Consider the following 69,854-nt stretch of genomic DNA (forward strand, 5'->3'; position numbering starts at 1 on the left):
CTTCCAATTTGAAGAGGCACACATTTTTTTTTTCTTTTAGGCATTCCTACAAACGCTTAAAATTTAAGTTGTTCCACATGAATATTCACCATAATTGTAGTATAAAGATTGGTTATTTTTACCTCGAATGTTCACCTTGGTTGTTAATTCTTACCTCGAATCCACCTTGGCCTTATCCATGTTTAGTTAGAGGAATCTACAGATAAGTCGGTATTTAAAGAGAAGGAAGAAAAAAAAAATTCATGTCAAAGAGTGATTAGGGAGAGAGATAGGTAGGACTGTAGGAAGACTTTTAACGGCCCTCTTTATTCTTTGAAAAAAAACAGTCTTCTTTATTATTTAATGGTATTAAAATTAAATTTCATTTTAGGAGGGCCAAAGGAGAGAGTTGAACCATTTCCTTAATACTCCTCTTTATTCTTTGAAAAAAAACTGTCATCTTTATTATTTAATGGTATTTAATTTCATTTCATAAGGTACATTGATATTAAGGTGAACAAAGTTATGTTGCATTGAGTGGGTGAACAAAATATTTTTTTTATAGGTAGGTAATAGATCTAGTGGCTTAGATTTAACAAAAAAGTCAACGAACTATCGGATTTGTCTATCGACTTGTCCTAGTCAGCAAAAAACTTTGCGTTTTATATAATATATATTATACACAGAGTTTAGTATTTAAATTTTTAGATGTGTTTAGCTTGAGAGCTGTATGGGGTGATCATAGGTAACTATGTTACTTGTATGTAGATGTGGGAATCGGTCTGGGTCGGGTCGGGTCGGTCGGATTCATGTCATTCATCGATTCGGGTTGGTCAGGTTCATGTCATTCATCAGCTCAGGTCGGTCGGGCTTTTGAACTCTCTGTCCATTCGAGCTTTTGGGTATAATCGGGCTGGTTATTTAAAAAATCTTAGTGTCCAAAACCCGTCCAAGTCCGTCAAACTTTTGGTTTCTCGGGTATCGAGCGGTCGAGTATCAGATTTTTACCAAAGTTCCAAAATATCTTGGTCGAAATAACCAAAGTATTCCTATTTCGGTTGTACCCAAAATTTCTATCAAAACTAAAATTTAATTTTCTCTTAACAATGTTGTGTCAAGAGCACTCCGCACTTGGACAACAATATATGTATATATATATATATATATATCTATATCTATATTATACACTCGAAATACTTTAAAAATTTATCTATGTGTATATATATATATATATATATATATATATACATATTTGTGTATATATATGTTATACATGGATACATAAATACATCAAGCAAGCATACATATAATGTGCATAGTTATTATTGTATAAATGGATGACAATATTAAGCGGGTTATGTCGGGTAAAGATTATCAGGCGGGATGCCGGGTCGCACTGATCAATACGCGTACGCGACCCGTTGATTTCATCGGGACGGTCGGGCTAAACCTGCATTCGGGTTTCAAGTACCCGCGGGCTCTAACGGACTCGGGTACCCGTGACGAGTTTCGGGTTTGCGGACTTTATCGCAACCCTACTTGTATGCAACTATAACTCTATGATATCACTAATCTCATTTGAGAACCAGTGGAATCTTGGCCACTGGTTCAAGCTCAGACGTGACATTTGAAGTGGTTTGTGGAGGCTTCGTCAGAATAAACATATCGCACCACTAGACTTGAGTTTAGGTTGAGAAACAAAAATAATAAGGAAGAAGGAACTGAAACAAAATAATGGATGGGATCCCAAAATTTTAGAAAATTTCAGAAAAGATTGCGCCATTTATCAAACTTTGAAAGAGATATGAATATTTTAGAGAGAGAAACAAAATAATGTATGAAAAATTAATATTTTTTCTGTCAGTGCGTCAGATTGTCAGAAAAGCTGAAAATGTCCCGTTCAAGGGCAAGAGGGGAAGAAAAAAAAAGAGGAAAAATTGTGTTTTCCTGACATTTGGACTTATTTCTAATTTTTTGGCACGAAAAGATTGGGAACTTATTTACCCCCATTTTTCTGGACTGTTGGCTCATCTTTTGTTTTCCAAATGAATTTTGAGTGAAAGAAAGATGGAGCGGACGAACTCGAGGTTTGCGGAAAGGGAGACGGGAGAATAACAGTGTACTGACCCACATGGGCGGATCCGTGAAGACCAACTTGATTCGTCTGTGTGTTGTTAGGGTTTGAGAGAATTAGTGAAAGGGGAATTTGGCCAAAACTCCCTAAGAAATTATGATTTTGGTTAAAAAGGATTCATCAAAGTTTTTTAGGCTTCACCTCCCTGATGGCAATTATGTAATTTTCAGTTTCAGTAAAAAGACCAACTTAACCCTAGTCTAAGAAAATACCTTGCAAACATCTTGCACTGTCTTGCAAACACCTTGCATTGCCTTGCAAACACCTTGCAGAGCCTTGCAAACACCTTGCATGATTTTTGCAAACACCTTGGATAGCGTTACAAACAAATTGCAAAGCCTTGCAAACACCTTGCAGAGCCTTGCAAAAACTTTGCAGAGCCTTGCGAACACCTTGCATGACTTTTGCAAATACTTTGCACAACCTTGCGAACACCTTGCAGAGCCTTGCAAAGCTTTGGAAATACCTTGCAGAGCCTTGCAAACACCTTGCACAGCCTTCCAAAGCCTTGCAAACACTTTGCAGAGCCTTGCAAACACCTTGCAATGCCATGCAAATGGTTTGCAAATTAGTTTTTGAATTGATTTAACATGAAATTTGTTACAAATTATTATATTTTGTCTAATAGAATGTTGTATCGAAAAACTAGCTAAAACCCGTACAAGTTCATAATAGTCATTTTATAAGCTCTAGCACCATGATTTTACTTTTCTTCGAAAAACTTCCAAAGCTTTCATGAAATTCTCAATTTGAACATAAATACCAATCATGATTGTCCAAGAAAAAAAAATTTCTCACAGGCATTTCATCTAACAACTTTATAGCTATTTCAACCAACCTACGTCTTGTATAACCAAATAACGTTGCATTCCAAGCAACAACATCTCTTTCAAGCATTTTATCAAACACATTGCTTGCATCAACTATACTTTCACAACTTCCATATAAATCCAACAAATAAGTTTGAACATAAACATCAAAACTAACAAATTGTTATCCATCATTCATAACTCAATGAAAATAAAGCAATGAAGAAGTTGGATTATACCTTGAAAACTATCAAATTCTCCTTCCATTGAAAGTATATAAAACTTTCTCTCTAGAATTTAGAAAGCCTCTTCAAACAACAAGCAAATATATTAAGTCACCAAAACCTAAAAACATCAACCTATCTTATAGCCAAAATCGATTCAAATCCCAGAAATTTTAATCGGCGGCGACAATCCAACTTGGTTCGTTCATGAGAAAAACTCAAGTTCTTGATTTATTAGTTAGATTATTACTAGGTATTTCTAATTGAATGAAGGGTATTTTTGACTCTTAAAAAGTTGGTGCCTTTAAAAATGTCCTTCAAGCCTATTTGTATAACTTACTTGGGGCCTAGCTAGTTAAAAAGATAGGTTGTCTTTTTAACAAAAAAATACAAGAAACGGCCCAATTTCCTGTTAGGGAAATCCCCACCTTTTGCTAAATAAACTCCTTTAGTGACACAAAAAATTGGGGCGCCTTCAAAATAATAAAGGGGTGTTTATAACATAAATACTTCTCCCTCCAAGGCTCCAAGTCCTCCAACTATCGAACAAAAGCCCAAATCGCACTCCATTCTGAAAACCCTAAATTTTATCTGAAATCAGGGAGGAAGAATCAAAACAGGGAAGAAGAATCAAATCGAACTAGGTTTGCATTCGAACTAAACGCCCCTGCATTCGAACTGTGCACCATCTCTCTCTTCTCCGTTGGTGTTGACATCTTCATCTGGTAACTCTCCCACTCTTTTTGCATAACTAGGTTATTTAGAGACACATTTGCCGCAAGTCGACTTATCAATTTCAGTTCAGATTCTCAACTACTCATTCTGCATCTTAAATCAAATTGAATGCCCAAATGGGTTTACTTGGAATAGATTAATGAAAACACATTTGAATAGAAATTATCCTCAATCTACTATTTTCTTATAAGAAAAGAACTTTGAACCTGATAATTACACTAACCCAATTTTAATTCAAGCTTGTTCTGTTAGATTGTTTGTAAAAGAAGGAAAACAAATTCATAATCATGTTTTGAAAACGGGTTTTCATTTAGATGTTCATGTTTTAAATACTTTGGTTACTATCTATGGTGTTTGTGGGGATATTAGAGATGCGCCGAAACTGTTCGATGAAAGTCCTGTAAAAGATTCAGTATCATGGAATTCGATTTTGGCTGCTTATGTTAAAATTGGAAATCTAGAATAAGCAATCCTAATTTCTAATGAATTATGGTTTTACAAATTAGAAATTAGGAATTTGGGGTGCTAGAATTAGGAATTTGGGGTCTCGAACAGAATTTTTGGTTCTAAAATTGGACTCTAAAATTGGGTTCTCTGAAACTTGTAAATTGGACTCTAAAGTTTTTTACTTTTAGTCAGTGACAACCAGATCCTCTATCTTTCTCATCTCTCTGAAATTTTATACTCTTGAAATTTCAGAGCCCAATTCATTTTATACTCTGTAAATGAGGGTGGTAACCGAACGACCCATTTTTGGTTTTATTCTGTCCATAGATTACCAGCCATGTATATTCTTCATCTATCTTAACTCTAATTTCACGTTTGAATTTAGTATTATGTGTATCTATGAATAGTAAATTTAGGGTTTTTTTTTGTTTATACTGTTTTATAAAGTAAATATTGCTACTGTTTTCTTAGTTTTTACATGATTCAAATGATCTATTTAGACCCATTCTTGTAATGGAACAATCTGTGCGGTAGTTTATCTTAATTTCTTCGCTAATGTTGTTATAAGAGCCACTCAAAAACTGTAAATTATGAGAAAATAGTCCCACATGAATGTTATCATAAACTTTGAATTATGATCGATAGAGAGGTAGAGACTACTTCAGCACAAAACTTAGCCAATGCTTAAGAATAAATTTTATCAGAAAAGAAAGATACATTACTTGTTGAGAGATCACAAAAGTATAAATAACATTGGCAAACCAGTCTCTAAGCAGTCCCTGACCTTAAAACACCACGTAAATCGTAGAATTCGTATAAATTTTTGACGAGCATTTGTGTTTAATTACGGAAGCAGTGGTTTCAAACTTCCCTCCGATGTTTATTGTCAAAATTGCGAAGTTAGAAATACTTTGAAGAATCTCACAGAAATAAATTTGCAAAGGAATTAAATATATACCTGCGGAAATCCCCTTCTTAATCTCCCTGAGACCTCCTAAACTAATGACTGAAACAATAACTACTTGACTGAAGTACCTTAAAAACAGTGATTTCAGTCCAAACTCGAACACTTTGACTAATCAATTTTGTATTGGAATCAGACGACCTTGTGTAATGGTTTGAAAAAATTGTTTGTGCCTGGTGGGCACGAGTTACAGCCTCCTAGAGATATAAAGCAAAGAGTATGTTAGGATATTGTATATATGTTAGTTCATATCACCTATTCAATCGCCTTTTTTTCTTCGACTTGTATATGTCTCCGTTAGAGTCACAAAGAGCATCAATGAACAACCACGACGATAGCAGAGCCAATGAAGAAGATGATAACGGAGAAGTCTTTCTGGATGAAGACGATATTCTCGAAGAAATCCATGTAGATGATGAAGGTAGGTTTAGTTCTTTCCTATCCGTCTCTTCTTTATAGCAAATTAATATTAATACAAACATTTCTCTTTTTGATCTCCCTATTTATATCTATACTGGATGCAGACCTTCCGGATGCAGACGATGAAGACGCTGGATCTGATGTTGATGTGGGTATGATCTTTCCCCCCAATTTTGTGTCATTTTAGATCTGTCAGACTATTAGGTTTTCCTTTTTTTTTGAAAGTATTACTGTTTTTATTAACTAAAGTTTCGATCTTTATAGTTGTATCTAGTTTCCACTTTCTAATTTTCCGAATAGAATCTCCTATGTTTGAGCTTAGGGTTCACTCTCAAGTGGTTAGTTTTGCGAAAAATCAATAGTTTGTTGATTACTCCTGTACATAATGCAGAGCAAATCTAGAAAATGAATCTTTAGTTGGGAAGTAATTGATTTAAGAAGATGGTTAGTTGATTAAATTGTTTATGGTTATTTGGATTTTTGGCTTGCTTAGATGGTTATAACTCTTATGATTGCAGATGAAGCAGATGATTCCATGCACATATTCACTGGCCATACTGGTATAGTCTCTACTTAGTTTTCTCCTCTGAATATATAGAAGTTAATTATACTTTTCTACTTTGCTACTTCGCTTCTTACTTTAGTATGATTGTTTCACAAGTTTGTGATTTGTGCATTTACATGAAGCTCTAGGCTCAACTTATAAGTTACTGAATTTGATTTATCTATTGTCATACTCAAACTACAAAATTAGTTTTAGAAGATACATAGAGAACATTACAGCAATTAGGAAGTATTTTTTGAAATTGTTAAAGCTAGCTTAGCAAGTATTTTTACCCTGCACCTGAAATACGAGTCGTCGGACATGTCTTAATTTTCATGAGCTTTAGCTTTTCTGCTATCTGTGCATAGGCGAACTCTACACAGTTGCATGCAGTCCTACCGATGCAACACTAGTGGCAACTGGAGGAGGAGATGATAAGGGATTTTTGTGGAGGATTGGTCAGGGAGATTGGGCTCAAGAACTCCCAGGTATATCTATGATTCAGCGGAGAAGTTCTGTCGATTAAGCTCCAAAATCATCCAATACTTGCATTTCTTTTTTATGCATACAGTTACCAAGGATGAGCAATTGCTAACTCTCTCTGTCTCTTTTTCCCCTTCTCTCTCTCTCTCTTTCTCCTGTGCAGGTCATAAAGATTCTGTTTCTCATTTATCGTTCAGTAAGGATGGCCAATTGCTTGCTTCAGGAGGCTTCGATGGAGTAATTCAAGTTTGGGACATATCTTCGGGTACCCTCAAGTGCACACTTGATGGTCCTGGAGAAGGCATTGAGGTAACTCAATAAGGCATTTCACGGTAATATTATTGTTAGGAATTGAATGTATTAACTTAAGTTTTATCGGAACTTCATTTATCAACTCAGTGGGTCAAATGGCATCCAAGAGGACATTTGGTTTTGGCTGGCTCGGAAGATGCAAGTATTTGGTTGTGGAATGCTGACAAAAGTGCCTACCTAAATACATTCTCTGGTCATGCTAGCAGTGTTACTTGTGGCGATTTTACCCCCGACGGTACTATTATTATTATCAAAAGCTTCTCAATTATTAGCTTTAAATCTTTATATTGGCAATTTTAAATATTATAAATTTGTATTTTGATGTGCTTGTCGTACAGGTAAAACAATCTGTACTGGTTCTGAAGATGCATCATTAAGGATTTGGAACCCAAAAACTGGAGAGAACGTGCATGTTGTTAAAGGTGATTAGACGCTCTCCAGTCTTTACGTAACTACATGAACTGTATAATTGGATAATTACAAGTGTGTCTGACTAGCTTCAGTTTCTTGCCTTAAGTTTCTCAGCTTTAATCTCTTCTAGTTGTCAGACAGTCCTCAACATGACAACTACTAAATCCTTATTATTTCATGTGCAGATAGTATTTGAAATAACCTTAATCCATGATGTCGGGGCTACCTTCTCTTTTTTTTTTTTATTGTTTTACAATTCTTTGTATTTTTTGTCATGTTTTAGGTTATCCATATCATACGGAGGGGTTGACATGCTTGGCGATAACATCGGACTCAGCTCTTGCTATAACTGGTTCAAAGGATGGTTCTGTACACATAGTGAACATAACAACTGGGAAGGTTTGATCCACTCTAATGATGCTTAATACACATTACTTTTGGTTATTCACTAGATTGGAGTTTTGATATATAATAAGTAGCTCTCTAATAGGAATTCTCTCTGTTCTTTCCAGGTGAAAACTTCTTTGGTTTCACACACTGATTCCATCGAATGTGTTGGACTTTCAGCAGGGTACGTATATAAAGTATTTGAGTATTTCGAGCAGATCAGAAATTATTGAAATAGTTTTACAGTTTTGGTCATTATGCTTCATGCTCACATTCATCTTCGAAGTCATATCATTAAAACAACATGGATAAAAACATTGGTTCAGATTCTAGGATCTAACTCTCTGTTCACTGAAGTGCTTGAAATTAGATACCCAAAGTCGGGAGTTGCCTAGTGTCGGGTTTTCTTGAGGACCCAGTAATCTATATATCAATCCCGACTTTTTAAGCAAACTTGTTTCAAGGATCCAAGAACGCCAAGAAAGTTTGAAGATCTTCAATATTAGTATTATCTTGAGATATGATCGGAAATAAATTTTTGTTTTTTTGAAAATAAACTATTGTGATATATCAAGTTGTCTCTATAATCGATTCATTATCACATACTTACTATTCCAAGTTTTCCTTGCAGCCACCCGTTTGCAGCAACAGGAAGCATGGATCAGAAACTAATCATTTGGGATCTACAGCATTCAACACCTCGCTGCACATGTGATCACGAGGTAAGACCGATCACCTAATTATTACTAAATTACCCTGGCATGGTTCACTCAAAAAAACATGTTCATTTACACAAAACAAAATTTCAAATCCGCTCCTATAACCACAAGAAATAGACTTCGAACCCCTATGATTTCCAACTGATTTGCTCCTTGTGCACACAGGAAGGAGTAACATGCTTATTGTGGCTTGGTGAGTCTCGGTATGTAGCTAGTGGAAGTGTCGACGGAAAAATAAGAATATGGGACAGTCTATCGGGTGAATGTATGAAGACATTCAACGGGCATTCTGATGCTGTTCAGTCCTTGTCTGCCTCTTTGAACTTAGATTACCTTGTTTCAGTTTCCCTCGATCAAACTGCCCGTGTGTTTGAAATTGCAGAGTTCCGTTAGGTAAGAAGCTCTCCAAGAATCATAACTTATTGATCGGCACCTTAACGGTTAAGTCTTATGTAATATGTACAATTTTGTCAGAATACTCATTAAGGCTTAGTTTGGTATTATTGTCAGATATTTTATTTCAAAGTAATAGTTATAAGTTCGAATATAAGTTTTATGATAGATTTGAAAAAAGAAAAAATCATATACCATACCTGAAGTCAGAGGCATTACTGAGTATCATAAATATAGATGTTTATCCACGTGAATTCTCCTCGTACTTTTCCAGATCCAGCCTTCTTTTACAAATATAAATGCTCTTCATGCCCAACCAACAGAACTCAAGAGAGACAGAGAGAGAAAGAGAGGTTTGAGGGTTTAATGTTCTTAAATATAAGAAAATATATGTTTTTGTCACTAATAATATTAGTAAAATTGGATAAAATTTACTCGGCCAAATTATCTTCTGCAAAATGATCTACCCGTTTTTTGTAGGCTTCAGCTCCTTACGTGAAACTTGTAATCCTAACAGGTACTGAGACGTCGTTTTGATGGAGATGAATATTTGTGCTTGATCTCCTAATTTCTTAATTAGCCATACTAATCTGAATTAAGAGGGTTCTTAATATTTGATTAACTAAAACCTAGGACAAGTTAAGTGCAAATATAAAACCGTTTTGTTTTTCTATTCTTTTCATTGCTGGGTATGTAAATGGGTTGGGGGGAGTTTAACCAGATAGTCATGTGAACTTCTACATTGAGATCAGTCCCATGAATCATGTGAACTTCTTCCTTCTTCATTTATTTCCACCCCTTCTCTCTCTCCCAAGAGGAAAGATATATGAATATCCTTTCATCCCCTGCCAAATTACTTCTACTCCCTCTCTACATTCTTTCACATTTGGCTGGTTTTATTCAAGATTTGGTTTTGCAAGAAGAGAAAAAAAGAAGCAAAGAACATGAAGAAGTCTATGTCTGTTAGATCCCAAATGGCTCTTGTAATTGCACTAATCTTATCGGTGACAACTTTCGGTAAAAGTCTTCGACTACCACACGGTAAAGTTACCATCCGAATTTATCAATTTGTTCTTCATAAACTACGTATTTTTCTTACCATCTATTTGTTGAACGTTTCAGTCAGCTTGAACGATGACGGTAGTTCTAACAGACAAGGAACAGTTATGCTATCTAAGGTTTGTAGTTAAAGATCTTTGTCTGTTGTTTCTTGATTAGATTAGTAACTCTATTCTAATGTACAAAAACAGAATCTAGGTCTTATAGGTTGTTGATTACAACAGACACTACGGTTTAAACTAACTATATTCGCCCTTTTCCTTGGATATTCATTGAGTACTAGTATTTTGTAGGAAGGAGTGATACTAAACGATGAACAAGAAACGGAAATTTATACAACGGGTTCAAGTTTGCCAGATTGTTCCCATGCATGTGGACCTTGTTTCCCATGCAAAAGAGTGAAAGTTAGTTTCAGATGCGAAGCCGTTGAGTCTTGCCCTGTAGTCTACCGTTGTACCTGCAAAGGAAGATATTATCACGTCCCTTCGAATTAATTGGCACATTTGTTTGTCACTTTAACCCGATAAAAGCACTGGCGTTATCGTTTTGGAACTAGGACTCTTTTATAGTTTGAGTTTGTCGGCAGCAACGAAAAAAACATCTATAATGTACTCTTGGTAAGGGTTGAGGGGCAAGACATTGAGGTTTGTGTATTGTGGGTAGGCTTTTGAATAGTTAGGAGTCAGGGTAGCTTTGAAGAGAGTTGGATTTTTGTTATTCCTTCCTTTTGGTTGTATTGGTATAAAATTGAGATGTACCTTTCAGTCTATTTGAACCTGTATGCTCCAAAGCACCAATTTCTCCTCTAACGTACGAAAATGAACTCACACATTTTTGCCGATTATCATTGTAGTTGAATAAGAACGGGGAACAAATTCACACGAAATTGATAGAGTAAACAATTTCATTAAAACAGATAAAAGGTTTCAAGCTCAAACTCAAAAATTTCAATCAATCAATGGAATCAATCATCCCTTTACAAGATAAGTGAAAAAGAAAAGTATGAAGATTAGCCTACATCATTAGGCTTAACAAAAACCAACTAAAAATCAAAAAGGGAAGAAAAATAGTGAACCCCAAAAAAAAAGGGATAGTGGTAGAGATTTACAAAAAAAATATTCAAACAGATAGAGAACACAAATCTTCGAATATCGTTCTGATGTTAGGCCTCTCATTTACAGAGAGAATACACTTAAGCGAAGTGGAAAGCAATTCATTCATGGCAGTTCTCGAAGATTCTTCAGCACCTGAAAGATCTCTATCTATGCAGTCCATTCCTCGTCCTTCGTGGGCACACAATCTAACCCAATCCGTGAGATCGACAGCTCCTGATTGGCCAGAGATTATATCACCCGCACTTCTTCTAGTTAACAATTCCATTAATATCACCCCAAATGCATAAACATCTGCCTTAAATGAAGGTAGAGGTTTTGCCGCGTGAGTTAGCTCCGGGGCAGCATACCCAAGTGCGCGCAAATTCAATATCTGTTCTGCAGTTCCATCAGGTGTCATTAAACGATGAAGAGCATAATCTGTAATTCGAGCAGTCAGATCCGTGCCAACAAGAAGTATATTTGTCGGCTTTAGGTTACCATGAGGAATGCCTTTATCGTGGAGGTAACATAAACTTCGAGCAACATCAACTGCAATTTTTAGTCTTTGTCTGAAAGACAACGAGGAATATCTTCGAGGGGTTCCTTCTGCAATTTTTAACATTATTAGTCAAACAGTTGCCGGTATGAGTGGTATCAGAAGATACCAAAACATGAATAATGTTTACGACTTCCACCATTATCATGAAGCAAGAGTTTTTTCTACAGTACTAGGAAGTTGCAATACAGGCAAAGATTTTACAATTTCGACAATTTAGAAGGACGGTTATCCAAATTCATAATGACACAAACAAGACAGTTTTTCTTTTATTACTTGGGTATTTTTCTGTCTGTCAGAGTGAGTTAACCTGCTTTTCTGTTGGCATGATTTCAAATAAGATTAGTTTACAAGACAAAAAGTGAGTTGGAAAAACACCTATTACATCTCAAATTATGAGTTTTAACAGTACGATATCCAAATCTTCTGTTAGGCGAAAAAAGGATAAATGATATTTTTTCATGTACCCACTAGATCAACAGAGCAAGAAAACACTAAATTTTAACTAATATTAAAAAAGAACAAGTTAGCAATTCTTACCATAGAGATGTAGTGACAAGCTATCTCCTTGAACATAATCTGCTAGAATAAGCCTTTCTTGCTCTTTAGGCCCCCAATAATATGCCCGCAGAGGAACAATGTTTTGGTGTGTAATAGATCCGACTTTTTTCACTTCCTTCGCAAAATCCTTCTTTTGCTTTACCAAGCCTACTCTCAACCACTTCACTGTCAACATATGGCCACTATCAAGGGTAGCCTTATACAGAGTCCCATGGCTGCTTCTACCCAGAACTTCTGCTGGGGCACGAGACAGTTCCTCAGCTGTAAATACAAGTGAACTGTCAAGAAAAAACAGCTCTCCAATCAATCGATCGGGTGAATAGACATTTAACATTACAGGTTGCTCATGTGAGTCGATCAAACGAGGTGAGGAAGATAAAGAAGACCCTGGGGAAGACCGCCATCCGGGGACTTGAGGGTTATCTGGCGCATTACTTTTTGTAGATTTTGAACGCACTACTTTTCCGACAGGCAAACATTGCTCTATAGTTTCAGTTGGCAATTCTTTCTGCCCCGACAATGATCTAGAATTTGATGCAAGTAAGTTATCAGTAGAGAAACTCAATGAAGATGATGGTGGTACATCTGATGATTTTGAGAATTTGAAAAAGGAAGGCCGAGTGAAGTTAACATTTAACCCTGTGTTTTCACTGTTAAATCCATTTCTTCCATGAAACTGATGGAACTGGGCCCGATAATAAGCCAGCAAAACAAATGCAATCATGATTGCAGCTCCCACGGAGGCAATAATAATTGCTACTCTGATAGTAGACCTTGACCTGTTACGTGAGGCTCTCTCACGTAAACCTCCAGAACCATGGTCAGATGAAACCATGCCTTTCGGAAGTTTTAATAAACGATTCCCAGGACGAAATGAAGAGATAGGGAAGTCCTTCAAATTTTCTGGAACATTACCAGATAGATCATTGTAGGACACGTTGAATACCTTCAGATTTGAAGAAAGATCGTCAGGGATCTTACCATCGAATTTGTTGACAGATAAGTCCAGGTACTCCAAACCAGTAAGTTTGCTCAATTCAATTGGTATCTGTCCAGAAAGGCCGTTACTTCCAAGATTCAACAACTTAAGCCTCCCAAACTTTCCTACTTCCGAAGGCAAAGAGCCAGTTAGTGAGTTCTTGGAGAGATCCAGAGACTCTAAGGGCGGAGAAGTGGGTAGAACTAATAATTCCGATGTCTGTGAGCCTGGAAAAGGGATTGGCCCAGTAAATTGATTTCCTGAAAGATTCAGATTTATTAAGGACATTGAAGTGAAGAAGCTTCTCGGTATAGACCCACTAAGTTGATTAGAACTGAGGTCTGCTGAAGACAACCTAGGAGATTCTCCTATTGCAAGAGGCAAGCTACCCACTACAGTATTGTTGCTTATGTTAATAGAAATCAACGTCCCAAATTGGGAAGTCAAGTTTGGAAAGCTTCCTGATAGTGCATTTGAACTCAAATCAAGCACCTCTAATGCGTTTCCCCAACTCTGCATAACCGACATGTCTCCAGAAATCTTGTTTTTGCTCAAATCAACCCTCACACAGCTACCCAAAGTTAATGGTAACGAGCCAGATAAGACATTTGATGAGAGATTCAGAAACTTTAATGTCGTGGAGTTTATACCAACAATTGAACCTGCATTCAGAAAATACAAACATTGAAGACTTCAGATGGAATCTCTACGAGGATTCCACAATAAATAGAATTAAGAAGCGGCTCATGACACTTATTAAGCATAATCTCGTATCCAATAACGAATACAACGTCAAGATCAAAGGAAAATGCATCTATATTTGATGTGTCCTCCAGTTTAAGAGCAGTTTGACCAAAACCATAAGTTTTATCTTCTTTATCGACCATGACGGAAAGTAAAAAAAGCTGAATATCAATTGTACAAGACAAAGTATGAACGGTTTTCTAGTGAATCGACAAAAATGTACCAAACTAAAAATTACAATAACAATTCTGTACCTGAAAATCCATTTCCACTGAGGTCAAGTTCTTCCAGAGGGATCATGGTCCCAAATAACTCTCCTGGTATAGGTCCCTGTAGCTGATTATTGCCTACCCTCAAAGTGTGAAGACTAGGTATTGAACCGAACGAAGGAAGCTGACCAAATATTTGATTGTTACCCAAATCCAGAACTTGCAAGTTCTTAAACAACTGAATTGACTCGTCCGAAAAGAACCCACCGTTTATTTTATTATGACTTAAATTCACGTAACGAACGGTGTTACCCAAGGTCGAAATCTTCGAAGAAAGCCCACCATAGAACAAATTGTAGCTCAAATCCACTTTTTCAACATTCCTTAGCTCGGAAAATAGATCACCAACATCCCCCCAAAGCTCATTCGAATGCAAATCGAACACCTTTAATTGTTGCAAATTGTTGATTCCATTTGGAAACCCACCAGTGAAATTATTGGAAGAAAGATCTAAGTAATTTAAACCCCAAAGGTCATTAATCTTAGCTGGTATAGGTCCATAAAATTGATTCCTTGATAGATCTAAACGTTGTAAAGAAGTCATTGATCCAATAGAAGGAACAAGTCTACCAGTTAATGAATTCCCAGAAAGACTCAAATTTTGTAACATTTTGAGTCCAATTAAAGTAGAAAACTTCAAATCCCCAAATAAACCTAATCCATCAAGAGCAATTCCAGTAATAAATGTACCTGTTTGGTCGCAAGAGATCCCAATCCAGCTTTTAGGGCAACCATTTGGTTCCATAGATGATCTAATCCATGACTTAGTTATAACACCAGAAGGATCACTTTGAATCCCTTTCTGAAATTCTAGAAGAGATCGAACTTCATCTTCAGATGAATCTACAAAAACTAACAAAATAGAACACAAAACAACCAAACATAGATTCAGATTGAGATGCATTTCTCTCATAACTTCCTCTTTTAGATTCAAACCCTAGTACTACTAACTAATAATAATCTTCAGTCATGGAGAAGGAGAACAATAATAATAGCTTTGATGGAACCGTTGAAACCCTAGAAGTAGAAGAAGTCGTCTGTCTTCTACTCTCTTCCCTAAAACAAGAACGAATAAAGAAAAAAATGGAAAGAATAGAAGTCAGAAAGTTAGGTTTTTTATATTTTGAGAGAGAGAGAAAGAGAGAGTGTGTGTGTGTGTTTTTATACAGTAGAGAGAGAAAGAGGATACAGAATTTCCGTTAAAATGGCGGTTTTTAGAGAAAGAGAGGCGGGAGGAGGGCGGTATTTTCTTTGTGAGAGAGAGAGAGAGAGAGAGTATGTATGTGTTGGGTTGGTGGGTGTGAGTAACTACAGTCTGTAAAAGACGTCCTTTTTCTCTATCAATGAAATCATGGCCCCACTCATATGGCTACTACTATACTACTTAACGGTTACTTTAATGCCGTTAACTCTGTTTGTGTGAGAAATGTTTCAGTACAACCCGATTCATTTCATTTTATAACCTTCATATGTGACCAAATCACCATTTTACCCCCCAAAAGATTGTCTAATCTGTCTTTCTGACCCCCAACTAACATTTTTGTTACAAGAAATGTTAAACTATGATTTTCTTTCTTTTAGGTTTACTCTTATAATGATTAATCTGAATTACATTTTCTCTTCCTTATCTCTCTTCTTCGTCCTTCCGAACCTCTACTAAATTCAATATTCTCTCCGAAGATACAAAGTGTCAACAACCTTCAAGCTTTTCTTCGTCACGATAGTACAAATATCTAAAGTCGGGCTCATTTGTCTTCATGTCGATTAGTATGGATCTCATGGAAGTGTTTCACTTCAAATTCTTCTCTTATTAACAACTAATTTACAAAACTGCATTCTAATAATTATATGTTTCTTTTAAAGATAACATTTATTAGCAACAAAGTTCGAATCATGGTGGGACCTAATCTTTTCTTTTTTACAAATATATATATATATATATATATATATATATATATATAATATGTAGAATATTAGTTTTTTCAATTATTCCTATATCGTGTCCGGCGGTGTTTAAGTATTGTCCAGTTGTAAACACGGAATATTAAGTCAAATTCAAATTAAGATTTTCCGAAAAAAAAAACAGGACAAATTGAGATGAAAAAAGTTCCTTGAAAAAAATAAGATGGAAAGTAGGTTCCATGAGTTTTCTCTACACATGGACAACATCTATCCGTCAGAAATGATCACTTATTGATTCAACTCGGCAAAATATCTAAAAATTTGAAACATATAATATTTATAATATATTTCTAATCGGAATAATCATTTAATATTGCACCCTATTTTACAAGATGAGAAGTTTGAAACATATTTTATACCCAATGAGAAACCTACAAAATTTTAGTTTTAAGAAGATCGATAAACTAAAAGAGCAACACAATAGTAACAGCAACAATGGCATTACCAAGGTGCAAAGGAAATGAAGACAAGGTCTATACTTGTTTGCATATACAACCTTTCTACTCCTCACAGCCGAAACCATCCATCACGTGTTCTTAATAGCTCATCTACTGTTAAATCTGCAGATAACAACCCCAATCATGAAAACCCGAAAACCAAATAGTAAAATTGATGTCTTTGTCTTCTAAATTAGTACAGACACACAATTTTCAGAGATTCGAGCTCGACTCATATTAGCTTACTTGATACTTATCTGCGAATAAAGGATGATAAGCATGTCAAGGTAAAAAGACCAGATATTCTAAGATGATTGAACTTGTTTGGTAGAAAAAACAATTAGTGAAACTTTTTGGGAAGCAATTGGGCTTCAGAGGATATAAACGGATATTGGATGTTGTCATATACGAAAAATATCAACAAAGCTAGCAAAACATATAGGAAAGCAATCGGGCTTGAGAGAACCTAATCGGATATCAGAAGAAGTTATCACATTTGAAAGATAGGAACAATTGTTTTCTGGCAGATTCGGGATTGAAGTTGCATGATCTTACATAAACAGGAAATACCGAAACAGAACAATATATTTTAGAATCTAAAAGTGGACACAGTAGCTAGTGTTCTATCCAAGATCATATTTTCAAGATGTACATTTATTTCCTCTTCTTTCTTAGAAGGGTACCTTTCGGAGATTGTTATGCAATAAAAGTGGAACATAAAATTCAAAAATCTTTAACGAAGTAAAGGAGATTGAAAGTGTTTCTGATGCCCAATTGTAGTACTGTACAATTGAACGTATGGGTACAAGAAACATGACAAACACAAGTACTGTATGTCCATTTTCTGTGTTCAAGTTAAATCCACTGTCCCCCTGTATATCAGCTATACTTTTAACCTAAGTTGGCCGATAAGTTTCACTTTCAGATAAATCACATACCTTTATCGATAATAAGTAGGTAGACGAACTTGGTTTACTATAACAAGCTAGAAGCTACTCACATAAATTCAAGGTAAATAACATTGGGAAGAAATTCACAAGATAAGTATAACTTCATTAAAAAAGAACAAGGAGGAACAAATAGATAAGTTATGAAAAGCTCTAGATTGAGATAAATCTTATCTTACCCCAAGTTAGATGGATACCCAGTCAAAGAACCAGTCACTCCATGAATCCTCGAAGAAGATGACTGCCCAATGTTTGAATTTGGATAAGATTGCAACCCATTAGAAGCAGGATAAATCAGAAGTGGAGCTCCGAGAATCGAAGGAGTACCACCCAAAATACCACTTTGTCTCCCTAGTAATCCCATTTGAGTAGGTGGGATTAAACCAGGGTTTGAACTCCCAGCCATCAATGGATTAACAGAACCCGGAAGAAACCCATGATTCACATTAGCACCTAATCCACTATACATTAGATTTAAACTAGGATGCTGATTAAAGCCTGTCAAATTCTGTGAAGTTGATATTAATGAAGAACTGGTTTTATTCTCAAAAGCTTTCTGACAATGCAATTGGTGCCCTTCAAAGATTTTGAAAGGTTCTTCAAGTGCCCTTTTAGCTCCTTCATAAGATTTATACACAAAAAGAACAAAACCCCTTGATTTTCCTGTCAACATATCAAACCCTAATGGTCCTGATTCAAGTTCCCCAAATTTCATAAAAAAAGTTCTAAGCTTTAAAGGATCAGCATCAACATGAACATTAGTTACATAAATCTTCCTCAAACTACTATCATTCTGATTATGTACCGTCGGTACCACCGAACCAGCAGAAGCTAATCGACAAGAAGCAACTCTATTATCAATTTTCTTCTGTGGAATTTTTAGGGCTTTTTCAGCCTCAACTCGAGACTTAAAAATAATAAAACCATATCCTTTAGATTTACCTGAATTTCGATCAAAAACTAATTTACAATCGTCAATTTCACCAAATGATGTAAATACAGAAACTAGGGTTTCACGAGTTGTATCCCCGGAAAGGCCATGAATGAATATTTTCCGATGAGAAATGTCTTGATCAGCAGTGGTTTGTATTTTTCGAAAGAGAGAAGAATCGTTTATAGCGGCATTAGAGAGGAGATCGATCAGTTGGGTTTTCGAGTAAGGTTCAAGGAGTTTATCGATTTTGTTTGATTCTGATTCGTTTATGGAGTTGGAAGCGATTAGGGTTTCATCAAGATTAGGGTTTTCGATGATTTTCTTTTCAAGTTTGAGAATTTTGGAGAGGATTTGTTTCTTTTGGATTCGCTTCTTCTTCCTCTTGTTTTTCCTTTCCTCTGTCTTCAAACTTCCCATGGCCAGGAAAAATTGGGGAAGAAGAACGAACCAAAACAAGTGAAGAGAATACAAGTTGGACTGAGTTATAGTTTGTAACGGGATTATTGATATGTGCCGTCGACAATAGTCTTATTCCGACGACCAACTCACATCGAAAGTATTTTTTTTTTTTGAAACCAAGGGAACAAATTCCATTAATAAGTGATTGAATCACAATGATTACATGGATGAATTCTTATTTCTCTCCTCTGAATACTTCATGAGAGTTACATGCCTTTAAATGTAAAGTGTCTCATGAAGAGAAAGAAATTGGACTAGACACAGACACTATTGGGATCCTAAAGATTTTCTGACGACATTTTCGACAATTTTCCTATAAAATTTCCTATTTTCGACGGTTTTATAACAACATCGTCGTAAATAGTCTTCGTTTTTGTAGTGATCTCAAGCCAAAATACATTGCAACAAGTATTGTGTGTTCGTTATCTTAACAAAAAAAACAAGTATTGTGTGGTAAAATTATCTCATATTGGTGGTGATTTCTAAAACATAAGTGACATATTTTAAGGTCGTAAACATTGATGTACAGAGCAGACAAGTTGGCTAGCAACTCTTAAGGCTAGTACGCACGTTTCTAAACACATTATAGTCCTTGTTTTTATCATTAGACGTATTACTGCTAGCAACTCTCAAAGGTTAAAACTAATAAGCACATTCCTAAACACATGATGAGTACTTGCTTTGAAAAAAAAACACATTATAGTCCTTTTATCATGAGACTTGTTATACTACTATGTGACATAGACATATGGAAGGATGAATCATCTAAAGTGACCCAAAAACTAACCCTTAAAAGTCATGATGAGTACTTGCTTTTAAGTGGATGCTAAGGAAGATTTTGCTAATGAGAGTAGACTTTTGTTAATTTGACTAAATTGACTTATAATGTTGAGTCTTAGAGATCATATTAAAGCCTCAGAAATAAAACTTATTGTTATTCGACCCCTCCCTTTTCCTCCCTCTCTCTTGGTCACCTCTTTTACGGACGCCTCTGTACAGTCAGACCACCACTTCTCTCTAGCTCATAACTCATCTCTAAGGATGTCAACAGGGTGAGTTTGAGACGGTTCACCCCCTTCCTAATTCCATCCCATCAATAAATTGATTTCGCCACATCGTGCCAATAGTTAATCAGGGTGGAATTTAATTACCATACATCTCCCAATTAAAACACAGTTTAATCATCACCGCTGCATTTAATGTGAAACAGGCCAGTCAGTCATATCCGGTACAAACAAGAAAAAGTGTGTTTTGTTTCAAAATTCTAATTGGAAGTAATAAGTTGGTAAAAGAAGTTTATAACTATGAAGAAAAAGTCGGGATTAATCCTCGAGTACTCCCCGACTACTCCTCAGTCCCCATCTTGCCGACTCGACTAGAGGCCAAAACGCTAGTCCCGTGGAATTCTGACTAAATTCCCGAGTCGGTCTGACTAGGACCGAGTCGACTAGTCAGGCTAAGCGAGAATATTTAGCTGGCCCTATTTTTTCTTTTGCTCAAATCGACAAAGTTGGATTAGGATTTGCTCATTCGGCTTCTTCACCCTTCCTCTCCCCTCCAAACATCGTTCTAACTAGATTGAAGTAATTTTGAAGTTTCTTCCTCTCCAAACAAGATTCCAAGTTCCTCTCTCTATCTTCTCAATTCTTTTTAGAACCCAGATTCTACTATTATTCCCAAAAAACTCAAATAAATGTTAGTTTTTAGTGTTTTATACTTCATTAATGTTGTAGAACTTGTTGATAATTAGATGTCTTCTTCTTGGGGATAAATTTCTAGTGTTTATACTTCTTGAAAGCCCAAATACTTATATTTATACCTGTTTATAATTATATATACAAAATAGACTATATATTTATATTCTACGACTAGTCCCGTATAAATACGACTAGTAGCGACTAAGCCTAGTCCCGAGTCCGCCGACTGTCCCCTTTGCCGACTTTTCCAACATAGGTTTATAAGAACTGTTTTAGTTTATCGACACCCAACTGATTAAACAATGTGTTCAACAACAAATCAGAAAAACTGATTAAACAATGTAAAATATGAAATTGATAGTCTAAGATAAAAAGTTTGATGAACATAACTATAAATATAACATAGTCATCCGGTGGGAACATAATTTACTACCTAATACCAAATCCGCCCCATATCCCATTATTATTTTAAACTTATCCCATACCTGACCCGTTAAATAAACGGGTCGGTAAAACCATCCCATTACGAACAGGTTGGGCCGATTTCGGACCAAATTGCCACCCCCGAGTCATCTCCCTCTCTACAAGTTGGCTCTCTTGCTCATAACTCATCTCCCTCCCTACAACTTCTCTCTGATCCTCTCTCTCATACGTCATAACCTCTGGCTCATATCTCACTCTCTCTACAACTTATCTATCTCCCTCTCTCATAACCTCTTGCTCATAACTCATCTCTCTCTCTCATAACCTCTTGCTCATAACTCATCTCTCTCTCTCATAACCTCTTGCTCATAACTCATCTCTATCTCTCTACAACTTCTCTATCTCCCTCTCTCTCTCTACAACTTCTCTCTCATAACCTCTTTCTACCGACCGTTTTGAAGCACATCGGCATCTACCGACGGTTTTGAAGCACATCGAGATCATTGGACAGAAAGCCCTTCTGCTACACCAAGAGTGTCAGTTGTTTAACAACAATACCAATTTACCAACCACAAACATTGAAAGGAAGCTTTCTCTTCATTCTGAGATCACCTAATGAGTTTACAGTCTATAGTTCTGAACAAATAGAGGATATGAAAAAGCCCTGAAACTTGGAGAGCTTCATGGAGCTATACTTTAAGAAAATTTTCTGACGATGATGTATTTGGGTATTCTTTGGTTGGTCTGGATACACACAAACGAACACCTAGAACAGCCTATCAAGCTTATTCATATAGTGGGAGAGCAAATATAAACTACTTGCCCGCCTTTGATCGTGTAATTGTAACGGAACACATGAAAAGAACGATCTAATCATGCACAAAAATCATCCACAACACAAAACGAATTTCTTTATTTGAGCAAGTCGATTCTTTCTTCTGTGCTTCATTTCATGAATTTAGAGTTAGAGTTAAGAATCAAACGATGGAGTTATAGATTGTGTTAATTGGTTCTTCTTCGAATTTCCAGAGAGAATAATTTATATACAACTTATACACCATACACCAACAAGTATTAACTTGCTATCTACCAAACAAATACAGAGTATACAGATTTTCATCATACAAAGCAGATACAAAAATCAAGCTTTCATTATCAACGTTATCATGTTCTTGTTGAATAGATGATCCGATCACTTTGATACCAAGTTCTTCAGTGGATAACGAATTGCGACATAAAGGACATGTTGCAGAGTAATATTGTAACCATTTATTCAAACAAAGAATATGAAAAACATGTTTACATTTCAATTCTCTGATCATTTCACCGTCTATGAATTCAGATAAACAAACAACACAATCGTGTGGTTCATCATGCGATCCTTTTTCGTACCGTTTCACTTGATATCTCTCATTAATCAGACCCATATGCATAACTGCTGAGATTAAATTCTCATGGAATCTCCACATTATGTTCTTTTCGGAGATTGAATCAAGAAGAGGGAGGGAATCAAGAAGAGAGAGGGTATCACGAAGCAATAACAGAGCAAAGAATAGATAAGAAAATTGAAAAGGATTTCATCTTTGTAGTTGAGGAGATAACTATTAGAGGGGACAGGTGAGATAATATCTAAAAGAGGGTAGTAGTTAATAAGGTACCCCACTGCCAACACAACCTATCCCTTCATATCAATTAGGGCACCCCATGCTATATATAGAAAAAGGGTAGTTAGACATATCCACATCCAGGGTGTTCGTCTATTTACTACTTCAGATTTGACTCGACGAGTCAGATGTGTATCTAAAAGAACAGGTAAGTAAAAAACCTTGACACAATATTAACCATAAATAACCTCAGCTTATCAACCAAAATCAGCAGCAACATTTAAATCTGAATGTTAAAACAGCAAACATACTTGATACTTCCATTCATAAAATAAGGCAGAAAAGCTAACCTGTCTTTTGGGATCTCTCCCAGAAAGTTCAGGACCTTGATATACCAACTGGATGATACAATACAAGTTAAAACTGGTGTATGGGATGATCATGTCTTCTCAAGAATGATACACCAATTAGATTTGTCGTAAAATCGATCACGTATAACTGCATTCTCTATTCCGGAAGCTAACCTGCAAAGAATGAACAAACCAATCGAATAGAAAATTAGTACGTGTGCAATAACGTATCTTCTTTGGTTCAGTTTATGATAGTTCAATCAAGAGATTATAGATCAGGAGGTTAAGATAATCTAGTTTTATGGTCTCAGACTCTAAGCATAGAAGAAAGAGGAAAGTACTAATGTAAGGAATTCGAACCAGAGTGACGCCTTACCTTTCAAGTTCTCCTTCCATAAAGACATGGTAATATCGGTTGTATACTACAGCACCTTTTTTATCATCTTTCTTTGCCAGACCATTTGCAATGGCAGAAGCAGATATTCCGCTAACTTCAGCACGATGATATGGTAAGTGCCACGGGACAAAATATTCCTGCTGACTTTCTGTGCACCCTCCATTTTCAGTAGCCAAGGAATCACCTTCCTTTTCAGAAGTTAAATGCGCACTTGCTCCGCTTTTCTCTTCATGATGCACTTCTGGAATGCTCTGTAGAGTGAAGGGTGAAGGGCTATTACGGACGCGAGGGCTTCCTGGCCCAACCCACTCGTCTGTGTACTTCTCGTTAAGAGGAGTCCACTTGGTAAGCAGAGTCTTATCTTCTTGTTCGACTGCCCAAACCGTTATTAGAGCCAACCCGCCTTTCCGAACAACACGCACTAACTCTTCTATAGCTTTTATCCTTCTGCTTTCTGTGCTTAGGTGGTGCAATACTGCAATAGAAATTGCCGCATCACCAAAACCAGTTCTGTAAGGCATATTTACTGCATCTGCTACCAAAACTTCATTCCCTCTATCTAGACATATGTTAACTAATGGAGGGCTTATATCACAGCCTATGTAAAAGCAATCGGGATTTAAGCCCAAATACTTCCCATTACCACATCCAGCATCCAGGACAAGCGAACCTTGTGGTAAAGAATTCAAAAAGGTGGAAACTTTAGGCCACTTAGCATATCGGGTCGAACTGAAATGGGGAGCAATGGCATCATAAACACTATGAACATACTTCTTTTCAATGTCAGGTGTGGATTGAACATTTGAAGAAGACTTCTGCCCCTGACTATCTGAAGTTGGCTGAACTTGAGATTCTACAACTGATACATGGGAAGGCGAGCTCAAAGAGCCGTCTATAAAAATATCTGTCATTTTACTGAAAGCTTTCTGGAGATTACAACCAAGTACAGAAGAAGTTGAGGCTCCCAACGATCTAACGAACCATTGGCTTATTCGTGCAAAATTATATGTTGCACTTTGACCTCTACCACTAAACAATACTGTCAGATAACAAGATAAAATGTTAAGAAGAGAATGTTACATAATTTCCGACATTTAACCTGAAAATGCTTCCAAATAAACCAAGAAGACAATTCGAGGAGAGGAGTAGAAGAAATAAACCAAAATTTTAAAACTATTGAACTGTAGTGGTGCCACAATCAAATTACGAAGACCCATTGGACAGGTCTATCAATTGCGTGATTTCGTATTTGTTTCTTCTAGGTTGACATCCAATGTGAACCGACCCCGCGGGACTCATTGGGTGTCTTGAGTAAATGGACTTGTGTTTGTTTCACCAGTCATATGATACTTTCCATAGTCATTTTATACAGCAATGAGCAAAACTCGCCAATACCCACTATTCGACAACTAGAAGCAAGCCCTAGATATTTTTTCACTTACCTCTTCCAACCCATAGAAGCTTCATTCTATGTCTAAAATCTAAATCTAAGTTCCCCATCTTTCCTCACTTTACAGCATCTCTCTCTCAAACACTTCGTTATACAAAATCATAAAGCTTATACATTTACATGATTTCATCTTTCGATGATTAAACACTGAATCTAGAATCAAAATTATAACTTTTAGGGTACATTTTGTACTTAAAACCTTGTTCTTTCATTACGTCTACCAAAGATTTCAGTTAAGAACTTCATCAGACGTAATTATACACTATTGAAAGGGAAAGCAAGAAAACCCTAATTCAGACGTTGAATCAAAATCTGGATTGATTTTAGATTAATCAAATGCAAAATCACAATGAATAATACATGAACCTAAATCGATTTCGAAACCTTAATTCTTCTAAAAAGAAAGAAGATATTACCTAACTTGGTAGCCACAGATTTGGTTGTAGCAGTCGCGAATCGGCGGAGATTGGCACTGTGAGATGTTAGGGTTATTGTTCTTAAGGAGTGATATGAAGAAGAAAAATAATGTAGTTGTAGCTCTAGTTGGCAGTGCAATTTTGGCAATTTGTAGGGGTAATTGTGGAGTTTTAATTTACCAATTTACATATGCACCCTTTATATTCGGCAAGGGGTGTGATGTGTTTTTTTTGTTGAAACGTCTCACTTAGGGGTGTATTCGAGTCGATCATGTAACGAGTTGTTGGAGCTCGGCTCAACTACTGCTCGTGTTCGACTCGAAGATTAACGAGTACAGCTTAATACGACTCGAAAATCATGTTCGTTTATGTTAACGAGTCGAGTTTAATCATTCTTTAGTGTAGTCCGAACTACTCTTGAACAACTCGCTTAACATGAAGTACTTTCTATAATAGTGTAGTACATAATTATGTATTTGTATTGAAATCTTTACATAGAATATCAACCATTAAAAGATTATTAGAATATAAATCACTAATCGTTATTGTTGCTGTGACAATTGATCGTCGAAGTATTTTGATGATTTAAGAAGTTGTTTTAATGTAAAGTATTTTGATAAACGAGCTCGAGCTCTTTCAAACATATACGAGTCGAGTTCGAGAAAGTGGACAATTACTCGACCGAGTTGCTCCAGTAAACAGTCAAAGACACTATGAACATCTTACTATTCGCATTGACTTGACTCAAGTACACCCTTAGTGTGATTTATCAGAATGATTGAATATCTCATTTTAAGTTGATTCAAATGTGATGTGATTTGGGGAGTCCGACTCATTTGAATATCTATCTTCTATTAGTTTTTGATTCACAAGGTTTAAATTCAAACAATGAGCAAAAACAAACACATCTTAAAACACGTGGAGAAATATATAGTTATAGATGTTTGGAGCTCTAAGAGCATGTCCAATGTAGGGGGGGGGGGGGGGGGGGCTGGGGCTCCCAATTCAAATTTTGGGAGCCCCAGCCCCAGCCCTCCAACCCGGGAACCCCGGGGCTGGGCTCCCGGTGGGGCTGGGAGCCCCATGCTCCCGGGAGCCCGGGCTGGGGGCTCCCAGCCCCAATTTATATCCGTTGGGAGTCCCCAACGGCTAGTTGGGGACTCCCAACAGTTGAATTGGGGTGGGTCCCCCCACCCCAATTATAATTTTTTTTTTGTTTTTTTTTTTTTTGTTTTTTTTTGTTATTATTTTGTTTAATCTTTTTTTATTTAATTTTTTTGGTGTAATTTTTAAATGTAAATCATTTTTTATTCTATTTTTTTTAAATAGAATTTCTTTGATTTTTTCTTAACACACTTCATTGATTGAAAACCAAATACATAATAATCGAAATACATAATAACTCCCTACAAACACATAATCGAAATACATAAAAACAAGTAAAATTTGAAATTTCAAATATTAGAGCCAAAATTTAATGGGTGAAAATTAAAACACAAACCTCACACACTTACACCACACATGTACAAAATTTAGATTTGGGAGCCCAACATTGGAGTTGCTCTAAGCCCCGGGGCTCCCAAAATTCAGGGGCTCCCAAAATTGGGAGCCCGAGCCCCACATTGGAGTTGCCCTAAATCTTGTAGAGATTGAGAAAGTGATAATAACAATAAAATAAGGGAGTCCATCAGCCTTTCATGTAATAGTTTGACACCCCTCTTAAGCACATAAAATTCTGAGGTCGACTCTCAATAGAAGCAGTTTATTATTAAGATTTATGTCGTGTAACAGAGACAATAAACTAAATAAAGGAAAGATTCAGATCTCTTAAAACAGAGTTAAGAGTCTTTATACGGCCTTTATAGCCTAGGAAGTGATGGTTATACTACTAATTCAACTACGTGATGTACGTAATGATTGTTGAAGCCCAATGTCGAAAAAGATAAGGATTGATTTCATTTTGACCTCCAATTTGTGATCAATGGGTTGCTTGTCCTTAAATTGTGTTCGACTGTTTTTTGACCTCCTTGGGCTAGACAATTCATTTCGACCCCAAATTTTGATCATTCCTCCCGTATTTGCCTTTAAGATATTTTCTGCGATTCTTTTTTTTTGTATTTATGAGTTATTTTTCTCACTTTCATTTCTTTTTCTTTATCATCTTCAAAAACATTTCTCTCTCATCTCATTTCTTTTCCTTCTTCATCTTCAACAACCACTAACAGACCAACCACTAACAGACCAAGGATACCGTCGTCCACCATCTATCGCGCGGTTTTCTCTCTTATTTCGTTTCTCATGTTCTTCCTCCATTTGTCCTCTCCTTACAATTTCTTCCTCTCTTAATCTCTCTGGGGAAGGGTCATCAGACTAAATATTTTCAGGGCAAAAGGTCCTCTCATCTTCGCAGCAACAGAGAGATAAAAAGAAAGTGGAGCTAGATAAAGAGAAAAACGAAGATGGAGGAGGATAAGGAACAGAGGAAAAAGCGGGAGGGAAAAGAGAATGGATGAAGAAAAGGAAAGAGAGTCACCAGTCAATGATGGTTAACATACCAGTATCCTCCGCAGGTCACCTCTTCAAGATGAAGAGAAGAGAGAAATGAACTACAAGAGAAAGAGAGAAACACAAATTGAAAAGAAAAACAAAATAGAAATAAACTTACAAAAATACTGTAAAGGCAAAATTAATAAGCTTGACCCAAATTAAAAGCGAAGAACGAATTGTTGGACACAGACCAAAACGACTAAGTCATAATTGGAAGCCAAAACAAAACTAACCTTTACAATAACAACTTCCATTTTCTTAACTTTTTTCAAAGAAGTTTCCACACATAATAAGACATCTCCTTCAAAAAAATATGTTTTTGTTATAGGATTGTGCATACCAATCTCCACAACTATTAGCAATATTGTTTGTTTTGGTACTTCATAGCCTCACCATTTCACTACATCTTCGGCCCATGTGGAATTGATCTACAACACATGTCAAACAACATCAAATTTCCCTATACGGCCAATATCTATATTATAAGACTGTCGGATCAGCTTGTGCTACGTCCGGTGATATTGTTCGCTTTGGCACTTCACAACTGTTGGCACCAGATTTCACCCCCCACAAAGGGAATGATTTACAGCAGGATTCCACATTCTCAATAATTTAGATATATATATATGTTTGAAGATTTTTCCTATAATTTATCATACTTCGAGAGTAAATTTGAAGTCAGTTTCACCTTCTAAATAATATAACCTTTAAATAAAGTATATGTAATTGGTAACTTCTATCAACAACTAGTTTTTTTTTTTTATCAAGGAGGACACAAACATTAATGTCACAGAGATCTATAGCAAAACAAAATTGGTTACATAGATTAGTTGTTTCTTCTAATTTCCATTAAAAAAAACTTTACCTATCACTGAGGCTGATGATGATGGGTGTAATACAACATTGCAGGAGGTGGTTGAAGTGGCCGGAAACTTGGTGGCGCTGGCACTGGCGGTTGCTGCTGATTATATGTCGCCGCCATGTTCATCATATGTTGCGGTGGTGGTGGTTGTGGTTGTGATGGTGGTGGTGGTGGAATATTACTGTAAGAATAAGACATTCCTGGCAACATACCTCCTGGAGATTGAAGGTATTGCTGATGAGAATTTTGATTTGTCAATACATGATAATGGGCCTGAGAGGTTGAAGTCGGACCTTGTTGAATAGGTGGTGGTTGGTGGATCAAAACAGTTTGATACGAATGTGTTGTTGGAAGAGGAGGTTGCATAAAAAGAGTAGCTGAATCCAAGGTTGACACAGGTTTGTTCTCGGGATTTAAAGGAGTGAACGAATTTGAAGAGGTAGTGGTTGTTACCAGACCAGTGTTCGTTGCTTCTTGTGCAGCGAAGCTAGAAAGAACAGATGCCATTATTTGCTGTGACGATTTTGAAGCTGCTAACTTATCTGCTACTTCAGCAGCAATGGCAGCTGCTGTTTTCGATTTCCCATTTGCATCTATTGATGAAGCTGATGATTTAGACACAGGAGCATCGGGTTCGTTGTTGAGTCGTTTTCTCATTTTACAAGCTTCCTCTGACTGAGCCATCGCTACCTATATCAGTCAATCTTTCAGTTCAGAACTGTGGGAAAAAGTTAAAACTCAAAACTTCAATGGAGATTAAACAGAAGAATCAGATATAACTTGTACCCAAAAAATTCAGTTCCATGATGAACAAGAAAGGATTACCTGTAGTTGAGTGCGAACATTTTCCAGCTCTGATTCCTACGAAAAAGTAAACAAGGTAAGAATCCAGTACCCTTAATGTCTTATTCTATAACGATGCATATTTCTATGTTCGGACTCGGTATAATATTACCCAGAGCCTGTGACGGTTAAGTCGATGAATCATATGATGCATTACCTGCTCACGTACTGCTTCTTTTAACTGAGATACCAAGGCCTCTCTAGTTGATTCGACTGACTTTAGTTTCTCAATGCATTCCTTTAAGATAGTTTCCTCCGTCTCTAGCTCAGTAGCTAAAATTGTTCGTTTTGGATCTCCTTCTGAAAAAAGATAAAGCAAATTCGCTAAATAGGAAATTGGGATCTTGAGACAAAGGCCCAATACTGGGAAGAATAAGCCAGTATTTTCACCATTTGACAAAAAAGTCACATCAATATGAAGATACCAAACAATTTACCTTTCCTACACGCCACATCGACATCTTTCTCCATTTTCCTCACATGGTGGACAGCAGACTTGCACTTGTTCATCAATAAATCTTCATCGGGATGTTCACTGATCACAGAATGAAATGCTGATACTATTTTCTCCGCGGTCCCTCCAGACGCCAGTTTCTTTAAGGTGACAAAATTACAAATCACAAGTATTATTCCTAAATCTTTAGATAATTGGAGGGACGAAAAGTGTACCTGAATTCTAAGAAAACTAGAAAGTACAATTTTGAAATCAACACAAAAACAGAAAAAAGACTGACATGGTAAGATCGAGTTACTTACTATTCTTACTGTACGAGCATCTCTTTTCACAATTCTAACAGCACGAGAACGTTTCCTATTCAACTCCAGTGGTGGAGGAGAGCCCTTTCCAAACATCAAATCTTTAAGGCCCTGTGCACGAGATCCAAATACTTTTCTTTCTTCCCATATACCAACCTATGAATCAGAAATGAATTGATTTAGTTAGGGTAATGTGAAAAATGACATTTTTCAGTCAATAAGATTTACTCTACCTATAGGCATACCATCTTTTACAACCAGATAACAATGTATGCGACTTTCAAATTGCAACATATTAGTTAAAGGAAATTTCAAATAAAAAAGTATCACGGGAACTCCAGAGGTGCATAAAGAAGAAGGCATTCTCAATAAAAGAGCAGAAAGGGTGTACCAATCGAGAGACGACAGTCTTTCCATGATCATCACCATTTTCAGAAACATCCTTCAGTGCTGCAGGAAGAACCTTCCAGAACTCATTGACAAATTCATTTCCTTTACGCTTGCTATTCTGAAGAATGTCATTGGCAAGATATAGAAAAGGAATTTTATCTGCTCCTTTGGAAGCATGGAATTGCTTATCCCATGTGGAAACCACCAGTTCTGCCTTCTCCCGGTGAAAGATACACCAATGAGATAGCGCTATGACAAGTTAAGAAAACCACCCATCGTACAGAATGAATCATCGTAGTTCCAATAATAAAGAAAAAAGTCACCCCTGAATGTGGAATAGCGGCATGAAAGACATTCGGAATCCTTACATGTACAAAAGACCATATGCCGATAAGTTGGTACAATTACATGAGACAACATTCATAATTTGAGTGATTCTTCTAGTTAACTGTAAGCGAATAGACGGTTATCAAAAATCGTTAACCTGTGAGTACTGACAAACTAAGGCTAAATTTTTCGATAAATGGGAAGTTTTTGAGAATACTAGTACATACTACTGTTGATAACTTGTAAAATTTGCATATTCTATCAAGTAGAGGAAGAAGTATTCAAATTCAAAAATGCCCTAAAAGCTAAATCATAAAACAAAGATGGAGAATTCAAGTAGAAAGATTGAAAAAGGATACTCTCAATACACTGTTGGGTGCTATTGAGCTTAGAAAGCTTGTCACCAAGAATCTGTTCATTGAAGACACTACTCATCCCACCTCAAGAATGCTGCCTCTCCAAACCCACCCACAATAAATAAACCCTAAAATTCAGCAGTTCTTCAACCTAATCACAATCAAATCCCGTAATCAGCAATTATATACCTAAGAAGAAAGAGAAAATTTACCAAAAAACTAAAGGAGGCATTTTTTTGCCCTAATCATGTTAGAGAACTGAGAAAAAGTTTATTTTTTTGGGTAATCAAGTACAAATTTTGTATCAGATGCCCTAACCCTGAAGCCGGAACAGATTTCCATTGAGAAAAAACGCAAATCCCGACCATGAAAGTACTGAAATGAGTTAAAACGGGGGGCAAGTTGAAATTGAAATCGAAACTTAAATGAGATTCAAATTATGGAAGTGGAAGAAAAGGGGGAAGATAGAGATTGAATAACTATACCTGGGTATTGTGTAAGAGATATCAGAGGGATGAACAGGAGCTTCAAAACCCTAGAAAATTTGTTCTAGAGAAGTAGGAAATAGTAACGGAGAAAGCAAGAGAGAGTTTCAGAGGGAAAAAGGGGGCTACCGTTTTTATTTGTTCTTAGGGGTTATTAAATCTGCGGCATGTTTAAATCAAATAAATCCCACCAATTCATTTCTAGGGTTTATTCACCTTTTGTTAGACATGGTTTTACAACTTGAACGAAAACACAGACATGGTTTTAATTTTTTTTTTTTTTTTTGAGAAAGGTTTTACAAGATTTTGTATGTGTGTATATATTCCTAGTTTGCAATTTTAGGCCATTCCATCTTTGGCTTGATGTATATGTTATCTTCTTTCCTTTTATGTTATAACTAGGGTATAGCCCGTGCCTCCGGCACGGACAAATTTATTAAGCACTACATGATGCAAATTTGATTGTAAGTACGAAGCACATTTTGCTTTAGTTGCCTCACCTTGATTAAAGAATCCTTGATACCTTCTCTTCTCTCCATTTAAACATTATGATCAATTTCATATATAGTGAATTTTATATTAGTCAGTTCCTCAAACAAAAGCACCTATCAATTCCATGAAGAGGTTATATTGAAATCAATATTTACATAACCCATTAAAGATATAAACAACATCTATTTTGTCAAACGAAAATTACACTAAAAACTATAAGTTAGTAAAATATAAAATCACTGATAGTCTTCTCGTCCTGAAATTTGTTCAAATACTTTCTGATACCCGAATAATTGGACATACTTGTAGTCAGATTTGTGTCGAGCATATTCAAGCAGATGGACAGAAGAATCACATCTCACCATCCCGAGGAACCCCACTTAGCAATATGTATGTGATAACCCCCATCACTCAGCCAACAGCTCTTGGTTGGAGTGGCAGGAGGTTAAGTTTTCCACCTTCTATGTGGTTGGTTCGAGGCACACTGACAGTAAAAAAACACCCATCACTCAAGCATCACATGCTAAACCACAATACCCACGTAACACTACCGAGGGCAACATAATGACTACCAACCACATCAGAAGAAGTTTCTCTTGAAACTGCAAATTAGAAATAACAAGTTAGATTTCAATACAGATTATATAATATCATCAATATCCGAAACCTAGAGCTAGCATATGAGAGTACCAGTAAGCATACAAGAAAGAATATAAATTCTGTTGAAACTTGGTAGGCATATAATTTGGTGGACGGACAAAACAGTAATTCACATATTGGTTGATAAGATTTCTTCATCGACCAAATTGAGATTGCAATAGTTTACATTTCTAAACTGGGTGATACAACTACCACAATAGTAAAAAGCTAAAACAGGCATTGTACTATAGATTTTTACCTCTATAGGTCATATAGATTTCTTTTTTGTTCGGAAGTGCTATAGAAGGGTTATTGTCACTGACTTGTGATAGAAATATATATGATACTTTAAATTTCTCATATTTCATGAACAACGACCTGCTCTAAATTTTTCTTCCTTACAATTGATAGAAAGGAAACAAAGAAATATAAAAACATTCAATTTGACCAACCCTGCTTGAATAATAGGTCATAGGTTTGATTCTCACAGGAAGTCGAATCCATAGTTATTAAACTTGGGTGAGTTTCAAAATTGGGTTTTACCTTCTCCAATTTTTGAAAAGAACCAGCTTTGAGAGGGAATCATCATTAAATGGCTTCGGCAGCAACAACAATGAGCCAGACAGGCCACCCGTCAAGAACTTATTCTCCTTGAAGATGTTTCCATTATTTTGAAGCCCCTCCTATGACGGCAGTAGAAACAAATAACAAACTACTATGCAATATATTTCTAATGTACGCAAACTACATGAATATAGATTACATCAAACTAACTACAAATGTATGCAAACTACTTTTGAGCAACGACTCCGACAAACTGCACCACATTTGGATGTCGCACCTTCTCTACCAATGTCAACTCAAGTTTGAAAGCATTTCTGCCCAAGATAAGAAAATATTATAAACAGTTGTCTATAACAAGCAAATTTGGTAACACAATCAGTGGCACAACTTTAAGAGAAACCATCCATATCTATGTTGAAAAGCACATAACACATATTCAAAATGTTGAAACAGAAAAGTGATATGGGTAGTCCTAATTGGATGGAAAGCGTAAGGTTCCATCTTCTCCCTTTCAAATGGCAAATGCAAATATGCTCGCTAGAGGAGTAACGGAAAACTATTAACAAAAACCACCGCTAACTCCATAAGTATTATGCGTCGAAAACTTATGAAAACAACATTAGCGCCCCAGAGGGAGCCTATTGTAGGTGTGATGCACAACTACAAAACAACCAATATAAGAAAGAAGGGAAATATTAAGTACGTAAATTACATCTGGATCAGTGTAGCCGTCCTTATCAAGTATCTTGACAACAACCTTTGTCCCATTCCATTTAGCTGTTTGATATGAATTCTGCAACAAAACAGACGCCTTCAATCCATCTTCAAAAGTAGCTTAGGGTGATGCTTGAATTATAATTAGTACGTGTATTCAATTATGATAAAAATAGCAAATAAAGTAATTCACTAAATGATTTTATGTATTGAAAGAAATGAGATCATGCCTTTGAAATACCATTATCCTTCCGTAGTTGTAGGTCTGATGGATTAAGCTCGTACTCAGGAACTTCTCCAGGATTTGCTACAGTCATTGGTGTTTTCCTGAACTTCTACAAGGTATCATGAGAAACATTTAAGAACCAAAGCTAAGTGGAATTTGTTTTTCATTTCGGGAGAGCAGAAAAAAAGTATAAGAGAAGTTTCAAGCATTACCGGAACTTTGGCTCCTCGAGCACTCAATATATTATAAATTTCTGAGTTCCCATAGACCTTGGCATCCGCTGCAGCCTATCAGGAGGAGAAACTCCTTTACAAATATTGTAATGACGTACAAATATCATGTTGAAGATATTTAACGTAATTGCTATTTTCTAATATTCACACAATATTTGTATTTCAACTGCATGGACGTCACACAATATAGCAAGAACTACTTCTTCATCACTTCTGGCAACTCCTTGTGCAAATAGGCAAATTTAATGAATGTTCAAAAGTTAATTAGAGCTAGATGCTTTAGTAATTGAAATATTATTTAGCTGCTAAGAAGGCACAAAAACTACACCGAAAAGCATAAAAAAAAGCGTACATTACAAGAACTATGTTATCCTAAGCATTCAACAAAACATTTTAAGGAATATCCTCAAACTATCTAGTCGACATTCCCCAAAGATAAATCAATGATTTAACCGACATAATAACCCTTTTGATTAAGCAATCTGCTTCACGGAATGATCGATTATTCCTTTCTATCCGGAGAGACCGTATGTAATATATTTTTTTAATCACAAAACTCTATTCCTAATCAAAGGGCATTCAAAATCATGTCTCTTCACGTGAGCAAACACAGGAACATGAATGTGCTGCGATGATTAAAGGGGAGAGTATACATAGAATTAGCAGCAAATAAAGACAAACTGGTGACTATATATGCAATAACCTTAAGCAAATAAGATTGAGACTTTCAACTCCCAATAGATGTTCCACTCTCTATAAACAATAACACAATAAGCATTAACATGTACCCAAGCTTAGTCATACATTTCATCAAACACTTAGTGTACAATCAGATTGAGAAACTCACCTCCTTAACAACTCTCCAAGTAAGAAGGTTCAGTGTCAGGTTCAATTGTGTTCCTGTAACAGAACCAAATGAAATTTGATTAGAGCAACAAAATATCAAAAATCTCAAATCAATATATATTGAAACAAAAAAATAACGCAGAAAAGATATCAGCTTAAGAAATTTAACTAAAAGGTGAAACTCTAAATCTGAATCAAACTAAAATAGGCATATAAAAATATAAATGATGTATTTAGATGGGTTTAACTGTTGAAAAGGGTATTTAAATTCCGCTAACGAAACCGAAAATAGGCGTCTCCATGAATAAGATGCAATAGGAGGAGAACCACCCCTATAATTTCATGTAAATATAATGCAAGAAAGAACAAAAATAGATGAATAAATCTTCATCCATTCCCAATTGCTGATTTCAAATCCATAAGCATGGAAAGGTTATTGAAATGGAAGAAACCCCTAGAACAAAAACATAAAGAGGAGTTAGATATATGATTTACCTGCTCTGTTAACTCTTCCTCGTCCATTTGCAAACTTAACCTGATTCCAGTTGTGGTGAGAATTCCTTTAAAAGAGTGATTCATTAAAACTAAATTCTGTAACCCTAAAAGAGAAATGACCAATAAGTTGGAGAATGAAGATAATTCTGAAACCCTAAAAATTAAATAGTAAGTGGGTAACTTACCTTCAAAAATCCTGCTTAAAGTTCAGAGGAAAAAGAGGAAGACGAAGAAGCATAAAACCCAAAATTAAGAAAGTCTGGAGTTTACCGTTTTCTTCCCTGTAACCATTTTGCAGCCTCTGGAGAGAGAAATCCCTATTTCTATTAGAGAGATGACAGGAAAAATTGGAAGATGATATACCCCGATGAGCGGGTAAAGATAGAAATCTGATAAAGATTGTAACGGTTGATGAAGTAATGTCAATTCGAGAGAGGCGCTGAAGTTATGTACCATTGAATATTGACCGAGAAAGAGAAACGGGGTTTCACTTAAAGGGTTGGTAACTAAAACCTAAATGAGTGGGTGAACAAATTATGGTCTTTTGTGGTAGGTAATCCAAATAATTTGAGATCAAACAAAACTGACGGCTGGATTTATCCAGGGGTTTGTCCCAGTCAGCACTTTTCAACCTGTTTTATTATATAGATTATGTTAATGTTGTTATCTCGTATGAGAATATAAATTTGCTAATTCTACCGAAAAGGAAAACATGATTAACAGTTTAGAAACAAAAAGAAAAAAATAGAGAAAAACGAGCGTAAAAGGAAATATAAAAGAGAGAAAGAGTGACAATCGGTCAATGATCTTGTTGTAATATAGTAACTGTCATGGAGGATAACTAAAATAATTTCTCATCAACTAACATAATAGCGACCAATTCATATCACATCAGTTAGAGTTTGTGGATAGATATTATTAGGTTGATTAGATATTGTATACCAGAGTTTTTTTTAACTTATTTTTACATTCACAAAAACTAATGCTAGAAAAACAATAAAGAGGTGATGATCAGATCAAAAACACGATCTTCGAAGGGGGAGCACTGTAACATCCTTACAAAAAATATAAGCGGTAACCCTGATTCTTATTGACAGTTCGACTGAAACTAATTATTTGAGATGTCGATATATGTATCTACAGCTTCACCAACAGTAAGAAAGATCTTTTCACTTCCAATTTTATCAACAAACTTTGATATCTTAAGCTTATGAATAACTTGCCATCTAGGGCTTGCTATAGCCAACTGAAAACAATCAAAATCAAATCGAAATTAGTCATTAAGTAGATCTCAATATTAAGAGCATCTCCAATGCAAGACTCAAGAAAAACTCTAAAAATCCTATGTGTCAAGTGTCAAAAATGGATCTCTAAATGTTCTCTTTCCTATTAGGTCATTTAGAGCATCTCCAATGCAAAACTCAAAAAAATCTCTATTCATCCTATGTGTCAAGTTCCATTTGAGATTCTCACTCCTAGGTGGCGTTAATAGAGATCTTCAATTTTTTTTGTCTCCAATGCAAAACTCTGAACTTATCTTATTTATTTATGTGGCATAATTATTTTTGTAACTAAATAATTAGTTATTTTAGAAAATATAGAAATGTCTCGATTTCTATTGGTTGAAAATCAAATATTGATGAGTTGGACAATTAGAGATATCTCAAGAGGACACTCTAGAAATAAAGTGTCCTCTTGAGATATCTCTATTCCACCCTCGACACATCATCTTAGAGATCCAAATAGAGTGTTGCATTGGAGAAGATTTTTTTAAAAAAACTCTAAAAATCCTAAGTGGCACTCGGAATTTCTAAGATTGAGTGTTGCATTGGAGATGCTCTTAGAGACACTCTATTACAAAACCTTCTTCAATGCAACACTCAAGGGAAACTCTAAAAATTTATATTTTGGTTTTAAAAAAATTGATTTGCTTATGTGGCATTTAGAGATCCTTTAGAGGACACTCTAAATTTAGAGTGTCCTCTTGAGGATCTCTAAAGTAAATCTTGACACGTCACTTTAGAGATTCATGTTAAGTTTTGCATTAGAGATGAATTTAAAAAAAAAACTCTAAAAAAATCCTATGTGGCACTCTAAGATTTAGAGTTTGAATGTTGCATTGGAGATCCATGTTGAGTTTTGCAGTGGTGATGGATTTTAAAGAAAAACTCTAAAAAATCCTATGTGGCACTCTAGGTATATATAAGAACTAGTTTTTCGAACATTTTCATGGATGGCCACTGATAACAAAATAAGAAATTGTTTCTTTTCCATAAATTTCAAAGAAGCGCCTTACTAGATGTTGTGTTTATTTCAAAGTTGATTATCCGAAAGGTAAGATAAATCTTAAAGCAATAACCTAAGCAAATAACCCTAGAACTTACTTGAATCCCAGTGGAGATTAGCTCCTTAAGTAGTTCTTGTAGGGCATGGAGACCTGAAGTGTCGATGTTCATCAAGTCTGTTTGAGGAATTCAAATTCATTGTTGAACAAAAATAGATAAACTGAAATGAAGAATTTAGATCTTCCAAGTGAAAAAGCTCACTTGACATATCTAGGACTAGTGCTTGAATTGTCATTTTCGCATTATCCAACGCCGATTCTTCCTCTTCTTCGGCCAACTTTCTTAGTATTCTGAAAGTCAGCCAAGTCGTAATCTATTAAAAGAACTATTACCTAAAAATATTGGGTAAATAAAAAAAATGGCTAATGTTATAGTGGTAAAAACAAAGTCATTACGTATTAAGTTGGTTTCTATTAGTGGAATTATATTGCTAGCATATATACATACCTTTCCCGAACATAATTAGCATTAGTGAAAGAAAGAAGCGAGGAATCAACGCGGATTATTAAGACACCGGGTATTTTACGTGCCATGGGATATTGGTCGAAGCTGCAAAAAATATCAGTTGTAGGGAGTCGTCCAAGAGCTTGAACATTTGGACGAATAGAGCTCAATATGATTCTTGATAAGGAAATAATTACCTGTATCATTCAAAATTTAATCACAAGTTAAGAAATTAGGTCAAAACTTGCGCAATTGAGATGCAAATTGTTTTCTCATCTAACCCAACTACATATTAAACAACCAACTATTTATTTTCTCTTACCGCGGTTAAAAGACCGATTTCGACTGATGCAAACAAGACTCCCACGAATGTGCCAATGCAAGTAAGAAAATCTAGTTTGTCAACTTTCCAAATATTTTGAGCTTCATTAATGTCGATTAATCCGGGTAGAGCAGATAGAATGATGGATGCCAGAATTGCAGTTGGAGTGAAATATAAGAGCCTAGTAAGAAGCTCTAATGATAAAATCACGGTAATCGCCATGACTACATTTGAAATTGCTGTCTGGCAACCTGCACTAAAATTCACAGCGGTTCGCGAAAATGAACCTGCATGTAAATATAATTGTGTTAACAACGACAGAATAGAGAAAATAGATATGAAGCGAAGTAGATATAAAGAAATAAAAGAATTTAAGCATAAAAAAATAAATCTAAAAGCATCTCTAATACAAAATTCAAAAAAATCTTTATTAGTCGTGTATGTCAAGTTTCAACTGAGTTTCTCATTCGAAAATGACAATTGACAAAAATAGAGATTCTTAATTCTTTTGTGCCAGAATTGCGAAACTCTAAATTTGTTTTATTTAATTATATAGTATGATTAATTTTGTAAAAGAAAAACAATACGTTACTCTGAAAACAATGAAGACTTGTTTTTTTTTGTGCATATAAAATATTAGAGCATCTCCAATGCAAAACTCAATCTTAGGAATTCGGAATGGCACATAGGATTTTTAAAGGGTTTTCTTAAAAACTCTCTCCAGTGTCAAACTCAATTTAGATCACTAAGATGATGTGATGTGGCGGTGATTAGATAGAGATATCTCAAGAGGACACTCTAGGAACGAAGTGTTCTCTTTAGATATCTTTAGTTGTCCAACTCTTTATTTTTAAAATTTTTGACCATTAGAAATTAAATCTTCGTACATCTTTTACATAACTAAATATTTGTTTACAGAAACTATCATGCCACATAAGTAAATCAAACAATTTTAGAGATATACATTAGAGACATTAAAATAATTAGAGGATTTGTATTTTGCTACATAGGACTACGAATCTTAATTGAGACTCGACAATAGGACTAATAGATTTTTTTTTTTTTGAACTGGAGATGCTCTTAATGAATTGGATAATTAGAGACATCTCAAGAGTACACTCTAGAAATATAGTGTCCTCTTGAGATATGTTTAACTATCTCCACATTATCTCAGAGATCTAAATTGAGTTTTGCATTAAAAACTTTAAAAATCTTATGTGACACTCTAAGTTTCTAAGACTGAATGTTATTGCATTGGAGATTCTCTAAAAATCAAACTTTAGAAAGACAATCGAAAAATTATACTGTATTAAATTTAGGGATGAATATAAACCGTACACAGTTGTAGGCTAAACGAACGGTTGGTCACAATTTGTTTATCTTTTACAACATCTAGTAACTCTAAATCATAAAATTAATCAAAATGTCCCGAATACGGAATACCTCTAAAGTCAAAGAGAAGAATAGGGGAAGTTCGAGGCTCACAATTTACTTGTGTGAAAGAGGACGGGAACTATGGAAGTGGAGTCGAAATCATCTATAAAAATTGAAAGAGGACGGGAACTATGGAAGTGGAGTCGAAACCATCGATAAGGTGGTTCTGAGGCCTATTGCAAAATGACTCAAAACTAGCTAATACTATTCAAACTAAAATTTCATACCAACCCTCTTTTTGTTGAGGCCAGAGTCTATTGGAAGACTCGATTTCTTTTTACTACGAAAGTCTACAAGGACGTTGATACATCAAGATGTGAAAAACACGATAACAACTGGATCTAAATCCTTAAAGAAACGGCCTAAAGTCCAACTAAACTACCGGTTTAAAGCTTAACTAAACTAATGATCTAAAACCCATCTAACTACTTTATTTATACCTTTAATAACTCAAGTTCAATAAATCATAGATCTCACTTTTAGTAGGAGTCGAACCTGAGACCTCCGGAGTTTTAGAGTACATGCAGTACCAAGTACAAACTTACCTCTTCAACAAAAAAAAAAGTACAAACTTACCTATCGTTTGTTGGGGGAAGACTCAATTTCTAAAACTTAGATACCATAGTTCATTAATAATTTTTATGCCAACTCATATGCCAATCTCTAAAAAAAAAAAAGAAAAGTAGAGGGTGGTTGGGGAACCACAAAAAAAAAAATCACCTGTTGCCACATAACAAGAAGTCAAGGATCCTGAAATGTTCATGAAACCAAATGCCACCATTTCCTTATTCCCATCAATATGATAACCTTTTACTGCTGCAAAAGATCTTCCTACAGCTATTGCTTCCTGAAATGATCAATTGGTTTAGAACAAAATGAATGAATTTTAAGTACTTCTCTCTCAGTGTGTGTGTATATATATATGTATACGTATATAGATTTACTTACTGTAAGGGCAATTATGGCAGATATTAATCCGATTTTCGCAGCTTCACCAACATGGGGACCACTGAATTGAAGTTGTTTAGCTGAACTTGGATTCAACCCTCTGTTTATATGTTTAACTATATTAACTCCATGGTTATCAGCTCTTGTTATAAAAACTATTAGAGTTGATAAGATCACTGATAAGAGTGGAGCAATGGCTGGTAACCAGAACAGTTTCTTGTTCCTTCTACCCTGAAAAAATCAAGCATAGTATTTATTGGGTTTCTTTGTGATAGTCAAATTGGAATAAGATAGCTCCAAAGAATGTGAGTGAATGAGCTTAGTAAGTGCTGACACCTTTTGGGTAGATTCATGGAGCCCTCCCCACAAACAAAACACCGTACTAGTTGGGCTTGGGCTTGGGCTTAGGCCTGGGTGACGAAGGCCAATATCAGTAACTAACAGGTCTTGGATCCTTACAAATGATATTAGAGTCGGGGACGACTCGTCTTATGTGGGATGTGAAGATGTGATTGTCTCAAATTACTTGGCAACTGTCGGGGATCCTGAACTATATGTGCGGGTTCAAGTTTAGCAAGTCAGGAGGCCTTTTGGTTGGGCAGGCAGAGCCTTCCCACGAACCAGCCCCTTTACCTTTGGGCTTGGCTTTGGATGGAAAAAGAACAACAAAGTTTTTTTTTTTGAATTGTTAGCATGCCTCGAACCCTCGACCTCTAGGTGGAAGACTAAACCTCTCACCACTTAGTAAGTGATATCGCGTTTGTTTTCTATTACTTTTAAGTGCTTGATTTTTATTTTTATATTAATTCTAAATGTCATAAAAATGAGAAATTGTCTATTTTGACCTTAAAGTATTTACATATTAGCATTTCATACTAATTCATTATGCTCGCGAGTTTGGATATAAGAGAATTACGGTTTATGAATATTTTATGTTGAAAATATTAACCTCAAATAATTAAAAATTATGAAGGAGAAAGAACTTACGTTGCATCATGGAGTTTGGGTGGTTCCGTGATTAATGAAGGAAGAGATGTGAAATTTTTTTAAGAGAAAAGCTTAGGTGAAGGATGAGTGAAGAAAGAAAAAGGTCATTGATAAAGTCATAAAAAGATTTTTTTACTTATCAATTGTTTAAGATTTTCTTTTTAGTTATAATTATATTGGTAATTATAATATTCGGTAGGGATAGAAACGTCTTTTTTAGCACTTAGAAAGTAAGTGTAAAAAAATAAGCTCCAAGTTGGAGCTTACTTTTTTGCACTTACTTTGACCCCACTTACAAGTTACTAGTGATATTCACTTATTAAGTGAAAAAACAAACGGCCTAAAATTACCGGTCCGCACTTATTAAGTGAAAATCAGTTAATAAGTGCAAAAATCAAACACCCTCAGTAACTATTGGGCCTTCCCTCTTGGCTTTGATCATATAATGTCTTACCAAAAATCTTGCAAATAGGATCAAAATCAGGAATGAGCACCCAAGGAGAAGATTATAAGGGCTCCACTGTTTTAGATAACACAAGAAAGAAATAAAGAAAGAAAAGATGTTAGAACTTATTGATAGAAATGTAAGAACTAAACAGAAATGTTGATTCAATCATATAGAACTTACTGGATGTTGAAAAGATCGAAAAACAGCACCAAGGACGGAGATCACATCAGTATTATTTGTGAAGTGGGCGATACCAAACAGTCCTTTAAGTTGCTGCAAACCAATAACAATGGCTGCACCTCCCATGAACCCAACAATGGCAGAATGTGATAGGAACTCAACTAGAAACCCCAATCTATAAAGAACCCAAGAATGAACTCGTTATGTCTTAGACGTGTATAATTCATATAGAAACTTAAGTTTCAAGTCAATTCGATGACTTGATTCAAGAGGAAATGAAACCAACCTTAGCAATCCAAAAAGAGCTTGAAAAGTGCCAGCAAAGAAAGTCACAGTGAATACCATTTTCCTATAACTATTTGGATCAACCACTGGATCCACCACTTTGGAAATCATGGAAGACAAAAGCATTGAAACCACAGCTACCGGTCCGACCGCTATTTCTTTTGAACTCCCCATTAACGCGTAAATTAGCGGTGGAACAACATTTGTATCTAAACCAAATCACACAACCCATTACAATTTAATCTAGATAACATTGGTATCATTTTTTTACTATAAATGTAATGAATAAATAAGGAAGTAGACTTACAAAGACCATATTGAGGATCAAGTTTTGCTAAATTGGCATAACCAATACTCTGCAACATGAAGAAAGAAAAAAAGTCGAAATTCGAGAAGAAAACTAGCTAGCTAGATTAGTAATTACTTCAAATTTAACTATGAAGATTATAATTACCTGGGGAATGCTTAAACTTGCTAGAGTTAAACCCGACATTAAATCGTTCTTAAACATTGAAAATTTGTAATTTCTACCCCATCTAAGTATTGGAAACAAACCCTGTAGTACTAAACCAACATGTTTTCGTTCCGGTTTTATGTCAACCCAAGAACAAGAAGAAGAAGATGAGTTGTTTCTATTAGGGAAGAAATTCTCACTTATTGAACCAAAGATTTCAGTCCAAAAACCCGGTGGGTCGGGCCCGTTAAGCAACCATCCGGACCGTTCAGTAACAGGATTCCGGCCACCGACATGAATGGAATGTAGTTCTTCTGTAATGAATGAACCATTAGAGGTTGGAGAAGCCATGAATTTTGGAAGTGCTTTAAGTGAAACTTTATAAGTAGTTGATCTAAAAATAGTTCTAAAAATGTAACTACCAGTCCCCAAACACCAATTGTGTAGGAGTTAGCTAAAGGGATGGTGGAGGGGTGGCTAAAAAAAGGAGATTCTAAAAAAGAGGTAAAAGTCCAAACACTAGAATCTATGGACCTATGTAGGGTTATGACTTATGAAACTTGTGGGGTTGGATTTAAAAGGGGAATCTTCCCTCCCATTTTGTGCCCTAGGAGTCCAGTTTTTCTCCACTAGGGTAGAGTGGATAATAGTCTCAATATCAATATACCTTTTTTTTTTCCTTCTAGGGAGTTCACTTTGATTTCAAATGTATATAATACATAAACATGGGAAGTTACATTCCCATAGGTATGTCGGTAGTAGGCGAAAATAAGCCGAATGAGATGCCTAAGTGGTCCAACACTAGAGCGTAGAGATATCACATAACCGATTTATTGTCTTACGAACTGCATCAACATTAAAATTATAGTGTTGTAAGAAGAAGCTTCAAGTCGAAGAGTTCGGGATTATGACATGTAGGGCATCAACTTGGTGATAAGTAGTTGACTGGTTGAGTGATCTACACATGGGGGGTATGGAATTTCTTGTAGTGGTTGGTAAAGTTCACTTCAAATCATCTCATTCATCAAGTTGACTCCCCAATTGTCATCAAAATTTCATGCTTTATTTTGTTCCGTTAGAGTGAATAGTGCAGGTAGTGGATGTATTGTTGCTTTCTTCATATCTTTATTATTCTCTCTTTCAAGTTTCAACAAAAATAAAAGATGTGTTTCTCTCTGCCCGGCCACTCTCCCATGTTAGTCCCAGCGGGGATGTGTCGGGATTCACGGGGGGGAGTGGGCGGGTATAGCAACATTTTCCTTTTCTCAAAATAATGGTAATCACCACACATTCTTTTTAGAGCCTGCACCGTTAAAGGCAGCCCACTCAATTGAAATCAATTGGTGATAGGATTCTTTTATGTCATTTTCATCACCACCATATATTTATGGCATCTCTCTTTCTATTTGTTCTCTCTCTCAGTGTCCTCACCCTCTTCCCTCTCCACCACCATATATTTATCAAGCTAAAGAGGGTTTGATCAAAAGTCGAAGAACTCTTTTTCGCCATCTTCTTCACCATCACCGTATTCACCACTACCGCCACTTAATCTCTCTCACACATACACGTTGTTATGTACTCTCTCTCGCTCTTTGAAATCCTTGTCCATGTTCATCTTCTTAGACAACAGTCCAAAGGAAGGGTGGCAATGATAAAGGTGACACAGAGAGAAATTGCGGGCGACAGAGATGCCTCTAGTTGCTCGTCTTCTTCTTTTGCTTTTCTAACGGGAAATTTTATATACACTCCCCACTTTTACCTTACCTTTAAGGTAATTGTATACAACAAAATGGTGAGTTCATTAAAAAAAATTGAAGTGGGTTTAATAATTGTATATACACTCAATAGACCTACTCAAGCATGATGTGCGTGCATGGTAAAAATCCTTTGTGCTCTAAAACTTCTCTAGTAAAGGATTTAAGAAGTGGGCTCTGACTATTCGTAACCAGTGGGCCTTTGCTGAAGGCGTTAAACGAAATACAACATGGACTCGCGACTTAACCACGTGGCATCCTTACATGCACTGCATTAGTCCTCGAGATTGAAAGTATGCCTATTGAACCAGATTCAGTGGTGTGGGGTGCTCTTCTTGGAGCTTGTAGGATTCATCAGAATGTTGAACTTGGGCGAAGAGTTGCTGAGAGACTATTCCAGTTAGAGCCACAAAATTCAGGCAACTACATTTTATTATCGAACATTTATGCATCTCAAAGAATGTGGAAAGAAGTGGGGGAAATTCGAAAACTAATGAGAGATCAAGGTGTGACAAAGGAACCTGGAATCAGTTGGATCCAAGTAAATAACAAGTTACATTCTTTTTTGACTGGGGACGGATCACATGTTCAAACTGAAGAGATATACTCGACTTTGAAGAAGTTTTATCAGCGACTCAGAGAAACGGGTTATGTTCCTGACACAAGTTTTGTTCTTCATGATATAGAGGAAGAACAGAAGGAAACTGTTAGTATTTGTAGATAGATATTGCAGTGGAGATCTTGATCATGAATGAGGCGGTATTCATTAGGGAAAATACTGATTTAGTCCGATTAAAGCTGAAAGGTAATAAATCTTCCACTCGGAATTACTTAAACAAAAAAGGAAAATGGGATAGTTAACTAGTAGGCATGGAAAGTATTGTTGTATTATAGCCCAACCACTGTTTTCAGCTTCTAAATTGATAACAAGCAGGCATGTAAAATACTGCCATTGATTATACCACAAATATCAATTAATTTTGTTAACACTATATTTATTTGTCGGGTTGTTAGGAGGTTAATAATTTGACGGTAAGTGCAACCATTGCACCCAAGCGTTACAAGAGCCCACTGACTTGCTAAAATCAACATAAGATTTAACATGACTGTATAACTAGAGTCTGGGGAGAACCCAACCAAGTTAGCAACCACTAGATTGAGGCAAACTAGTCTAACTTGAGACTAGGGCAAGCCTAAGCTGTATCAGAGAACGTCCTCAGAGAAAAAAGTTAGACTACTTGGGATGTATTTTAGATTCCATAAGATTACCCATCTAATTGACTTTTGCACTTAAATTTCACATATTATGTGCGGGTCACTAGTTTTAAGGTGTTTTTTGATCACTCAATAAGTGAAAATCTTTTATAAGTACAAAATTGTTGAAGTCTGGAACTAATGATTTCGCACTTACTTTGTCATCACTTTAGGACTACGTAGTTCCTAATCTAGTTTAACAATCACCAATACAATCACAATTAATAAAAAACTAAAATCCTTAATATCTATATAATAAAACAGAAGGACATCTGCTGATCGGGACAAACATCTTTTTTTAATAAATGATATTGTCTAGAGACCCTTACATTTTTTGGTTTAGTCGCCCCACTAACAATTTAATGGATTTCAATTTTGCCCCTACACCCATTTACATGTTCCGTCTAAAACCAACAAATCCTCTTTTAATCTGGGTCGTTGAGTCAGATCAACTACCCCCTTCTCTTCCGAAATCCTTCTTTCTCTCAATCTAACTTCCTTGCGAAATGTTACCCTTTCAACCGTCTATCTTCATCGACTCCTCTTTCTCTCTTCCAAAGGCCTTCCATCAATGGACCCCGTCACTAAATTTTGCCATTGTTATTGTCTTGTTCTACATCTTTCTTGCTTTTGACCGGGTTACATGATTTGCCATATTTTCATCACGTTTGCAAAGTTTCTGAGATTGGGTTATTTTTTGTTTATGACGTTCAAGTGTATATCGGATATTTTGAAGGTTCAAACGCCTAAAATATTTTAAGAAGGGTTAGTGGCGTAGCCACGGGTTATACCTAGTCATAATCAATAACGCAACGGAAATGCTAGGTTAAAAAAAAAATTGACGATTTTTATGCCGAAATGATGTCGTAAATGACCAATGAAGCTTTTATCGAACTACTGAAAACTTTCAAAGAGAACTGAAACTGATCCTTCAGTGATGAATGTGCTAATAGATTTTTTTTTCGTGAAATTAAGATAGGACGTAAATTATTTGATCAGATGCAACAAAGCTTTTATTGTAAATACGTCTTGGTTGATATGCATGTTATTAAATTTGTCTTTGGAAACACAAATAAGAGGGACAAAAGAGGGATGGAGATTAGAGGCTTGAAACGTGTACTAAGTACACTTTCCTTAAAGCATTATTTGCCCCCTCTCACTCGAGATTACTTGAAGGGTATTAGGCAAATTGCTTCCCAAGATATGACAAGCCTTTGTGAAACTACACCAAGTAATTTGTGGAGATTTCACTTAAGGAGCATTAGAACACATTGAAGATGGCAAAGGATATTCCGACATAGTCACTCTACATGGTTTTCGATTACTTACAATGTGTATATAGAAAACATTATTTATAGAAAACAAAAAGACTCTTTTCAAGTAGAAAAATCTTTTCACATATCTCTCCAAATAATTTATCAAAAGATATAACTATTAATAACCAAATTCAAATTCAAATAATAGAAAATTAATTTTCTAATTTTATAAAATAGACTACTTAATAACTCGTCCAAAATTCCAACAATCCCCCACTTGGACAATTATTAAGATAATACCTTTGCCAAATATAATTGTAAGTAGTATTTATGCATAGAGTACGGTATCTTTCGATTTGAACCATACCTTAGTGTAAGTGCACAAAGTTTTATCGAAATCGCAGGTAGCTTGTAGCTTTGAACCAGTTATTCCTTGTGATAAAACCGGTAACACCACACACACAATACATTTGTTCTTTTGCTCCACACTTTCCTCGCTTAGCACTTATATGGCCATGTGCTTCTTGGTTTCATGAACTCTCCTTAGATAAACTCTAAATCTAATGAGAGGCGGCACCACCTTTACGTTCACATAGTTGAAGTTCTTCCAGTATCTTTGCTACTTTAGAGATACTTGTCTTTGACTGAACTTCATTAAGAGTTTTAAACTCAACCTCAAACCGTAGCAACCAACACTTATCATCCTAGATAGGGTTAGATATAAAATTTAAGTGTTGAAACTAGCCACTTATCAATGACTTGGTGTTACCCATTGAACCTAAGACTAGTCATTTCCTAGTGTTAGGTTGGGTTGCCGTCAATGGTGACTTTTATGTAAAGAGTTTCAACCCCATCTCTCTAGATGTTAATCTATACATACCTCTCGTCTGAGGTTTAGTAAATAAATTCGCTAAATTGTATCAAATATGAGAAACTATAATTCCATCATGAATTATGTATTTCACATTTAATAGTACAGACTATGTCTAATCTTCTCATTTTTCCACTACATGCACAATCACATTAGAGACCCCCACAATTTCAAGATTCCAACAATTGACTGTATCTCTCTTACAATTTTATGTTCAATTTATGAGAGCATCATATATTAAAGCAAAACAGTAACGTTCTCCACTTGACAATAAGTCGGCCGCCTTAGTGTCAAGATTGTTACAATGTAGAATAATTTTTTTTTTTCCCAATATTGCAATAATCATCAATATATAACCACACAGTTGGTGTATTTGGATCACTCATTGATTTTATGCCATCTTCATCCGCTTACCCCACTATTTCTGTTGTGTATTGAGATATCTTATGGGATCCATATCGAGCCACAAACATGTCTTATGGGATCAAGAAATTATCAAGCTTTAGTTGCCAATCCAAAACAATTTCCATAGGTTAATGGGATTTATTCTCATCATAAGAAATAAAATTCATGCATAACCAGTTTTTTAAAAGAAAACAACATTGGTATATAAATTTTGAGACTAGAATAATATATACGAAAACCACATTAACTAATCAATATTTCGCATTGATAATGTGACGATCAATATTAATTCATTTATACATAATATCATAATATTATCTTATGCACACTACTTTAGCAACACACATGAACTAACATCAATATTGGCTTGATGTCCTCAACTCCATCTCACTTACCAAAATCTCTCTAGTAATACTAATTATCTTTAGCATGTATAGTATGTATAAGGACAACAATTATAACTAGATAGATTTTCGGGTAAGTAGAAGATATTAACAGACAAAATAGAGTGCATACATTGAAATTTCATAATTTACCTGCAAGTATGTCCTCATACCACAATTACAATCCTGAAAGGTTCCAATGTTTATCTATGGTATTCTTTCATCTAACTCTCACCATCACCCCCACTATTTTAAATATGTATTATTATGGTTCAATGTGATTGCCATTGACTAACAATATCAATGTATAATATAAAAATAAAAAAAATACTAACTATGTGCCCATGTCATAAAGAATATATATCACTGTTTGGTGTCATAAGACTACAATACAATCTATAGTTCAGTCTCTCTTGTAACTCTTTAATATGTAAACATATGGTGGCATCACAGTCATAATTATTTAGACAAATTAATCAGTAAGATTAATGAAGGGTTGACACATACCTTGTTGTTGGGTCCATACAAACTTTTGTATTCTGAGAAATTGTATTACATCTTCATTTATTAATTAATTTTCTGTCGTTCAAATTTATTGCCCAATATTTCCTAGAACCATTGATCATTCCAAGGACATTGGAAAAAACCCAAGTTGCCTTATGAATAGTCACCTCTATTCAAATCATAGTAACCATATGATGCTTTCTAATTATAATGGTTAGTTAGATGCATCATGTTAGATTGTTAGATAATACTACACTCATTTCATGGCCTTCTTTCGGTTCTCATAAACAAATGTACTTGCACTCCAAATTGTGTTTCAGATAAAGTTTGAACTTTCCTTGTTGATACACCCCAAATATTCATTAATTTACCCTCCACCTTTATGACCCATGTCTAGGGTAAAGAAACAACAAACAAGAAGTTCAAACGGATGATGCCATTTTTTTCCATAACTATGTAACTTATGCATGGACAAATTGTCCATATTCTGATTCTAAAGGTCACCTCCACCAACATTAGATAAAACACAAATTTCGCAAAGATAAATAAAGGAGAAAAGAAAACTTATCTGATTAATGTTTGTCCTTCTATCTTTTAGTCTGTAAGTCCTTTGTCTAGTACATTTCCGAAGGAATCGCTCCAATGGATGGAATCTTTACTTCTTTGCATTATATCATCATCAAGAATTTGGTGTTGACGTCCATCTCCATGAATACTCTGAATCTAAACTATAATATTTTCTTTCTTTGTTTTCTTATACAATGTTATCTTTATGAATGAGTAGGATCAACTACTTCAATTTTTCAAAACAATAAATATCGTCTAATACCAAGTTCCGTTGTGAAACTAACCATTCCTATCTAACTCATGGAATAAGATTTGAACCCCACAGAAAACTGCAACTTGTCCCATGCCCAAACTTATTCATTTTGATTCTTATCATAGTAGCCTCAATCTCCACAAAATAATGCTTTAAGATTGTTATTAAATTTGTCTTAGGAAATAATGACGTAATTAGGCGATTGGCAATATTGCCTCTCAAATCCAATCAACTATCTTAACATAGAAAGAAGAATGAAGACAAAAGATTTTACTTCCTTACTATTTGTAATTAGATTTAGGTTCTTTCCATACATGTAATTATAGTTCCTTATTTTAATTCCCTCTCTTATGTAAACTTCTCCATTGTAATTCTCTATATATAATTGTTCACCACATAAATAAAAATACCTTTTGATTATCATTCTTTCATGTCAGACTCATTATTTAACATGGTATCACGAGCATAAGGATTTCTTCTCTGTCAGTATTATCGTGTGATTATCAATTTGCTTAAGGATTAATTTTCTTTTATATATCGATCATCTCACTTTCAAAAGCTAGGATTCTCATCTTCGTGTTATACATAAATCATCCATCTTCAAAGGTCAGTAACACTTTCTTACTCATTTACATTTTCTGATTTTTGCCAAAATTTTCGAAAATATTTGTGATTTTTTTCCGAATATTTTTTAACCTAATTTAGGTTAGAAATCACTTTGTCCTGTTCTGGTCCAATTCTAGTACTGAATTAACCAAAACCGTGCACAACCGGAACCAAATTCCAAATTTGGTTCTTGACCCCAAACCCGGTCCTTTCCCATACCGGATAACCAAAACTTGATAAACCTGGAACTGGATTCTAATTTTTGGTTCCCGAACCAACCTGATTTACTACAATACCGGGATAGCTTAAATCGCCCTGACCGGAACCATATTTCTATCTTTGGTTTCCGACTACTCTCATCCTTCTTCTCCGACGACCGAACCATTAGGGTTTCTTTCTCGCCGAAATCATTTACTCCTTGTCGGTACGAGTCACAATCGAACCTTTAGGAGACCCAACACCCTTCCTTCTGTTTTAATTCACATTAGATCGATCTAAAGAATCCTTCTCTCTCTAGAAGTATAAAAACCATCACCGGTTTCTTTTGCTCTGAGCAATCAATTTTTGGACCAAAATCCACCGGATTTTTTCCCTGCACTTCATAGATTAGGGTCATTCCAATACCCAATATACCGTTGCAGGTCTGATTGAGTCATCATTTTTGGTTCTGAGACAACCCTAATTCGGTTGACATTTCTGGTTTGAAGCCAGATTTTAAACTTTCGTGACAGTCTCTTTTACCCATAAGTTTCTGTTGCCTTTGTTACTTCGTTTGTGACACTTACTTCTGTCACTATTTTCCCAACAGTAGTATTACTGTTGCGAACAACTCTATCACTTTGTTTTCTTCCTTTCAATCCGACATTATTAGTCTATATGACTTCTCTTTACTTCAGAACTATACTTCTGACTTTATCATATGTGACAATGATTTTCTTGTCAACTTCAAACGTAACGACATTATTTTTGTTGTTGCACATTATGTCAATATTTGACATTTTTTCGACAAAGGTATTCTTGTCGAACATAACGAAAACATTACTTGAGTTGTCACTTCTACAACCTATTTTTGGTACTTTCTCCTTCAATATGTTTTCAACAATGCATTTTCTAACGAACAAAACTACAACATCACTTTTGGTGTCACTATTTTTCTCTCATTTTTATTTTTCTGGTTTTGACAACCACAACTTCTTTTTCACAAATACCGTGACATCCACTACGGTACATTACAATTTCATCATAAATTTTTTAAACTTATTCTCTCGAGTTTTTCAACTAATTTTTCTCGACCCATAATTTATATTCTTTCTCCTTCATCGAGAACGATTTTTCCCGGTATAGATACTGGTGACCCTAGCCCTACGGCTACGACACTTTTCTCAGGAACTATTCTTTCCATCCACCTTACTTCGTGGATTATCGACAGTGGAGCTTCAAACCACGTCTGTTTTTCATTACAGTGTTTTAGTTCGTACGAACTTGCTCCTCCATCACTTTACGTTCAAATTCCTGATGGAAGCACCCTTCCCGTCAAACATATCGGTAAAGTAGTTTTTTCTGACTCTTTACATATAGAAAATGTTTATCATATTCCAAGTTTCAAGTTTAATTTGATTTCTGTACGACAGTTATGTAAATCTTTAAATTGTCTTGCGACTTTCTCACCTTCCCACTGCGTCTTTACGGAAGTTTTGACAACCCGTCTGATTGGACAGGCTGATGAGATTGGCGACCTCTATATTTTACGTCGTACCTCTAAAGCACTTACCCTTTACATAAGTCGCTTGACATTTGGCACCGCCGACTAGGACATCCAAGTTTGAATCGCCTCAAACACTTATCTCAACGATTTGATTTTATTCACTTCGACTCCACGCATGACTGTACAATTTGCCCTATGGCTAAGCAATCTAAATTGCCTTTTCAGAAAAGTACAACAGTTAGTACTTTTCCTTTCCAGTTAGTACTTTTCCTTTCCAGTTAGTTCATGCTGACATTTGGGGACCGTTTCCTGTTCCTTCGTTCACAAATAAGCGATATTTTCTCACCTTAGTTGATGACTATTCCAGATATACTTGGACATTTCTTATGCAGTCCAAGTCTGAGACTAAGAAATATTTAGAATATTTCTTCAATTTCACAATTAAACAGTATCAAAAGACTATTAAGTCTGTTTCTTCTGATTTGGCAACCAACTCTACCTGCCCTATTCAGACTTTTCGTTCCGACAATGGAACTGAATTTCTCACTAAGGACTTACAGTCTTGGTTTCAGTCGAATGGTATTATCTACCAACGCAGTTGCGTTCATACTCCACAACAAAATGGGGTCGTCGAACGCAAACATAGACATTTGCTGGATGTCGCTCGTGCCTTGCGATTTCAAGCTAATCTCCCCCTCAATTTTTGGGGTGAATGTTTAAAAACGGCAACTTACTTAATTAATCAGATGCCAACTCCAATTTTATCACTTAAGTCACCTTATGAGGTTTTATATGATACTCCACCAGACTACTCGACCCTCCGTGTCTTCGGGTGTTTGTGCTTTGCTCATAATTTTAAAGCTACTACTAAATTTGATATGCGAGCTAAACCAGGAATTTTTATCGGGTACCCTTATGGAAAAAAGGGTTACACCATTTATGACCTAGAGACTAAAACTCTCTATGACTCTCGAAATGTAACTTTTTTTGAAAACAAATTTCCTTTTGAATCGGTTACTGACGTTTCATCTGACTCACACATTTTTACTCCTTTGAATATTTTGGATGACCATGTGCCTTCTCCCGACACTTTTCAGACTCCGTTGCGACACAATATTTTTTCACCTCCACCTTTAGTCGAGTCTTCTCCCTCGCCTTCGGTTGATTCCCCTCGTTTGCCTTTTATTGAGCCGACGCCTCCTATTTCAAGTAGGCCCCTGACTCCCTCTAATCCCAGCAAGGATATACCTTCATCATCTCCTGTAGAGGTGCCTATAGCTTCTTCTGATAGTGCATCTTCTCCAGACTTTTCTGCTTCCGCTTCTCCTCGGCCTTTTACCACCGGTGGCACTTCATCACTCGACTCTCCCGCCGAGGAATCTGATAATCCTACACGACCCATTCGTGTTAGGAATCCGCCTGCTTATTTGGCTGACTATATTCTTTCTAGTTCAGAAACGACATCTTCGCAAACTCCTTATCCACTGGTCGACTATATAAGTTTCGACCGTTTTAGTCCTTCTCATAAGGATTTTCTGACTTCCGTCATCACCACGGAAGAACCCAAATCTTACAAAATCGCCTCTGCTTCTCCAGAATGGCGTGAGGCGATGACTAAAGAGATTTCAGCCCTCGAGACTAATAATACTTGGTCTCTGACTTCCTTGCCACCTGGCAAGAAACCCATTGGTTGTAAGTGGGTTTACAAAATTAAATATCGTTCGGATGGATCCATCGAACGCTATAAGGCACGCCTCGTTGCCAAAGGGTATACCCAGGTTGAAGGTGTCGACTATCATGATACTTTTGCTCCAGTTGCCAAATTGGTAACTGTTCGTGTCCTCTTATCCCTTGCGTCTATCCAAGGATGGTCGTTGCATCAGTTAGATGTCAATAATGCTTTCCTCCAAGGAGACTTGGAAGAAGAAGTCTATATGACCATTCCTCCAGGTTTTAGCAACAAAGGTGACACTAGAGTTTGTCGCTTGAACAAATCATTATATGGTTTGAAACAAGCTTCTAGGCAATGGTTTGCCAAATTTTCCTCTGGTTTAAAAGCCGAAGGTTTTTCTCAATCTTCGTCAGACCATTCTCTTTTTAGTTATTTTAATGGTCCGACTACTATCTATATTCTTGTCTATGTAGATGATATCATCATTACAGGCAATGACAACAAGGAAATTGACTCCCTTCGACACCGTCTCGAGCAACGATTTTCTCTTAAAAATCTCGGACGACTTCAATATTTTTTAGGCCTAGAAGTATCTAGGTCCCCTAAGGGTATTTTCCTCTGTCAATGAAAATACACTTTAGATATTATCCGTGATTCTGGACTTCTCGGTGCAAAACCGAGTTTATTTCCTATGGAACAGCATTTGAAATTGTTACCTACAGATGGCACACCGTTAGACGATCCCACTTCTTTCCGACGTCTAATTGGTCGACTTCTCTATGTCACTGTAACGAGGCCTGATATCGTCTTTTCAGTGAATTATCTAAGTCAATTTATGCAGCATCCCCGTTCAACACATATGGATGCATCGACTCGAGTGCTAAGATATTTAAAGGGGACCCTCGATCATGGGATCCTCCTTTCATCCTCTAGCTCTTTGACACTTTCGGGTTTTACGGACTCTGATTGGGCCAGCTGCCCCATTACACGGCGTTCCACCACCGGCTACTTCACAATGCTTGGTGCGAGTCCGTTGTCTTGGAAATCTAAGAAACAACCGACCGTCTCCCGATCATCCGCTGAGGCAGAATATCGTGCCCTTGCTTTCCTTACCGCCGAGCTCCAATGGTTGAAATACCTTTTCCAGGACCTTCGGATTTCAATTCCAGAACCTTTTCAGGTCTTCTGTGACAATAAGGCGGCTGGCTATGCATATAGCTGTCAATCCAGTTTTTCACGAACGTACGAAGCATATCGAACTCGATTGCCACTTTGTTCGTGAGAAGCTTGAAAGTGGTCTTATTCAGATCTCTCATGTTCGCACCAACCGATCAGGTGGCGGATATTTTTACAAAGCCTTTGGGTTCTGACCAGTTTCACAAGTTACTTCCCAAGTTAGGCTTGACTCAGCTTTCTTCCTCCGCTCCAACTTGCGGGGGGGGGGGGGGGGGGGGGGGGGGGGGGGTAATGACGTAATTAGGCGATTGGCAATATTGCCTCTCAAATCCAATCAACTATCTCAACATAGAAAGAAGAATGAAGACAAAAGATTTTACTTCCTTACTATTTGTAATTAGATTTAGGTTCTTTCCATACATGTAATTATAGTTCCTTATTTTAATTCCCTCTCTTATGTAAACTTCTCCATTGTAATTCTCTATATATAATTGTTCACTACATAAATAAAAATATCTTTTGATTATCATTCTTTCATGTCAGACTCATTATTTAACAGGAAACACAAATAAGAGGGACAAAAGAGGGATGGAGATTAGAGGCTTGAAACGTGTACTAAGTACACTTTCCTTAAAGCATTATTTGCCCCCTCTCACTCGAGATTACTTGAAGGGTATTAGGCAAATTGCTTCCCAAGATATGACAAGCCTTTGTGAAACTACACCAAGTAATTTGTGGAGATTTCACTTAAGGAGCATTAGAGCACATTGAAGATAGCAAAGGATATTCCGACATAGTCACTCTACATGGTTTTCGATTACTTACAATGTGTATATAGAAAACATTATTTATAGAAAACAAAAAGACTCTTTTCAAGTAGAAAAATCTTTTCACATATCTCTCCAAATAATTTATCAAAAGATATAACTATTAATAACCAAATTCAAATTCAAATAATAGAAAATTAATTTTCTAATTTTATAAAATAGACTACTTAATAACTTGTCCAAAATTCCAACAATGCATGCTAGATATGGTTCACTTGTGGATGCCAGAAGAGCTATCAGTGTTATGACTGAACACAATATGATTTCTTACATTGCCACGAAGGGTATGCGCGCGAGCAAAAGCTTTGTGAGTCACTTAATCTATTTCACAAGATGAGGTTTTCGATCAATCCTTAACATTTGTTAATCTTCGTGAGGTTTCAGTTTCTCTATCCACCGTGGATTTGAGAAAGCAATTCATGGCCTTATTGGAGTATAACATTTGAAGTTTCTTCTAAGTGTTTCTCTGTTAATTATGCAGGATTTGTGATCAAGAAGATGAGTGGAAGAGATATTGTAATTTGGGATGTCATGGTTTTTCAAGGAAGTATTCAAACTGTTCTTAGAATTGTCTGTTTCGAGAATCACTGTATAGTACTGGACCCAAATTACCATTACTTTCGAATCAAAGAAGAGAACGATATTGTTAGCCAAAATCGGCCCAATAGTGAGCCTGATTCCGAACGGGTCACCCGGTTAGTTACCAAAGGAAATTCCAATTTCTATAAAGTGGACGCTCTTATCTTACAGAAGAAACCCTAGAAAGAAAGAAAACGCATGTGCGAGAAATCATGGAGGGAGAGAACTCGATAAAAAGAAAGGCTAACTGGGAAGAAGAAGAAGAACAAGAAAACAGTCTGTGCGAAGAAAATATTACGCAGGAAGAAATTGACAAATTAACCACAAGTTTACTCCAGAATTTAAAAGACGACAGGTATGGATTTATCTCTCCTTAGGATAAGTCAAGGAAGTCACAAAATTTACTAATTTTTTTTTTTCATAGGGAAAAAGTCACTGAGTATATGTCTCAATGGATGTTGATGAAGACCTATGAAGATAAGAAGAAGGAACGGATTGATACCTCTTTGGTAGATTTTCTACAGCTACATGTACAACTCGATACATATTTTGACGCCTTGGAGGATGGTTTTACACAATTGGATCAAAGTCCTGGTTATGTGCCATTGGACCAATCTACTCAAGAAGAAATAACAAATGAGAGTAAGCTCTGGGAGGTAATCATCTTTACGTTCAATGTTATTATGTCTTATTTTATTATTTTTCACAGTAAATTTGACGTCGTAATACGGTGTCCTGTTTTTTTAGGGATTTGGTGATCTATGCATAACTGCAGTAGACGCCTACGCGGATACCTTTAACTCAGTTGTCACTCCTAAAACTGAAGCATTATGTTGTAAATTAAATAAGGTATTGTAAAACCACAACTCGAACTTGAGTCCATATACGTCGTCTTATTGTATTGGCCTTTTCTTCTTGTTGAATTTCTGTTTTATGAACAGATTGAAGGTGTTGTTGATAAGCTATGTAATGATATCACGCTTGAGCACCTGGTGTTAAATAATATCCTGTGCAATCTGGACATCGTTAGAGAGCGGTACGACGAGGACGACGCAAGTGCTGCAACTGCAGATTTCACTGAAGAGATGTACGAGGTAATATCTATTTTTGTTTTTGAGTTTCGTTTAATAAATAGTGACTTTTAGTGCTACTGGTGTCGGAGATTGATAGACACCACTAGTGTTCCCCGTTACCTTTCAAAGTAGGTCCATAGGTTTCCTGTGTATGAAGTTAGGTCTGAATATTATTTTATTTTTTTACAAGGAAAAACTGATGAGTTTTTGCAACCGTAGTATAAAAGGTAGTTTGAAACGGTTAACGTTTTATTAATCTAAATTTGGAAAAAAAAGAACAGAGTTTGTAAGAGACTCAAGACAAGAAGTATATCCCTTGATCAAGAGAAGGACGAATGAAGAGCCTTTTTTGCTTGTCCACTGAAATCTGATAAAAGAATAATGAGAAACGATTCGGTGTTAGTGTACGATCTTCGATCAGTTACAGAGTTGTACACAAAATGTTTGGTTGTAGTATAATTTTTTGTATGGAGAAATTCATATGAGGTTTTTGCAACTGTAGGATCTGAAAAAAGAGTTGGCGGATTTGTTGAAGGGCAATTTTTGGTTTGATATTGCTGATGACTTGAGACTTTTCTCGGACTCTGCATATACAATAGCATCACGGTTGACAAATCTCTTGATTTGGAATTAGTCACTAGGAAGTCTTGGTTTGTTCTTTTCATATTGTCGGATCTGTTAGTGTAATTAATGGGTTTTAGCTAGTAATCCATATCATTATGTACAAGATATCATAGGGGTTACTGAAGTATTATGACAAGGGCTTCTTAGATAAGCCTTGCATGCTAAAACTATGGGTTATGCTTCCTCACCTCCTTTCCTAGTCATTTTTTTTTGTATCCCTTTAAAATTGGGTCTTTTGTTTAATCAACGAATGGATACTTGCTTCCATTAAGGCCGTTGATGTGGAGAATAAGAATATTATCCGCGGTGAAATATTTTCAAGGGAAGATGTGAAATTCCAACTACCGTCTCGAGCCACTATCTGGCTATCATCACAACCATTTTCTCTTCTTTTATCTTCCTCCTTTCCTTTAAGGTTGTGTTTGATATCAAGTAAATAATTTTGTAAGAGTTCTTTTGTTTAATTTTCATTTATTATTTCGTGGAATTATAAATTCTGCTATTTGGTTGAAAATTAACTTCTACGAATATAATATTCAATTAAGTGCTTTTATTTGTTCTTTATGTAGTCAAAATGACATTTCTACTCTTATGTTGCTAAAATTACATTTCCTTCTCTAGGGTAAGCTTTTTCTCTTTATTTTGATACTTAAATTTAATTTTTTCTTCATGTTTGAATGTCGATTTAGTGGTGTTGCTTTGTATCAAATTACGTTTGATTTTCGTTATGATGTCACTATTTTGTTTGTTCATCTCAATCAAATTATGTTGAGGAAGGGTTTGATTTCATTTTCTTCATTTAGTTTGTTTGTGAACTCTTTGTACTTATGAATTTGTTTAATTCAAAAAAATTTAGTGTTTGTTGATGATTCTAAAATTAGAGAACTTACGGTTTTGTTCTCTAACATGAACTACTTAGGTTTAAAGTAAATTTCTTAGTTTAATGCATTTAGGCTGTAGAGTTTTGTTTTACTACAATGTAGGAATAAATTTGTAGATGTCAAAAATGTTATATGGGTACAAATTTTTTGACTTAACGACTCATTTTCATTAAAAGACAAAAAAAAAAAAAAAAAATCAAAATTTGACTTTGATCGGGACTGTTGTTTTAACCGTATGACTCATTGAGTCAAGAGTTTTGCCAAAGATTTTTTGTACACTTAGCATTTCCCATGAATAAACAACATGAATTTCTTAGTTTGTTGATGTTTAATGGATTGTTGTTATGGTTTATAAGTTCCAATAATGACACATAAATAGACAAGTTCAAAAGAAAATCGATAACCCCAAATTAAGAATTGGATTCTGTTTTTCTCGCATCTACTGCTATCTCGTTATATGACAAACTGTTTAGACTGCGGGACATGAAAAATAAGTTTGTAGTTGCTTACGGAATGATTATGGTGAGCTTCTTCTTCTTCCCCCGCATTACCTTGGAATACATGATAAGCTTTATCCTCTTTATTATGTATTTAGGTAAACAAAATTAACATTTTGATTGATAACATGTAGTTTTATCGATGTATTTGATGTTCATTTCATACGTCATTTTTTCTAAGATAATTTATTTACTTTCTACATATTTTACCATAGCAACATGGTAGGCCAACTTTTTTAATCTCTAAATATCTGTTTATTATTTCTAAATCATTGTACCCATTTTGTAATTCATTAACCTTAAATGTTCATTGACGAAGAATTTATATATTTTAATCTTGACGTAATAAACAAAGAGCTCAAAAACTTGTTGGTGCTGGTAGATTCTTCCGTAAGAGAGCATATGTTTTTTATGTTTATCTCTTTGCTTGATTCGATGATAGACGAATGTTCTCTAATTTTATTCTGTTTGTTGTTGATGACGTTTGCTAGACTACTCAGGATTCAAGATGAAGTTTCCAGGTGCTTTTAATGGCCAAGAAATATTTATTAGCAATGATGAATTCTTATTTGGTTCAAATGATGGAAGTTCGAAGCTTTGAAATATTATGTGGAAAAAATCTCCGTACATTGTTAGAGATGCACATCTCGTGTATGTTTCTGTTGATGAGTTCACTACAAAAACACAAAAGATATCCTATGTCCTGATGAAAATGAAATAGGTGAAGATTTTGTTTACTTCACTGCTTCATTAGCAGTATATACTCTCCATTTTAGTGTTTGGGATGGTAGATTCAACACTGTGAACTCTTGATTTGTAGCTAATTTTATCTTTGTTTCATTTTTGTACTACTTTGTGTGGAAGTGTTAGGTACTTGCCCAAGAGATATATCAATAAAGTTTATTTTCCCTCTGTCATTGTATGTTGTGTTAGGAAAAATAAGTTAATTAACTTGTTCAGGAATATGTATATGAACGATGTGAAAGTAAAAGTAGAGACACCAAGATTATTTAACGTGGCAAAAAGTTCCTCCAAGATAGAAGGTAAAAAAATCAAGGGTCCGTGACACCTCGTGTTCCGAATCACGGTTTGCCAGGCAGTTTGTAAAAGAAACTCGATCTCAGACTCACTAAAACCAGTTTCAAATATAAACCCAAGCCAAAACTCTCATCACGGATTACAAATCAAGAACAAATGCAGCGGAAAATCAAATTAAGTTTAAACCTTTGAAAATATGCTCGAAAAACGTGTAACCCAAAATAGTTTTCATAAAGAGAAAAACAACTTGAATTCATGTATATGAACAATTCACAGGAGAGACTGAATTTGGACAGAGTCTCCACTATAAATTGAACATATCAAACCTGAGAAACCTGTCAAACATACATACATTTTTCATAAACTCCAACATATCAATAACATCAATTCAAAGTGATAATGTGCATACTATTTACATGTGTACAATCACAAACAAGTGAGAGAACGATCCTGACTATTCTAGATGATACGTATATAATATTAACGTTGTGATGAACCGTAAGTTGAAAATAAAATAAAACGTATATCGACCTTACATAATGTGAGCTGACGAAGTAAACTATGTCACTTCGCGACACCAATACCAGCAACAAAACAAAAACAAATAGGAATGAGATAACCCGAAGGTCAGCTCAGTAGTGTTAGGATTATATTTCAAATAAGTGTTAGGAGAGTGTAAATGTAGTGTAAGTGGAGTGTAAGAATAATTGAGAGAAGGAGAGTTTTTAAAAGTTTGTTATGACACCTAAGACAGGAGAGAGAAAGTTTGTTATAACAAACTTTCCTCTCTCTCTCTCTGTCTTAACCGACTTCTCACTCTCTCTCTACTAAAGATCAATGGCTATATATATAGCTCTGTAATTGACTTGATCAAATAATGAAAATCTCCATCTAATTGGTTTCTCTCTCTAAACATCTCTCTCTCAATCCCTATTTCGTTTTCTCACATGGTATCAGAGCGTCTAGGTTAGAGAAATTAAAATCAAATCTTCATCAAAACTGAATCAAACTAGTGATCAAATCAGAGAGAACAAATTTGTTACTAAAGCTTAATGTCTTCATCAAATTCAGAAAATTCATCATCTTCAATCTCAAGATCGTTTCAGACCTTGAATATCACCAATTATATCTCAGATAAGTTGGATGAATCGAATTACTTCGTTTGGAAAGATCAATTTGAATCAATTTTGATCAGTAATGATCTTTATGGATTCGTTGATGGCTCGATCATTCAACCTTCAATGTTCATCACAAATTCAGAAGGAAATGAAGTCACGAATCCAGAATTTCTAAGTTGGAGGAAGCAAGATCATCATGTTAAATCATGTCTAAAAGCAACCTTCTCAAAATCGATCTCATCTGATGTTTTAGGTTTACAAACTTCACATCAGATCTGGAAGTTCCTTGAAACAGTCTATGCTGAAGAATTTGAAGCCAAGCAAGATTTTCTTCGTCGACAGATTCAAAATACTAAAAGAGGATCAGCTTCAGTTAGTGAGTATCTTAGAAAACTCAAAACTCTTTCAGATTCATTAACTGCTGTTAAAGATAAGGTCTCTGATAGAGAGATGATTAGAATCATACTCTCTGGTCTAGGAAAAGATTTTGATCAATTTGTAATATCAATTCACAATAGAAACGATCAGATCTCACTTTCAGAACTTCGTTCAAAAGTTCTTCACCATGAACAATGGCTATTGTCAAAAGATCAGGAAGATCAGACAGCCTATTATGTTCAAAACAATACAAACAAAAACTATAGATCCAGTTCTTATAAAAATTAATCACAACCTGGTAAAAGATCGAGTTATAATAACTCTTCATACAAAAGCAAAGAGAGATTTGCTCAAACTCAAGGTTCAAATCCTCAAAGGTCTGACAAGTCTCAGATCAAATCAAAGTATAACAATGAGAATTCAACATCAAATTCTCAAAATCAACATCAAAAAGCTGTAAATTTTGATTTTACATCTATTCCTTGTGGAATTTGTCATAAGTGGGGACATCCAACTCACAAATGTCGATATAGATATACTCCTTCAACACCAAACTTTGCTGGATTGCACATTTCAGAAGAGAAGAAAGGTCTCTCTAGTGATGATTCTGATTCGAAGCATGAAGAATGTAACCTAGCTCTTGAAGAAGAATGTTATAATACAGAAACAACTCAAAAAGATACTTCAGCAGCAAAGTGGCTTGCTGACACAGGAGCATCAAGCCATATGACAAACAATAACAAGGTAATTTCTCATCCTAAACCTTATCTTGGTTCAAATTCAGCCTTGGTTGGTAGTGGTAAGTCTATACCTATAGTTGGATCAGGTGATGCTCAATTGGTTACTTCTTCACCTGAATTTTCTCTTAAAAATATACTCTTGGTCCCTGATTTAAAGAAAAATCTTCTTTCCATTTCAAAATTTACCAATGATAACAACTGTTTAGTTGAGTTCTATCCTTGGGGTTATGATGTTAAGGATTTGGCTACTCATACTGTTCTCACTGAAGGACCAATGATAGATGACTTATATCCTATTGAATTTGAGCAAACACCTATACTTGAAGAAGCCTATGTCTCAAACTTGAAAAGTTCTTCAAACCTATGGCATAAAAGACTTGGTCATACTGCTCATGGTATTTTAAAGTCTCTTCGCAACTCAAACTTGATTCAATTAGATTCTTCTGAATTTACAAAAGTATGTGAATCATGTCAACTTGGCAAAAGTAAATGTCAACCTTTTGAATTGTCCACAAGTCTGACCCCAAATCCTTTACATATGATTCATTGTGACATTTGGGGTCCTTCTCCAATTCCATCTTGTTCAGGTGCAAAATACTATATTCTTTTTGTTGATGATTATAGTAGATTCTTTTGGCTTTACCCTATGAAAGCTAGATCAGAGAGTCTCTCATGCTTCAAGCAATTCAAAGTTACTTGTGAGAAGTTGCTCTCTGCAACCATAAAAATCTTTCAAAGTGATGGTGCTCCTGAACTAATAAAAGGTGATTTTAAGAGGTTCCTTGATGAACATGGTATTTCATTAAGGTGTTCTTGTCCTTATACCCCTCAGCAGAATGGGAAAGCTGAGAGGAAGAATAGACAAATCACAGAGATGGGAAACACTATGGCATTTCAAGCTTCCATGCCCAAAAAGTACTGGTTTGAATCTTTTGAGACTGCTTCTTACATTATCAATCGACTTCCCACAAAATTACTAGATGGCAAATCACCCTATGAGGTATTATTCTCAGAACCTCCTGATTTCTCAATGTTCAAAGTATTTGGTTCTGCTTGTTATCCCCATTTGGCATCAACTAGACAAGATAAACTCAGTCCCAAATCCACAAAATGTGTTTTCTTGGGTTATAGCAACATTTACAAAGGGTACAAGTGTTTAGATTTCACAAGTGGTCGAATCTACTTTTCTAGACATGTTGTCTTTGATGAAACTTGTTTTCCCTTTTCTGAAATTCAGAGTTCTTCTCAAGCTCCTGATCCTATTGTGTCTCAGCAAGTAGTACTTCCTTTTGTTACATCATCTACTACTTTTGCATCTTCTGTCCCTGTTACTTCTGTATCATTGGAACAATCTACAAACTCATCCTCAAATGGTTCTGCTTCTCATCATCTTCTTGAGCCAACTACCATCTCAACTGCATCTGCAGCTCCTCCTTGTCATCAAATGACAACAAGATAAAAATTGGGAATTCATAGACCCAAATACTTACCAGATTATGTAGCTCATTTTTCTATTTACCATCCTCTTCCTCAAGCCTACTTGACACTTTTGGACATTCCAACAGAACCTACAACTTATAAACAGGCTTCTAAACATCCTGAGTGGTGTCAAGCTATGGAAGAAGAGATTAGAGCTCTAGCACATAATAAAACTTGGACTCTTGTACCTGCTACTCCTTCTATGAACATATTAGGATGCAAGTGGGTTTTTAAAACCAAGCTCAAGGCAGATGGGTCTATAGAGAGGCATAAAGCTCGATTAGTTGCCAAGGGTTTTCATCAACTTGATGGATTAGATTACTCTGAGACATTCAGCCTATTTGTCAAAGCATCCACCATTAGAGTTGTTCTCACTATAGCTGTCTCTTGTGGTTGGATTATACATCAGCTGGATGTTTCAAATGCTTTCCTCCATGGAGTTCTAGATGAAGATGTTTTTATGATGCAACCCCCTGGTTTCATAGCTCCTGATAAGTCTTCCTTTGTGTGCCACTTACATAAGTCTCTATATGGCCTGAAACAGGCTCCTAGAGCATGGTTCACAAAGTTCTCTGACTTTTTACTACAATATGGGTTTCAAAAGAGTGCTACAGATCACTCTATGTTTGTCTTTGCCAAAGGAAAGGATGTTTTGATCCTATTGCTATATGTTGATGACATCATATTGACTGGGTCTTCTTCTTCTCCAATTCAAAAGTTGATTACTCAGTTAAGTTCTGAGTTTGCTATGAAAGATTTGGGGATTCTTCATTACTTCTTGGGAATTGAAGTTAATCATTCTACATCTGGTCTTCTTCTTACTCAGAAGAAGTACACCATGGAATTACTTCAGAAAGCTGACTTAATAGACTGCAAGCCCAGCTCCACTCCTATTCCTTTTGGTAAGAGATTATCAATCTCTGATGGGGAGTTACTGTCTGATCCTACTTTTTATAGGAGTTTGGTGGGAGGTCTTCAATACCTAACTATGACAAGGCCAGACATTTCTTTTGGTGTCAACTATGTGGCTCAATTTATGCATGCTCCAACTGATTCCCATCTTCATTTGGTTAAGAGAATTCTCAAGTATCTCAAAGGAACTTTAGGTGCTGGCCTCTCCATCTCACCAGGTGACTTAACCAATTTAAGAGCTTATAGTGACTCAGATTGGGCAGGTTGTCCAGATTCAAGAAGATCCACTTCTGGCTTTTGTGTGTTCCTTGGAAAAACTCTAGTTGCTTGGTCTTCTAAGAAGCAACCCACAGTTGCTAGATCAAGCACAGAGGCTGAATATAAAGCTTTGTCTGTAGCTGCTTCTGAATTATTGTTGGTTTCTTATGTGCTTGAAGAATTGGGGGTTACTTTGTCTCCTCCATTCCAGCTCTTATGTGACAACCTAAGTGCTAAGAGTCTTGCTATGAATCCAGTCTTCCATGCTCGAACAAAGCATATAGAGATTGATTATCATTTTGTTCGAGAATTGGTTGCTGCTGGTATGCTAACTTTGGAGTTCATTCCTTCATCTTCTCAACTTGCTGATGTGTTTACTAAGGGTCTCTCCAATCCCCTATTCTCCTCACTTCTTTACTCTTTAATGACTTTTCCCTCTTCTTCTGTTCAATCTAAAGTTGTTCCTGCTTTAGCTTGAGGGGGGATGTTAGGATTATATTTCAAATAAGTGTTAGGAGAGTGTAAATGTAGTGTAAGTGGAGTGTAAGAATAATTGAGAGAAGGAGAGTTTTTAAAAGTTTGTTATGACACCTAAGACAGGAGAGAGAAAGTTTGTTATAACAAACTTTCCTCTCTCTCTCTCTGTCTTAACCGACTTCTCACTCTCTCTCTACTAAAGATCAATGGCTATATATATAGCTCTGTAATTGACTTGATCAAATAATGAAAATCTCCATCTAATTGGTTTCTCTCTCTAAACATCTCTCTCTCAATCCCTATTTCGTTTTCTCACAAGTTGGATACCTAGACATCCTACCCGCACCACCCAAATTAATAGTTTCATATATCAATAGTTATAAGTGATACGTATATACACAGAGATATCATTATGCACAAGAAGCAAAACAATATAGCAAGATACTTCTTCTAGCTTACCAAGATCACGACTGACTACGCCTCAGTCGGGGTCACTTACTATTGGGCTAGGAAGAATCGTTCGGCCTTTGTTAGTGCGTAGGCAGGCGGCGCCTTATTGAATGTTTGACTACTGCAGTGTACACATGGATCCATGTAATACTCCGGTAAGAGCTTGCGTAACTCTCCCTTCGTCATCATCGCCCATCGGGCTACCTTGTGATCTCAATACGCATCGAATAGTAAATCCCACCCAAACAATGATACGCTTAGAATATGTCATGACTTACCCAGACGACTATAAGAGTATTGTCGCTTAGTAGAGCCATATACCCACGACGATACAATTATCTCGTCTTGAGGCGCGTCCTACCTCCGGCCAGATCCCTCTCCAGGTAACTCATTAAACATTCGAAGAATACTCAAATATATGCATGAACCTATAATAATATTAAATGATCTGAGTGACTCCCAAAGATACAAGAACAGAGCCCTCCTAACAAGTCCAGCCGAATGAGAAGAGCGTTCTTGTATCTCAAGGTAGGGTAAACCCTGTTTAAAGCCAAGCTTTTACAAGTGTCCACTTTCAGGTATTAAGTATTTTCTTATTAAGAAAACTCGGGTAAACACTCTCGTTCAGTTCGGTGAAAACATTATAAGTATCAACCACAACAGAATTCAAACCACACACACCAGTGGCTTAGCAGAATAAATAAACAAACATGGCACTGGTCAGTCCCCTAATCACTCCAAGGGTCGGAATACCCCAACTCCCTATCTCTCTCAGACCCCATTCCGGGTAAACAAGAATGGTCGTTACCAAACAGCTGGTCACACGCACCGAGTGTAACCCTTAACATGAATTCATGGTTAATCCATAACAGAAAAATAAACAAGGGGACCAACCTATGCCCGACATCAAACAATCATTACACGTAACACAGATCAAGCGATTTCACCCTCATGTTATACACGCAGCTCAAGCGATTCCTCCACCACGTGTTTAGAATTCACACAAAACGATCACACATATCAAGCGATTCCGCCTCCATGATTATTTTTCAGAAAAACCAATTTGTTTTGAAAAATATAAACATCCATAACAGAGAGCAAACCACACACATTCATATCATACCATATCATATATAATTTGATTTAGAGAAAGATAAAAAGAAGATAATAACTGAATATATATATATACATATATATATATATATATAAAATGGTGAAACGGGAAATCCAAAGTCTCTTTGGATCAATGAAGGAAAAAAATAACACTTTTTTGCCATCTTCACCACCACCACTTAATCTCTCTCACACAGACACATTCTTATGTACTCTTTCTCGTTCTTTGAAACCCTGGTCGAAGTTCATCTTCTTCGAAAAGGGTCCAACGGAAGGGTGTGGTAGTGGGAAAGGCGAGATAGAGAAACTGGCGGACAACTAGCTTTTTCATCTTTTTCTTTTGGTTTTCCAACAAAAATGAGAAATTATACATATACTTACAATTTTTACCTTACCTTTAAGGTAAGTGTACATAACAAAATGGTGAGTTCATTAAAAATTTATTTAAAAATTGATGTGGGTTTAATAATTGACTTGGTAGAATGGTACATGTCAGTAGACCAAGTCAGGCATGATGTGGGTGCATGGTAAAAATCATGTGTGCTCTATAACTTCTCTAGAAAAGGATTGAAGAAGTGGGCTCTGACTATTCCTAAACCAGTGGGCGCCGTTAAAAGAAATGCAGCTCATTTAGTCGCGACTTAACCACGTGGCATCCTCATGTGCACTGCATTCATCCTCGAGATTGTAAAAAAGGATATAAAATTGAGACCGCCAAAATTTCCCTCGCTTCACTAGAAAAAACCTAAAAACCAATTCCTTTTCTTGTTCCCCAAATTGAAGAACTGTTAATGGTTTCATTGAGATGCAGAAGAAGTTCATCTTCATGTTCAATGGGTCGTCTTCTATTTCAACACTTTCGTTCTCTCTCCTCTTCCTCTCATCCCATTCGTCAGACCTCATCAAACGATCTCTATCAATACAACTTTCAAATTCAACAACTTGGGAAACTTGGGAAGATAGATGAAGCCCGTCAGTTATTCGATGGAATGATTCAAAGAGATTCAATGACTTGGAACTCAATGATCACTGGGTATTCAAATAATAATCGAATAGATGAAGCAAGATCACTTTTTGATGCAT

The 69,854-nt window shown here is 35.9% G+C and overlaps 7 protein-coding genes, 3 long non-coding RNA genes and 1 pseudogene across 19 annotated transcripts in view; 4 read left to right on the plus strand and 7 right to left on the minus strand.

Annotated features, from left to right (window-relative positions):
- Positions 1-3,668: 3,668 nt before the first annotated feature.
- Positions 3,669-9,277, plus strand: LOC147569527 (transducin family protein / WD-40 repeat family protein). Its single transcript, XM_086656017.1, has 12 exons — positions 3,669-3,871; positions 5,594-5,713; positions 5,817-5,864; positions 6,231-6,272; positions 6,625-6,744; positions 6,903-7,048; positions 7,139-7,286; positions 7,390-7,473; positions 7,746-7,861; positions 7,975-8,033; positions 8,481-8,571; positions 8,734-9,277. Exons 2-12 carry the CDS (start codon positions 5,611-5,613, stop codon positions 8,959-8,961), a joined length of 1,185 nt encoding a protein of 394 aa, XP_086512143.1. The 5' UTR covers positions 3,669-3,871; positions 5,594-5,610; the 3' UTR covers positions 8,962-9,277.
- A 606-nt stretch (positions 9,278-9,883) lies between these two features.
- LOC147569528 (uncharacterized) lies at positions 9,884-10,380 on the plus strand. Its single transcript, XR_015231305.1, has 3 exons — positions 9,884-10,002; positions 10,084-10,139; positions 10,314-10,380. It is a non-coding gene; the product is annotated as an uncharacterized LOC147569528 (long non-coding RNA).
- A 564-nt stretch (positions 10,381-10,944) lies between these two features.
- Positions 10,945-15,627, minus strand: LOC147569529 (Leucine-rich receptor-like protein kinase family protein). Its single transcript, XM_086656009.1, has 3 exons — positions 14,209-15,627; positions 12,211-13,872; positions 10,945-11,720 (listed from the first exon to the last, which is right to left on the minus strand). The coding sequence occupies exons 1-3, from the start codon at positions 15,134-15,136 to the stop codon at positions 11,140-11,142; spliced, it is 3,171 nt and encodes a 1,056-aa protein (XP_086512135.1). The 5' UTR covers positions 15,137-15,627; the 3' UTR covers positions 10,945-11,139.
- An 845-nt stretch (positions 15,628-16,472) lies between these two features.
- Positions 16,473-19,152, minus strand: LOC147569530 (UBP1-associated protein 2A-like). Its single transcript, XM_086656016.1, has 2 exons — positions 17,749-19,152; positions 16,473-16,745 (listed from the first exon to the last, which is right to left on the minus strand). Exons 1-2 carry the CDS (start codon positions 18,918-18,920, stop codon positions 16,730-16,732), a joined length of 1,188 nt encoding a protein of 395 aa, XP_086512142.1. The 5' UTR covers positions 18,921-19,152; the 3' UTR covers positions 16,473-16,729.
- A 3,767-nt stretch (positions 19,153-22,919) lies between these two features.
- On the minus strand, positions 22,920-27,231 carry LOC147569531 (S-adenosyl-L-methionine-dependent methyltransferases superfamily protein). Its single transcript, XM_086656018.1, has 4 exons — positions 26,932-27,231; positions 25,300-26,251; positions 23,413-24,472; positions 22,920-23,210 (listed from the first exon to the last, which is right to left on the minus strand). The coding sequence occupies exons 3-4, from the start codon at positions 24,342-24,344 to the stop codon at positions 23,126-23,128; spliced, it is 1,017 nt and encodes a 338-aa protein (XP_086512144.1). The 5' UTR covers positions 24,345-24,472; positions 25,300-26,251; positions 26,932-27,231; the 3' UTR covers positions 22,920-23,125.
- LOC147569532 (uncharacterized) lies at positions 26,212-32,227 on the minus strand. Of its 8 annotated transcripts, none has more exons than XR_015231301.1 (11): positions 31,866-32,103; positions 31,699-31,755; positions 31,384-31,531; positions 30,699-30,946; positions 30,308-30,463; positions 29,989-30,145; positions 29,709-29,851; positions 29,534-29,569; positions 28,712-29,398; positions 26,932-27,905; positions 26,212-26,251 (listed from the first exon to the last, which is right to left on the minus strand). XR_015231301.1 is itself a non-coding variant. In XM_086656013.1 (9 exons), exons 2-8 carry the CDS (start codon positions 31,457-31,459, stop codon positions 28,715-28,717), a joined length of 1,500 nt encoding a protein of 499 aa, XP_086512139.1. In that variant the 5' UTR covers positions 31,460-31,531; positions 31,866-32,227; the 3' UTR covers positions 27,443-27,905; positions 28,712-28,714. The 8 variants fall into 8 exon arrangements, 3 of the variants coding, with proteins under 3 accessions (XP_086512139.1, XP_086512141.1, XP_086512138.1); XR_015231300.1 differs by lacking the exons at positions 26,212-26,251; positions 31,699-31,755 and adding an exon at positions 28,080-28,274 and having other exon boundaries at positions 27,443-27,736; positions 27,855-27,905; positions 31,866-32,227; XR_015231303.1 differs by lacking the exon at positions 26,212-26,251 and having other exon boundaries at positions 27,443-27,736; positions 27,855-27,905.
- Positions 32,228-32,458: 231 nt separating this feature from the next.
- LOC147569533 (uncharacterized) lies at positions 32,459-34,353 on the minus strand. The gene is made up of 3 exons (XR_015231306.1): positions 34,273-34,353; positions 33,540-33,874; positions 32,459-32,959 (listed from the first exon to the last, which is right to left on the minus strand). It is a non-coding gene; the product is annotated as an uncharacterized LOC147569533 (long non-coding RNA).
- Positions 34,354-34,504: 151 nt separating this feature from the next.
- LOC147569534 (uncharacterized) lies at positions 34,505-36,402 on the minus strand. Its single transcript, XR_015231304.1, has 5 exons — positions 36,260-36,402; positions 36,075-36,178; positions 35,581-35,633; positions 34,713-34,787; positions 34,505-34,609 (listed from the first exon to the last, which is right to left on the minus strand). It is a non-coding gene; the product is annotated as an uncharacterized LOC147569534 (long non-coding RNA).
- A 567-nt stretch (positions 36,403-36,969) lies between these two features.
- LOC147569535 (low affinity sulfate transporter 3-like) lies at positions 36,970-46,699 on the minus strand. 2 transcript variants are annotated; one of them, XM_086656011.1, is made up of 12 exons: positions 43,922-46,699; positions 43,775-43,823; positions 43,469-43,676; positions 43,183-43,357; positions 43,009-43,074; positions 41,568-41,798; positions 41,340-41,466; positions 39,186-39,472; positions 38,867-39,060; positions 38,621-38,709; positions 38,459-38,511; positions 36,970-37,320 (listed from the first exon to the last, which is right to left on the minus strand). In XM_086656011.1, exons 1-12 carry the CDS (start codon positions 44,270-44,272, stop codon positions 37,183-37,185), a joined length of 1,968 nt encoding a protein of 655 aa, XP_086512137.1. In that variant the 5' UTR covers positions 44,273-46,699; the 3' UTR covers positions 36,970-37,182. The 2 variants fall into 2 exon arrangements, with proteins under 2 accessions (XP_086512137.1, XP_086512136.1); XM_086656010.1 differs by having other exon boundaries at positions 38,459-38,535.
- An 11,191-nt stretch (positions 46,700-57,890) lies between these two features.
- Positions 57,891-59,904, plus strand: LOC147569536 (uncharacterized). The gene is made up of 5 exons (XM_086656019.1): positions 57,891-58,088; positions 58,158-58,389; positions 58,481-58,582; positions 58,675-58,827; positions 59,309-59,904. The coding sequence occupies exons 1-5, from the start codon at positions 57,946-57,948 to the stop codon at positions 59,438-59,440; spliced, it is 762 nt and encodes a 253-aa protein (XP_086512145.1). The 5' UTR covers positions 57,891-57,945; the 3' UTR covers positions 59,441-59,904.
- Positions 59,905-69,500: 9,596 nt separating this feature from the next.
- Positions 69,501-69,854, plus strand: part of LOC147569537 (pentatricopeptide repeat-containing protein At4g14050, mitochondrial pseudogene) — a 3,204-nt pseudogene continuing 2,850 nt past the window's right edge. The window contains exon 1 of the transcript XR_015231298.1: positions 69,501-69,854. This exon is cut by the window's right edge and continues 2,850 nt beyond it. The product of XR_015231298.1 is annotated as a pentatricopeptide repeat-containing protein At4g14050, mitochondrial pseudogene (transcript).

The sequence above is a fragment of the Eschscholzia californica genome, unplaced genomic scaffold, assembly GCF_041429995.1.
Source record: "Eschscholzia californica isolate CP2 unplaced genomic scaffold, dmEscCali1.0.p SCAF_1, whole genome shotgun sequence".
NCBI classification, from domain to species: domain Eukaryota; kingdom Viridiplantae; phylum Streptophyta; class Magnoliopsida; order Ranunculales; family Papaveraceae; genus Eschscholzia; species Eschscholzia californica.

Bases quoted from the DNA above. Each gene is read 5' to 3' on its own strand.
- LOC147569527 (XM_086656017.1), top strand. From the start codon at position 5,611: ATGAACAACCACGACGATAGCAGAGCCAATGAAGAAGATGATAACGGA. The intron at 7,474-7,745 runs GTGATTAGACGC...GTCATGTTTTAG, and splicing joins GAACGTGCATGTTGTTAAAG to GTTATCCATATCATACGGAG. The intron at 8,572-8,733 runs GTAAGACCGATC...TTGTGCACACAG, and splicing joins GCTGCACATGTGATCACGAG to GAAGGAGTAACATGCTTATT.
- LOC147569536 (XM_086656019.1), top strand. From the start codon at position 57,946: ATGGAGGGAGAGAACTCGATAAAAAGAAAGGCTAACTGGGAAGAAGAA. The intron at 58,089-58,157 runs GTATGGATTTAT...TTTTTTTCATAG, and splicing joins CAGAATTTAAAAGACGACAG to GGAAAAAGTCACTGAGTATA. The intron at 58,390-58,480 runs GTAATCATCTTT...CTGTTTTTTTAG, and splicing joins ATGAGAGTAAGCTCTGGGAG to GGATTTGGTGATCTATGCAT.
- LOC147569535 (XM_086656010.1), bottom strand. From the start codon at position 44,272: ATGGCTTCTCCAACCTCTAATGGTTCATTCATTACAGAAGAACTACAT. The intron at 41,467-41,567 runs GTAAGTAAATCT...TGATCATTTCAG, and splicing joins CTGCCATAATTGCCCTTACA to GAAGCAATAGCTGTAGGAAG. The intron at 39,473-41,339 runs GTGATTTTTTTT...ATTTACATGCAG, and splicing joins TTCTTGTTATGTGGCAACAG to GTTCATTTTCGCGAACCGCT.
- LOC147569530 (XM_086656016.1), bottom strand. From the start codon at position 18,920: ATGGGAAGTTTGAAGACAGAGGAAAGGAAAAACAAGAGGAAGAAGAAG.
- LOC147569531 (XM_086656018.1), bottom strand. From the start codon at position 24,344: ATGACAGATATTTTTATAGACGGCTCTTTGAGCTCGCCTTCCCATGTA. The intron at 23,211-23,412 runs GTAAGGCGTCAC...CATTCTTTGCAG, and splicing joins ATGGAAGGAGAACTTGAAAG to GTTAGCTTCCGGAATAGAGA.
- LOC147569529 (XM_086656009.1), bottom strand. From the start codon at position 15,136: ATGAGAGAAATGCATCTCAATCTGAATCTATGTTTGGTTGTTTTGTGT. The intron at 13,873-14,208 runs GTACAGAATTGT...TTCTGAATGCAG, and splicing joins CAGTGGAAATGGATTTTCAG to GTTCAATTGTTGGTATAAAC. The intron at 11,721-12,210 runs GTAAGAATTGCT...TAAAAATTGCAG, and splicing joins CTTGTCACTACATCTCTATG to AAGGAACCCCTCGAAGATAT.
- LOC147569532 (XM_086656013.1), bottom strand. From the start codon at position 31,459: ATGAGTAGTGTCTTCAATGAACAGATTCTTGGTGACAAGCTTTCTAAG. The intron at 30,947-31,383 runs GTATCCTTTTTC...AACTTGTCATAG, and splicing joins CACCCAACAGTGTATTGAGA to CGCTATCTCATTGGTGTATC. The intron at 29,570-29,708 runs GTAATGCATCAT...ACTTTTTCGTAG, and splicing joins AAGAAGCAGTACGTGAGCAG to GAATCAGAGCTGGAAAATGT.